The sequence below is a fragment of the Hevea brasiliensis genome, chromosome 10 (assembly GCF_030052815.1).
Source record: "Hevea brasiliensis isolate MT/VB/25A 57/8 chromosome 10, ASM3005281v1, whole genome shotgun sequence".
Lineage (NCBI taxonomy): Eukaryota > Viridiplantae > Streptophyta > Magnoliopsida > Malpighiales > Euphorbiaceae > Hevea > Hevea brasiliensis.
This window is the reverse complement of record NC_079502.1, coordinates 12,285,622-12,357,710: the sequence shown is the minus strand read 5'-3', so window position 1 is coordinate 12,357,710 and position 72,089 is coordinate 12,285,622. Positions and strand designations below refer to the sequence as shown.

At 29.6% G+C, this 72,089-nt stretch overlaps 3 protein-coding genes, 3 long non-coding RNA genes, 2 other non-coding genes and 2 pseudogenes across 8 annotated transcripts; 6 read left to right on the top strand and 4 right to left on the bottom strand.

The window, feature by feature from the left end:
- Positions 1–11,433: 11,433 nt before the first annotated feature.
- On the top strand, positions 11,434–13,170 carry LOC131169327 (uncharacterized; annotated as a pseudogene).
- Positions 13,171–14,670: 1,500 nt separating this feature from the next.
- On the top strand, positions 14,671–15,588 carry LOC110661375 (B3 domain-containing protein At2g31420-like). The gene has a single exon (XM_021819989.2). It carries the CDS (start codon positions 14,671–14,673, stop codon positions 15,586–15,588), a length of 918 nt encoding a protein of 305 aa, XP_021675681.2.
- A 6,866-nt stretch (positions 15,589–22,454) lies between these two features.
- Positions 22,455–23,884, bottom strand: LOC131169818 (uncharacterized). The gene is made up of 3 exons (XR_009140731.1): positions 23,555–23,884; positions 23,296–23,452; positions 22,455–22,844 (listed from the first exon to the last, which is right to left on the bottom strand). It is a non-coding gene; the product is annotated as an uncharacterized LOC131169818 (long non-coding RNA).
- A 5,623-nt stretch (positions 23,885–29,507) lies between these two features.
- On the bottom strand, positions 29,508–30,848 carry LOC131169819 (uncharacterized). The gene is made up of 3 exons (XR_009140732.1): positions 30,751–30,848; positions 30,255–30,313; positions 29,508–29,684 (listed from the first exon to the last, which is right to left on the bottom strand). It is a non-coding gene; the product is annotated as an uncharacterized LOC131169819 (long non-coding RNA).
- A 5,192-nt stretch (positions 30,849–36,040) lies between these two features.
- Positions 36,041–37,501, top strand: LOC131169820 (uncharacterized). Its single transcript, XR_009140733.1, has 2 exons — positions 36,041–36,323; positions 36,704–37,501. It is a non-coding gene; the product is annotated as an uncharacterized LOC131169820 (long non-coding RNA).
- Positions 37,502–39,325: 1,824 nt separating this feature from the next.
- Positions 39,326–40,243, top strand: LOC110660610 (B3 domain-containing protein At2g31420-like). The gene has a single exon (XM_021818954.2). The coding sequence runs from the start codon at positions 39,326–39,328 to the stop codon at positions 40,241–40,243; it is 918 nt and encodes a 305-aa protein (XP_021674646.2).
- A 6,057-nt stretch (positions 40,244–46,300) lies between these two features.
- On the bottom strand, positions 46,301–46,496 carry LOC131169884 (U2 spliceosomal RNA). Its single transcript, XR_009140830.1, has one exon. It is a non-coding gene; the product is annotated as a U2 spliceosomal RNA (small nuclear RNA).
- A 5,111-nt stretch (positions 46,497–51,607) lies between these two features.
- LOC131169326 (putative B3 domain-containing protein At2g27410) lies at positions 51,608–52,946 on the top strand (annotated as a pseudogene).
- A 2,027-nt stretch (positions 52,947–54,973) lies between these two features.
- Positions 54,974–55,169, bottom strand: LOC131169896 (U2 spliceosomal RNA). The gene has a single exon (XR_009140842.1). It is a non-coding gene; the product is annotated as a U2 spliceosomal RNA (small nuclear RNA).
- Positions 55,170–60,994: 5,825 nt separating this feature from the next.
- On the top strand, positions 60,995–61,945 carry LOC110649883 (B3 domain-containing protein At2g32645-like). Its single transcript, XM_021804626.2, has 2 exons — positions 60,995–61,450; positions 61,931–61,945. Exons 1-2 carry the CDS (start codon positions 60,995–60,997, stop codon positions 61,943–61,945), a joined length of 471 nt encoding a protein of 156 aa, XP_021660318.2.
- The last annotated feature ends 10,144 nt before the right edge of the window (positions 61,946–72,089 follow it).

The following is a 72,089-nucleotide window of genomic DNA, read 5'->3' as shown; positions in this document are numbered from 1 at the left end:
CAACTAACTCCTTTTTGATTTTTTTTAAATTGAATTTTGAATTGAATGACTTATGAAATTAATTTATGGTCTTATTTATATTGAATACTTTGATTGACAAAAACTATGTGTTGTTAGTCCAATTTTAGGAAATTATTTGAAATGAAATAAGAATGTGAATTGATGAATATTTTTGACACCTGGAAATTGTTGAAATTGTTTGAAACCACAGTGTCATTATTATATGTTTAAATTCCTCACTATCTTGCCTAGTGGGACAAATTGGATTTGTATTCCCTCTTTGGCTGAAGTGTTGAGGTGTGTGCCAGTTGAGGACGAATTGAATGAGTACTTATATATTTGTGCTAGCTAGCCTTTGCATTCCCCATTAGCCTTTGGTTATTGGGAAGAATTGGATATTTGTGTCATGATCAAGCTGTGTGACTTTTCAAATTTTTGTTTTATGATTTGTAGAATGAAATTTGATTTATTTAAGGAATTTTCTGGCTTTAGAAATAAAGCATGATTTTCTATGTGTTAATAATTCAATTGATTTAATTTGAAAATTTGTGATTATGTTAGTGTGTAAATTATTATTTTCTTTAAGTTATGCACCACTGAGTCTTTGGCTTAGTGATAGCTTTTTATTGCTGTCGCAGATAAAGAGACAGATAAAGTAGCAGAGTAGGCTGCTGGTGACGTGAAAAAATCATTATTTTGGAGTTATTACCTGGCATATAGAATATACCCTTGTAAATGTTTCTTTTAATGTATATATATCAGTGTGTATGTACATACTTGACTTGAGCAGTTGTATAAAACTTTTAGGATTTTATTTTGATCAATATAAATATTTGTAATGTAAGCTAGTTATTTCTTATTAATGAAATCCTTGAGTTTCTTTTGAATTTTTTTTTTTATAATGAATTGCTTGAAATTGTGTTGATTGAGAATGGATTGTGATGAGTTTAAATGGAGTTGTGGTTTAAATGAATATTGGAAGTGTTTTAACAGATTTTGAAGAACTATTTTCTCCATTTACAAACGAAACTCTGTCAAAATTTCTGTAAAAATTTTAGAAATTCTGAAAAGATCAAAATTTATTACCATGATATAAACCCCAATAAAAGTTCTTTAATGATAATTATCTTCACTTTTCACCTTGAAGGAAATTGAAATTGTTTAAAATCCCTTGTAATATATTTTGTAGATTATCGGTAGGTGAGGTTCGGTAATTCATTGGATATATTACAGGATCATATCATGCCTTATGCAAGGATAAGGTGTGACCTGAAAGCCTGGATTTTTTACAATAGCAACAGCAGATTTATTATCACATAGCACCTTAGTAGCAATTACATGTTCATGCTTCAAATCAACCAGCAACTTCCTGAGCCATATGGCTTGGTTTACAGCATGTGCAGCAGCAATATACTCTGCCTCAGCTGTGGATTGTGCCACAGTCTCTTGCTTCTTGGAACTCCAACAAATCATGCTTGAGCCAATAGCAAAACAACAACCAAACTCACATGAACCTGCTCAACCACTATCAGTGAAGCCCATTAGTTTTACTTCTGCATGTCTTTCATATAATATACCAAAGTCTGCTGTTCCTTTCAAATATCGCATCACCCTCTTTGCAACTCTATAATGCACTTCACATTGGCTCTGTATGAACCTAGAAAGTATGCTTGTTGCATACATAATATCTGGTCTGGTAGCTGACAGATGTAGTAGGCATCCAATAAGTATCCTGTAAAGACTTGCATCAATCTTCCTTACTTCATCATTTTTGCTAAGCTTTTCACCTTGCACAGCTGGATTACTTATTGTCTTACAATTTTCCATCCCAAACTTCTTTAAAATTTCAATTGCAGAGGAAAGCTGATTTTACAGCTAATTTGTAGATTTCCCAAGATTTGTGGCTATAAGCCACTTGATGGTATCAAATCTTGCCGCAGGTCCAAATGTATCTATAAAATCAACACCAAACTCCTGAGCATACCCTTTTAATGATACTTAAGACAAATTGAGTTTTAGTTTAATCTTTTAATCATTCTTCTGTTATGATAAAACATCTAAATCCAATAATTTTTCTATAGAATTTTTCTATAGAGTATGATTAAAGTCCATAAAAATATTTTTCATCCTTCCACCATTCTGCTTTAAGTTAATGCTAATCCAATTCCTACACTACGTATGGATAATTATTAAAATCATATTGATAAATTATTTAATGGAAATTTTAATAATAAAGTAATTATATTTTTTTAATAAATGGTGAAATTAGACAAAAAAAAATATAAATGTTTTCATTAATAATAAATTAAATATTTTTTTTATGATATAACTGATTCTTATCTATCTTTTGCATAAATGTATTATCTTTTTATTCACGTTCTTGCTTTTTTTGTTTTTTCTTTGGAAGTATTATAGTATTTGTATAGGTGTCTATTTCTGATACCATATTCTGAGTTTTTCACTTTTTCCCTTTAGTATGCCTAAATGTGTACATTCACTGAATTCACATGGTGTCATTTTTTTACTCCATATATATATATATATATATATATATATATATATATATATATATATATATATATAGTATGAAGTTATGATACATGTAAGTTTTAATAATAATGCACAAACGTGTAATAATATTAAAAACTATACAAAATAAAAATAATAATAATAACATACAATGGATATAATTAATATAGTTATGTTTCTACATAATTAATAATTATACAAAAATATTAATTTTAAATTTTTTAATTTAAAAAGTATAATAATTAATCTAATTAAAATGAAGAAAATAGAGAAAAAAATTCAAATTTCTTAAAAAAAAGGAATACTAAATAAAAAATGGGTTAACTTCTCTTGGTCAAGATAGACAGATATGGAAATAGATATTTAGTAAATATTTATTTTTTAATATTTAATTATTATTATTATTATTATTTATAATTTTATTTAAACATAAATATTTTTATCATTATTACTTTTTCATTAATTGTAATTAATTATATAATTATATATAGATTTTATTATGAGCAATTAAATTATAAATTATACATCATCCTAATAACATGGTCTTTTGCCCATAATTATAGTACTCAATCAGTGTCATAGAAAGTGGACACACTTACACAGCACAACGATGCTCTGATAAAACCATCTTAGAGGTTTGGTTTAACCATTGGATATAATCGATGACTGATAGTTGATGGTTATTGCTATAGGCTAATAGCAAATGACTTATTGGAGTTGATTTATGTTATATTTAACTATTGCTTTTGATATATAAAATTGCTAATAGTGGTGTATCATATCATTTATAAGTAAATATATAATTATTAATTTATTATATTATATTATTTATTCTACTATTAAAATATATATGTATAATAATTAATTTATTAAATTATATCACAAATAAATAAAAAATATAATTTAATAACTTAAGAAGAGATAAAAAAAAAACGAAAAAGTGAAATTTGAGCTAAAATTAAAAAAAAAAAAACATTTCTAAAGAATTTTCATAGTTGTCAAAGCAAAGACATAAATATGATTCATGAATACTAGCTTTGGTTAAAAAAAAAAAAAAAGCTTAATTTTAAATTTAAGTCATCAATCATATTGTTGGATAAGATGCATGTGAGAGAGAATTTACCACTTATTATAAATGAGTCTCAAGGCATGATAAATTATAATAATTAAAATATGTGTGGGTATTTTTATTAAACAATAAAAAGATTCTATTATAGTTCATGAAGAGATCTAATTATAGAGCCAATGCATAATGCAGTTAATAGATATTCTATCAGCTATTAACTGTATCTGACAACTGACAAACACCCCTTATATAGATATATGGCCGTTAAGACCCAATACTATAACGTTTTAACATAATCTATATAGCAAATTTCATATATATATATATATATATATAGACACCCCATAGATTGAGTAACAATTGATGGGCTACACAACAGAAGATAGTTGCTCTTCCCTGTCACACCTTATCTCTCCGTAAGGCATAACATGATTCCGTAGAATACTTAATGAACTACCGAACTTCACCTACCGATAACTCATTAAGTACCCGACAAGGGATTTTAAAACAATTTTCTTACATTTTGGAAGTGGTGAGCATTTTGGTAGGAATTAAAAACCATTTATTCAAAGTTTTAATACTAGTAAAAATTTTTGTCTATTTTAATTTTGCCGCAAATTTTATAAAAATTTTGATAGAGTTTCCTCTGTATTTTGAGAAACCAGTTCTTCAAAGACCTGTAAAAAGCACTTCCAAAAATATTTCACAACTCCCAACCTTCAATAACTCAATCATCTCAATTCAATGCACTTCAAAATAATTTCACAATACAAATCAAGTTTTCTCATCTCAAAATATTTAATATTTCCATTCACCAAGCATAAAGCAGAAAATCCATATATACAAATATTAAATTTACAGAAGAGAATCCAAAATAATATTATTATAATTTATTTACAACTGCTCAACTACATTGATACATACACCATTTCCATATTTACATCAAAATTATCTACAAGGGTATAAAATAATACCCGTACAAAATCTTGATGTGATCTTCAACTCAGTAGCAGCTCACTCTGCTGCTTTTTCCTTGCTCTTATCTGCGACAGCAAAATAAGCCATCGTTGAGTATAAAAATACTCAGTGGTGCACAATAAAAATTTAAAATACAACAAATAAATCATTCATTGCCAAACACAATTTAAATATTTCTCAGTCACATTTTACAAGTATCCAAGTTCATAATAACACCATTTTGTCAAATAATCTATTAAACAGTTAGTCAAACAATTTCATAAATACAATGTTGCCAAAGTCATACACAACTTAAGTCATGACACAAAATTTCCGATCAATGCCGCGTTGTACACCACGACAAAGCAATCTCAACCCCATTAATCGAAATCAATGAGGGAGGTGGCTAGCTAGCTAATGAGTACTCATCCGATCTACAACCTCAACTGGCAAGCGGAGAGGAGGAAAATAAACGATCTCAACCCCATAAATGGAGGAGGAATAATAAGTAACTGTCATGCTAAGTGTGAATCAAAAATCCATTTCAAACATTTCATTCAAATATTGCATACAAAAATCAAATCAATTTCCAAAGTTACAATTTGATCACAAGGTGGCAACACAAAAGTTCATAAATTCATAATGCGTACTAAATCAAATTTTCAAGGATAAAATGCTTAAATAGAGTTTATTGTGCACAAACCTTAAATTAGTCGTCCCTTAGCCTCGACTCGGTTCCTCGGGTTCCTTCCCGATATTCTTTTCAACTGAAACACACAATTTTACAATGTTTCAGTACTAGAACTGAGCATAAATCCAAAATAAATTTAGCTTCACAATTACCTAGCTCTAACGTGCTAAATTCAACGTTCTTTAAATTTTGTGTTTCGGGTTACTATTCACTGCACTATTCAAGTCAAATAGTTGACCTTCTAAGGCTTAATAGGTATGAGAATTCCAACTTCACCCACATACCACATTTTGGTCACTAAACTTGTTGGTTTTAGCCATTTTCTCAAAGCTTAGGTCATTTTAGCAAAATTATCAATTTTCGGTTTTAGTGCTCCGAAGTTGCACTGTTCCATTGGTCAATCTATTGTTAGAATTTGGCAAAACTTCCTTCATAGAAAATGTTCCTTATTGTCTTAAGTGTATTCTCATTTTTGAATCACCCCAATCGGAGTTTTGTAGCTCAAGTTATAGCCAAAATACAATTACTGTCACGTGCACTGTTCATGCTGTAATTTTGGTTCTGGCAGATTTTTAGTCCAACTTCATTCAATAATTTGATCAAGTTAAGTCCATAATTTGATCTAATTTCCTTCATACGAAATGTTCTACTATGTCTTAGGTTTCCATCGATTCAAGAATCGCCTAAATCGGAGTTTTCTAGAGAGAGTTATAGCCATTGGAACTTTACTGCTCAATAGCAATTCTGCAGAGTTGCAGGTTCAATAATTCAACTTTGCTCAATAATTTGACTAGGTTAATGGCATAATTTGGGGTGGTGTTCTTCATGAAAGTTTTAGATCTATATCTTATGTAATTGCTGGTAAAATTTCAGGTTATTTTGACCTTTCTAGCTCGAGTTATGACCAAATGAACAATTACTGTTCATTTGGTCAGTTTGTGCAGTGGCAGCTTGCTCTCATTTCACTTTGGTCAATTAGTTCACCAAGTTTTAGTCAGTTTTTTGCCATGGTTCCTTAATGAAAATTGTGCCCTTTTATGTCTATTTTCATCTCCAATTGGTGGTATATCAATTGGACTTGTAAAATTTCCGTTTTGGTCCTTCAAAGTTGGTTTGGTCATGCTGCTGGTTGACCTATGAATTTGTCTTCCATTCTAACAATTCCCATACATTTCTTTTGGTCATTATTGACCATTTTTCAGTCCACAATTGGTCAAAGATATCATTTATGCATTTCTCCAAAATTTGGTTCACAAACCCTAACATTCAAACCCTAATCTCACTAATTCATTGTATTTAACTACATTAATGGTTTTAATGCTAATCATTCAACTAATTAAGGTTTCTACACTCATTCAAACTCATTAAATTCATGCAATTCATACTCCCTTCAACCAGACCAAAATTTCAGCAATGGTCATTCCCCCATATTTGTTTCATTTAATCAAGTTCCAAGCTCATTTCAAACACTAATTACGCATTTAAATAAAAAAAATAAGGAGTTAACATACTAACCTTAACTTAAAGCTTCAATCTCTAGCTTTAGCCCTTCTTTCTTCTTATACTCTTCTTCCTAATTTGAGATTACAAGTTCTAATGAGGTATTTAAGAGAATTATATTGATTAAGTGGAGAAAATCAAGCTTAATTGTAAGCTTAAATGGAAGAATTCCATGGAGATGAGAGGGAGAAGGTGGGGCGGCAAACCAAGGGAAGAAGAAGACACTTTTCTAATTTTTTTTTTTGTTTTATTTTCTTTAGTCTTATCCCCTTTTTGAAGACCAAAAATCCCAAATTAATAAAATTAATTAATTAATCCTTTATGACATCATGCATGATGTCATCACCTTTGACTTTTCCATCTTCTTCTTTTCTTCTTTTTTTTTTTTCTATTTACTTTTTTCTATTAGTTCTTTAATTTAATTCTCGATCCCAAAGTTTTCTTTTCTCTGATTTTATTTGACAGTTAGGTCAGGAGTCAGCTCTTGAGGTTAATTGACCAAATTGCCCCTCGCCGGTTCATCTCGGTTTGCAAATAATTCAATATTTCTTCCGGCTCCCTGACCTAATTATTTGATTGACTTAACAGTTCTTTTTCTTGATTTTCTTTTTCCCACTGTGTTTATAAGGGTCCTAAGGACATGACGTCACTTTTACGGTTGAAATTTGAGTTTAAAATGACTTGTGATCGTTCCTGAGGAGGTCACCCATCGCTGTGACTCTCGGCTCGTTTAACTTCTTATGTTCTGTTTTTCTTATTTATACTTAACTAATTGAACATTACTAATTATTTGTGTTTATGGCTTCTCTAGTTGTCTTAAGTATGGTTCTAATCCCCTTAATTGTCCGGACCGAAACCGATCACCAGAACAGTGAAATCTACCAGGCTATGCAAACGGGGGTGTTACATTCCCACTCCCTACACCTTGCCTTTTGTTTAGGAGAAGATTTTTTAAAGTAATGGGAGGTTTTTCAAGGCTCAAAAAACTTGAACTTATGTTTAGCATAGCAAAAGGTTTTTTAATGTAAAATTTTTGGAGATTTTTAAAAATTTTCATAAACTTTCATTTTCTAACACACCAAATTAGTGAGTTAAAAAAGTTTTCTTTTTAAAACCTATATATACCTAAGCTTTCATTTAGGATGAAGTTTTTAAAATTAATGGGAGATTTTCAAGGTTTAAAAACCTTAAACTGGTTTTTGGGAGAGTAAAAGGTTTTCTAAGTAAGATTTTTGATGAATTGTGATGAATTGAAAGAATCTTTGGTAAGAAATATTCAACTTATCTTTATTCTTCTCTTAAGGAGGTAAATACATACAAGTATTAGCTAATAAACTATTCTAGGCAATATACATGTATAAGGTAATAAAAATTTTCTCACTAATTATTGATTCCTATAATCAGGGGTTACCACAATCTTTGGGATTTGACATAATTCCTCATGTCAATAGTTTTTGGAGGTGATACATAATCAACCAAAATTGAATAAAAGAATTGGGAAAGATAAGAGAAGAAAGGAAGGAAGATGCTTAGAAGAGAAAGAATCAACAGAGAAGAGACTTTGTTGATCACATATCACAGATACAAAAGTTATTCAATACAATCTTAATCATACATCTAATATAGAAGAAAGAGTTTCTCCGAATTATATTTGCACGCCCCGTCTTCCCGGAATGCTTGCCAAGTGTCCCTTGTTAATTGGCTTCCTTCATAACTACAACAACAGCTCTAACAAGTTCTTCCAGTAGCTTCAATAGATTCCCTAATAACCCAACCGCTCAAATATTCATTCACGCCATCCCAATTCATTTCATTTCCTTAACTTCCAATATACCATGCTTCTACGACGTCGTATTTGTATCAATACCCCCTCCTTCAAATTCCTTGTCATCAAGGAATGCAAGAGACCAAGCTCTTCAACTCATCTAAGTATTCCCAGGAACTCCAAAGAAGCTTTACCTTGCATTTAATCATTGCTCCAGCCTTGTGTTGGACTTGATTCTTGATTCAAATTCCTTAATTCCGTTAATGGATCTTTCGGTCATAGCAATTATTCCTCTTGCTCTGTATTGGACTTGGAACTAAATTTATAATTTTCTAATTTTAGTTGTTTATGCGCACTTACATTTATAAAAAATTTAAGTTTTATATTAATAAATGTTAAGGGTAATTAGCATTTTTGTCTCCTTCCTTTTGGACACTAGTTGGTAATTGATACCCTAGTTTATTCCCCAGAGTCTACAAAAAACTAATTCAATTAAATTTGACGCTTCATTTTGGTGCATTTTCAAGCCTAGCTAGTATCATCTGATTTAAATACAAGATTTTAATTTTATTTTTAAAATATAATTAACTTTCTATTTTAGATAATTGTGAATTGATTTTTAAGTCAAAATTGGTGGTTTTGATTCATAATTTAGGAGGAATTAAACCATATTGAGATGATCGATTCTTCACGATTTTAAGTTAATTCAGGGGCGATTTTAATACAATATGAATTGAGGCAATCTAAAAAAAAAGAATTTTTTTTTTTTAAACTCATAATTGATAACAAAGCATACTATTGGTTCAAAATATAATTTTATTTTTATTCTAATTTAAATTTGATGACAAATAAATAACAATAAACCCCTTTCTGATTTTGAGATAATTAAAGCCCGTAAAATATTTTAACCAAGTTAATTCAGATCCAATTTCATATCAAAATTAGCCCTTATCCACTCATAGTTTTATTTTAAATTTATTACATAATAAAAATTAGGAAAAATTATTATTTAGTTCTCCATTTTAATGAAACTATTATCGGTCCTTATATTTTAAAAAATATAATATTTAGCCCCTACATTTTACTTCCACTAAATTATTTAGTCTTTTAGTCAAATTTTTCGTTACTCAATATATATCAAACTACTATTTAGCTCTCTATTTTTGTGAAACTAATTAAATAATCCATTTATTTTAAAAAATATTAATATTTAGTCCCTTCATTTTAGCAAAATTAATTAATTAGTCTACGTATTTTGAAAACACATTCCTAAATGAAAATGAAAATTTTACTATATGGAGAGTAAATATAAATTTACATATTTTGAAAAATTTGTTAAGTATTTCATTCAATTTTCTAGAGATCATTTTTGTGTTTTTTCTATTGGAAAATAATAATTCTATATTAACATCTTGATTACTTGGAGATATAGAGAAATTGATTAACTTTTTTACACATATAGTTTATATCAATTTTTAATAAGAGATAAAAAAATAAAGAGAGAATGAGTGGGTGCAAAGGGAAAAAAATTATGTGTATAGAGATAAAAGGGGAAGGGTCAGGACAGTTCATGTATAAAAAATGGTAAATTATTAGTTAGTCTCTGTATTTTAACAAAATTAATTATTTAGTTTTTATATTTTAAAAAATACACTATTTAGTTTTTATATTTTACTTCCGATAAACTGTTTAATCCCTCCGTCAATTATTTAGCTAGTCAATACTAGTCAAACCATTATTTAGTCACTCTATTTTAGTAAAACTAATTAGTTAATCTCTATATTTTAGAAAAACACATTAGATAATTCATGTAATTTGACTCTATTAACTATTTAGTACTATAATTATTTTTTATACCTAAACTATCTTAATTCTCTCCCCTTTATTTCTCTCTTGTCTTCCTTCCCCTCTCTCTTTCTCTCTCTCTCTCTCTCTCTCTCACACACACACACACTCTCTCTCTCTTTGTCTTCATGTTTCTTCTCGTCTACACCCACACCTTTTTCTCGCTCATTCTCTCTTTATTTTCATCTATTGATAAAAATGGTATAAGCTGTTTTCACAAAAAAGTTAATCAGTTTTCTTAAATTTCTAAATACTCAATGAAAATTATTTCCTAGTTGAAAAAATACAAAAATGATGTCAAAGGAATTGGAAATTTAAAAAAAAAAATTAGATTTAGTCTCTACATAATAAAATTTTTATTTTTATCCAATAATATAATTTTCAAAATACTGTATTTTTCAAAATAAATATACTAACTAATTAGTTTTACTAAAATAGATGGACTAAATAGTAGTAATTTTCAAAATACAGGAATCAATTAATAAGTTTTCTTAAAATAATGAGACTAAATAGTAGTTGAATAGTATAAATATTGAAAATTTTGATGGAGGGATTAAATAGTTTAATAAAAGTAAAATTCAGGAAATAAATAGTATATTTTTCAAAATACAAGGACTAAATTATTAGTTTGTTAAAATATATAGACTAAAAAGTAATTTTTTTATAAAAAAATAATAAAAGGAACTAAATAGTTAACGGAATCAAATTATAAGACTAACAAATATATTTTTTTTAAATAAAAGAACTAATTAATTAGTTTCACTAAAATAAAGAAACTGAGTAGTAGTTTGACTAAAATTAAAATATTTGACTAACGAAAAATTTGATGAAGGGCTAAAAAGTTTAATAAAAATAAAATATAAGAACTAAATAATATATTTTTTAAAATATAATGATAAATGATTAATTTTGTTAAAAATAAGGATTAAATAGTAATTTTATTTAAAAACTAACATTCAAAAGAAAAAAAAAATATTGATTTCTTCTTTTGAGATAAACGCCATGTCGTTTAGCGCAGTGGCTATAATCTGGAAGCTTTCAAATGAGAAAATGGTCCGCTCGATAATAGTCCCGCAAATGGGAACTTAGTCCCCTTCTTGAGCTCTTCTTCTCTTGACCACCGTCACTGCCGATTCTAAACCCTCGCACATTCTCCAACACTACCAGTCTCGTCGCCTCTATTTGTCCGAAGAACTTCTGATCTACTTCACCAACCGTTGGCGTTAGAATTAATGTCGAAGATGAGCTATAAGCCAGCGACTATGACGGTTTCGACGAGTTCGGGTTCAGTGATGGTGCAAATCAGAGAATCTAGTAGTCTAATGAAAACGACGATAGTTGGATCAATGATGATGAGGAGAATGAGTTATGGATTTTCAAGGTGACAGTTTTTTCTTCTTGACGATTTTCAAGGTTAATTACTAGGTGGAGTGACTTTATAATATTGGTGATGATGATTATGATATTGATGATGATAATTGGATTTTTTATTTTTAAACTCTTGATTAGCATAATCTGGAAATATGGGTTTAAGATAACTGCTAATAGTACCTTATCTATGATTTGAACTTTAGCTTGAAATCCATAGAAACGCCATGATTAATGCTATTGACATAACAATTTTTTAGATTATGGGTGTATTAAAGAGGAGCAATTTCCTAAACAATTGGGTATCCATGTAATTGATTGGTTTTACTTGCTGTCTTTGCTAATTTGTAAACATTGATATGGTTCAAGATAATGTTTGGAAAGTGTCATGATATAATTACATTTGCTGCCGGTAATTAGACCTTTTGGTTGGATGGTTCCTGCCATTGGTATTTCATTGTTACTAGGAACAGATCTTAAATCTTTCTTCATTGCATTAGCTGTTCCATTAGGACTGACAAAACTCTTTCTTGTGATTGATATGATGTGGGGAGGAACAAGAAACCAGGAGGACTAAGAAGTTTGGTGGGTGGGATGGGCTAGATGATGCTGATAAGGTTCCAAGAGAGACAACAAGAAAGAAGGCAGATGAGCTCCCAAAGCAACAAAACAAAGGCAAATTGAGCCGGACATGAAGAGTCAGGGACATACTATCGCTGCTTAGGCTACTGATTGCTGTTTTCCCCTTCCTGGGCTCTTGGCAAAGTTACTACTTTGATTCTGGTTTCCCCTTTGTAGAAATTGTGCAACCTGTTTGCTTACAGGTGGTTACAGAGAAACTTGTCACCAGTTTGCAGGGATAGTTGACCATTTAACTCTAGAGGCCCTTGCATGCTGAGAAGCAATCTGAATGTCTACATTGAGAGTTTTTTCTTGCATCCTGGTAGAAAGTGATTCTTTGGTAACCATCCACGCCTTTGCACCATTGAGCAGATTGCACTCTATCCATTGCAGGAAATATTTCTGATCTAATGCAGCTCATTTCAAATTTTGGGATTACTCAGTTTGTTTATGTCAACATGATGAGGAATATGGCAGCCCATGGTATAGCTACACAATGTTTGCTCCATGATTCCTTTCTATGTAATCCTTGACGCAAATTTCCTTTATAACTTCTTTTTGCCTGTGTAGAATAATACACCAGCTTGGTTGCTAACAAAGGATAGATAAAATTCAACACTCTTGTTTGTCTTTGTGGTGGACCTTTGAGTATAGAATGTTGCTAGCTTCAACTTCATATATATAGCTTTATCATTCTATTATCTATCCCAAAACGGACAGTAGCCAGAAAACCTAGACGTGGTTGAAGTTTTTGGTGCTGTAGTGAAAAGGAAAAATGACCTCCACTTAATTCCCGTTCCATACCTTCCTCCACTAGTCAAGTAAAATAACAATATGCATGTCAGTTTTATATTAGTATTCTGCAAGTGAATAAATTGAACTTTAAACTATTTTGCCATAGCAATACAGTTCTTAAATATTTCACATCTTCTGAAACATGAGCATTCTAATTAAGCAACTACCTAGCTAATTCTTTCTGCACACCTAGTATGCATTTCACAACACTAACTATATCTCTATACACAAGAAGCAGGGGCAAGTAGTAACAATGACATTGTTGATCAAGTATTTGAAGCATTGAATGGATTAAAATTCAAAACTAGAATTATCAAAAAAGGAAAATCAATCCGATTTCTGAACATTTAACTTTCTTTAACCAACAGAAAATAGGAATAACTTGACATATCGTTATTGTGAAATATTGTCAAACCACAGTTTCTAAAAAATTCATTGACAAGACAACTGAAAAAGAGAAGTCTTCTGCATTCAATCACATAATTTTGCCTTTTTTCTTAAAGGTTATGGATATGCACTTATTATTTTTTTTTCCTATTTCACTTCTTGAAACGCTGTAAATGGCTTAAAAACTCTTAGATATAAATGGAAGGTGATCTTCAAATGAATCATATATATTATTCATAATAAATAAAGTGAACAAATATATGCAATATCTTTTAATTATTTTTTAAATTTAAATACAATTTAAATTCTTTAGAATGAATAATCAAAAACTCATTAAGGCCTATAACTTTATCTATATTTTATTTATATTGTTTTTCAAAAATAATTAGGATTCTTAGGATAAAAATTATATAAATTTTTTAATACCAAAAAAAAAACGCAAAATTTGATGATACCAAAATTTTTATAATACAATAATTTAGAAATTGGAAAATTAAATTATGAGAATAAAATCACGATCATGTCAATTTTAAATTATCATTAATTAATTATATAAAAAATCCCATAATTTTAAATATTAAAAACTAAAGTAACAAATGATAACTTAGACACATTAAAAATTAATGCTGTCAGCTAAAATGATAACTATTAATAAATTAGAGATAATAACAAATTAATGTCAGCCATTGGCCAAGGAGCTAGACAGATGCTTATCATGTGCTTTCAAGATTCTGAAGCAGAGCAAGATTATTGTAAATGAACTAATGAAAGATTTCAACAGATGAAAGATATCACAAGTAATTAATTAATGCAAAGAAAACTAATCAAAGATATCAACAGATGCAAATCTTGAAGGGATTTTAAGAGAATAAAATTACCATTTGAATCATTCATTAAGTAGGATACCATAACATTAATTACACTTTTTCATATCAATAACGAGAGAGAGAATAAAGTTAGCTCAAACCCACTACAACAAGGATTCATCCTAAACTACTCCTACAACAAGGATTAATTGAAGTCATAAACTGATTCATCCTAAACTACTCCCACAACAAGGATTAATTGAAGTCATAAACTATATATAGGTTTGTGCTTGTTGAAATATGTAGAAATATTTTTTTGCTGGAGAAGAGAGAAATAAAGATGGACAGAGTTCTTGATACCGATGATGATGGTGGGTGTTTAGACAGAATGTTTGCTGCGATCAAGTTACTGGAAGAAAGTATTCTGACTGCTTTTGTGCAACAAGTAAGAGCTGAAGCCATGAGCAAGCATGATGACGGACTTGCCGCATATGTGCCCAAGAAAAGCAGGGGCCATGGACAACGTGTAGACAAGAAATCTCATTCTCAATCATCTTTATTTCATCATGTGAAGTCTTCTGGGAGCGTGGACGAGAACAAGAACAAGAAAAGGGTTGGTGGCAAGCGATGCTTTCAAACTGTTAATAGTAATGAAGATCAACAGAAGAAAAGGAAATTGCTGAAGAGACCAAGGCCTGACAGAATCAATTTTGCAAATTTTGGTTTGGAGACACCAACTGACATGCCTGAGGAATGGTGGCATAAAATTCAAGCAAAAGGAGGCATTGATGTGAAGTTGGTAATAATAAAACAAATGTTTGCCACTGATTTAAATGCTCACCACGATCGTTTCTCAATCCCTTTTAGGCAGATAAGAGATTCCAGTTTTCTTACAGAGGATGAGAAGAGAAAGTTAAAGAAGCCCAAGGAGAAAATACCAGTTACACTCATGGAACCTTGTGGTTCTGAGTCTAAGATGTGGCTAAGGCAGTGGAATTTGAATAGTAGTAGTACCTATGTGTTGACGTCTAGTTGGAAGAAAGTCTTGGAAAGGAATCGTCAGAGATCATCAAGGAAATTCAAACAAAATGACATAGTGCAGCTTTGGTCGTTCAGGCACAATGGAGAACTCTGGTTTGCACTGTTTAAGGTTGGGGATGCAAGTGCGACTCCTAGCGGTAGTGGCAGTAAAGGTAAGAATGGGGATGGTGCAAGTACAATTCATAGTACAATGTTGGACCTGGAACTACATTTATAATTTTCCAATTTTAGTTGTTTTGCTAGTTTACGGAGGTTAATTAGAGTTTGATTGTTGTAATCTTAGGCAGTCATTTCATTTTAGAAATAAACAATGTAACGCATAATTAGCGTTTTTGTCTAGTTATATTAGATTTCTGCAGTTAAAAATCCAACAATTAAGGATGTTTGTTTTGAACATATGTTTGTTTTTTGAATTGAGTTTTCTTATTGATACTTAGGACAAATTGAGTTTTAGCTTAATCTTTTAATTATTCTTCTGTTATGATAAACCATCCAAATCCAACAATTATTCTATAGACCATGATTGAAGTCCATCAGCTTGTATGGGATTACTGGTAAGTTCAGAGTAATCATTTGAGTTGCATTTTCATTCATACTGCTAAATCTTCCAGTAGATTATTTGACTTGAAAATTCTGGTTGTAATAATTTTGGAGAATCAATAATCAAAGGTTGATGGCTCTAGAATTTTGTACCATGTTTATAACCTTCAATTTCTTTACACCGAATAGATGATTAGATAGTTTAATGAACTCAATTCAGTTGGCAAGTGGTAGAAAGTTGTTAGCATTGAAAGGTCATGGTTAAATTGCAACTCCTTCTGAAAGAACAAAAGTTGCAGCTTATACTTGGTGCCATGGCACCTTGGTTGCGGCTGTACTCTTGGTACCCATTGGAGTTTAGCCAAAAAATCTTGACAGGGTTGAAGTTTTTAGTTCTGTAGTGAAAAGGAAAATATCAATACCTTCCACCACCAGTCAAGTAAAATATCAATATGCATATCAGTTTGATATTAGCATTCAGCAAATGATAAATTGAGAAACATGAGCATTCTAATTAGGCAACTACCTACCTAATTTCTTCTGCACAACCAGTATGCATTTCACAACACTAACTATATCTCTATACACAAGAAGCAGGGGCGACTAGTAACAATGACATTGAAGCTTGAAAATAGGGAAACTTGACAAATAATTATTGTGAAATTTTGTCAAAAGCACAGTTTCTGTTAGTAGTTTAAAGAACAATAGAGAAAAAAGGAGAATGAAAGGAAGGAACATAATCTAATTCATTTCATTTATGCATATGGCTGATACAAAAGATTGCAATTTAGCTAACATCTCAGTCAAAAAGAACTTACATATGCCTTTAATTACAACAAAAAATATATTAACAAAACAAAGCTACGTTGACAACACTTGTGTCACCGCGCATCTGTTATCACTCCTCCTTGACACCAGTGCTGCTGCATACTCCCAGGATTTCTCTTAGCTTTTCAAACTTCATTCTTGACAGTCCTTGGTAAAAACATCTCCTACTTGATCCTCTGGGCTGCAATCCTTCAATTTCATTTGAACTTCCTTCTTAACTTCTCTAAGGAAGTGATATTTGATTTTAATATGTTCAGTCTTTCCATGAAAGACTGGATTTTTTACAATAGCAACAGAAGATTATTTTCAATAGCAATTCCTGTTCATGCTTCAAATCAACCAACAACTTCCTGAGCCAAATGGCTTGGTTTACAGCATGTGCAGCAGCAATATACTCCGCCTCAGCTGTGGATTGTGCCATAGTCTCTTGCTTCTTGGAACTCCAAAAAATCATGCCTGAGCCAATAGAAAAACAGTAACCAGAGGTGCTTCGCATGTCATCACATGTACCTGCCCAATCACTATCAGTGAAGCCCATTAGTTTTACTTCTGCATGTCTTGCTTATAATACACCCAAGTCTGCTGTTCCTTTTGCATAGCGCATCACCCTCTTTGCAGCTCTATAATGCACTTCAAACGGGCTCTGCATGAACCTGGAAAGTATGCTTGTTGCATACATAATATCTGGTCTGGTAGCTGACAGATATGCTAGGCATCCAATAAGACTCCTGTAAAGACTTGCATTAATCTTCCTTGCTTCTTCATTTTTGCTAAGCTTTTCACCTTGCACAGCTGGAGTACTTACTGTCTTACAGTTTTCCATCCCAAACTTCTTTAAAATTTCAATTGCATATTTCCTTTGGCATGTGAAAATTCCTTGATGAAGTTGCAGGATTTCCATACCAAGAAAATAAAACATTTTCCCCAAAATCAGTCATCTCAAAACTTCTTTTTAGCTCCTCCTTGAACTGATGAATCAACAATTGATTGGTACCAGTGACCAATAGATGATCAACATACAGTGCAACAACTGTCATTTCAGTTTTCACTTGCTTTACATACAAAGTTCCTTCAGTGCAACTCTTAACAAATCCTAACTTCAGTAAATGCTCACCAATTGGCTCTAGGAGGTTTTAAGCCATACAAGGCTTTCTTCAGCAAATACAGCTTATCTTCACATCGTTTCTCCACAAATTCCTCTGTCTAATCAATGAAAATCTCCTCCTACAAGTATCCATTTAGGAAAGCTGATTTTACATCTAATTGGTAGATTGGCCAGCCAAAGCTATAAGCAACTTGATGGTATCAAATCTTGCCACAGGTGCAAATGTCTCAGTAAAATCAACACCAAACTTTTGAGCATACCCTTTTAATGATACTTAAGGCAAATTGAGTTTTCATTTAATCTTTTAGTCATTCTTCTGCTATGATAAACCATCTAAATCCAACAATTTTTCTATAGAGTATGATTGAAGTCCATAAAAATAATTTTCATCCTTCCACCATTCAGCCTTATGTTAATACTAATCCAATTCCTGCAATACGTATGGATAATTATTAAAATCATATTGATAAATTATTTAATGGAAATTTTAATAATAAAGTAATTATATATATATATATATATATTTTTTTTTTTTTTTAATAAATGGTGAAATTAGGCATAAAAATATAAATGTTTTCATTAATAATAAATTAAATGTTTTTTTATGATATAACTGATTCTTATCTATCTTTTGCATAAATGTATTGTCTTTTTATTTAAATATTCTTTTCCTTTGTAAATATTATAGTATTTGTATAGGCATATATTTCTTATACCATATTCTGAGTTTTTCACTTTTTTTCCCTTTAGTCTGCCTAAATTTGTACATTCACTTGGACTCAAAAATATCTATCCAGATGAATTCACGTGGTGTCATTTTTTTACTCCAAATATATATATATATATATATATATATATATATGGAATAAAGTTATGATACGTGTAAGTTTTAATTATAATGCACATACGTGTAATAATTATATTAAAAACTATACAAAACAAAAAAATAATAATATACAATGAATATAATTAATATAATTATATTTCTACATGATTAATAATTATATAAAAATATTAATTTTAAATTTTTTAATTTAAAAAATATAATAATTGATCCAATTAAAATGTGGAAAATAGAGAAAAAAAAAACTCAAAAATTTCTAGAAAAAAAAGTATACTAAATAAAGAATGGGTTAACTTCTCTTGGCTTTAACTTTAATATAGATATCAAGATAGATAGATATGGAAATAGATATTTAGTAAATATTTATTTTTCAATATTTAATTATTTTTATATATATCATTTATAATTATATTTAAACATAAATATTTTTATCATCATTACATTGTCATTAATTAAAATTAATTATATAATTATATATAGATTTTATTAAGATCAATTAAATTATAAATTATATACCATTCTAATAATATGGTCTTTTACCTGTAACTATAATACTCAATCAGTGTCATAGAAAGTGGACACACTTACACAGCACAACGATGCTTTAATAAAATCATATTAGGGTTTATTTGGTTTAACTATTTGATATAACCGATGATTGATAGTTGATGGTTGTTACTGTTAGTTGATAGCGAATAACTTATCGGAGTTGATTTATGTTATATCTAATTGTTGCTTTTGATAGATAAAATTACAAATAATGGTATATCATATAATTTATATTACTATTAAAACAAATATATAATTATTAATTTATTATATTATATTATTTATTTTACTATTAAAATTAATATATAATAATTAATTTATTAAATTATATCACAAATAAATAAAAAATGTAATTCAATAAGGTCAAAAGAAATAAAAATAAATAAATAATTGATATTTGAGCTAAAATTAAAAAAAAAAAAAAAACATTTCTCAAGAATTTTCACGGTTGTCAAAGTAAAGGCATAAATATGATTTATGAATACTAGCTTTGGGAAAAAAAAAAAGGTTAATTTTAAATTCAAGTCGTCAAATCATATTGTTAGATATGTTGCGTGTGAGAGAGAATTTACAACTTACTATAAATGAGTCTCAAGACACGGTAAATTATAATCATTAAAATGTGTGTGGGTATTTTATTAAACAATAAAAGGATTTTACTATAGTTCATGAAGAGATTTAATCATAAAGCCAATACATAAGGTAGTTGTCAGATATTCTATCAGCTATCAGCTGTAAAGAGTTCACCAAATAGTTTAGTATTATTGTTTGAATGCCCATTAGCTATTAACTGTATCCAACAATTAAAAAACACCCCTTATACAGATACATGGCTATTGGGACCCAATACTATCACGTCCTAACATAATCTATATATATATATATATAATGGACACCCAATGGATTGAGTAACAATTGATAGACTACATAATGAGAGATAGCCGATCTCCCCACTCCCTACACTTTGTCCTTTGTTTGGGAGAAGATTTTTTAAAGTAATGGGAGGTTTTTCAAGGTTTTAAAAACTTGAACTTGTTTAGGAGAGTAAAAAATTTTTAATGCAAAATTTTTGGAGGTTTTAAAAATTTTTAGAAACTTCCATTTTCTAACACACCAAATCTGTGGGTTAAAAAATTTTTCTTTTTAAAACCTATATGTACATTAAGCTTTCATTTGGGATGAAGTTTTTAAAATTAATAGAAGATTTTCAAGGTTTAAAAACCTTAAACTTGCATTTGGCAGAGTAAAAGGTTTTCTAAGTAAGGTTTTTTATGAATTTTGATGAATTGAAAGAATCTTTGGTAAGAAATATTCAACTTATCTTTGTTCTTCTCTTAAGGAGGTAAATATATACAAGTATTAGCTAACACACTATTTTAGGCACTATACATGTATGAGGTAATAAAAATTTTCTCACTAATTATTGATTCCTATGATAAGGGGTTACCACAATCTTTGGGATTTGACGGAATCCCTTATGTCAGTACTCCCCCTCAAGTTGGTACATAGATATCTATCATGCCCAACTTGTTAATTATTTCATGAAATATCCTTCTTGTGACTGCCTTTGTGAAGATATCTGTAAGCTAGCTCTCAGACTTAACGAATGGAAATTGAATGATCTTTTGGTCCAGTTTTTCTCTAATAAAATGACGATCAACTTCAACATGTTTAGTGCGATCATGTTGTATTGGATTTTGTGCAATTTGAATTCCAACTTTGTTATCACAAAATAAACCTATAGGTCTTGAATACTCAATTCCAAGGCTTCGCAAAACTCCCTTAATCCATAAGAGCTCACATAAACCATGTGTCATACCTTGTAACTCTGCATCTGCACTTAATCAAGCAATAATGTTCTATTTTTTGCCCCTCTAAGTAAAAAGATTGCCTTCTACAAATGTGAGATAACCTAAGATAGATTTCCTGGTTGTCTGATCTCCTACCCAATCAGTGTTGATGTAAACTTCAATGGTGGAAGTCTCATTTTTTGAATACAATAACCCCTTTCCTTGAGCACCTTTCAAATATCTTAAGATTATATAAACTACATTCATGTGTTCTTCACTTGGAGCATGCATGAACTGGCTTCCCACAATCACAGCATAGGCAATATCTAACCTAATATGAGTCAGGTAGATCAACTTCCCCATTAGTCATTGATAACGACCTATGTTTGCTTGACTTTGGTCAGAAGAAGTTCCAAGTTGATGATTTACCTCCATCGGTGTTTCAATTGGTTTACAGGTTAGCATCCCAATTTCGGTTAGTAAATCCAACACATATTTTCATTAGGAAAGAGAGATTCCTTATTTTGATTATGACACTTCAATACCTAGGGAATGTCGTAGTTGTCCTAGGTCTTTCATTTCATTTCGAACTTGGTGGCCAAATACCTTTGTAGCTTCTCCATTTCTTCAGTATCATTACTAGTCAAGACCATATCATCTACATACATAATCAATACTGTTACCTTTCCTCCTTTGTGTTTAATGAATAAAGTGTGTGTCACGACCCAACCTATGGGCCGGACCGGCACTAGGACCTGGGCCAGCCTAAAGCCCCCGAGGCCCGTAGTAAGCCTTAACTATTCATTAACCCAACTCTAAGGCTCATTTGGGCCCAATATCAAGAAAACAAACGGACAGAGTCCGGCCATAAAATGGACTTTCCAACGGGGAGTTTTCGACTCACCCGACCTGTAAACACAATAAACAATCCATTGGGGAGCTCAGCTCACCCTCCACATACTCATCAACATAATAATAAGTGGGAGCTCAGCTCCCTCATCCAATCCATCAAACAGACTTAAAATATTAAGTTTACAGGTCCAACATGAATATAATATTACAGACCAATTTCAAATAATTACTGCTAACACATGCGGAAATTCTAGGAGTAATTAAAATTACACAATATTGATAAACAACCTGCGAGGTCAAAAGCAAGTTAACCTGAACAAAATATCCTCCTGTGGCTGTAAAAATTTTTGAACAGAGTGAGCGTTCGACTCGAGAGTAAAATATCAATCTTAACTATAATCTCTAAAACTATCTCAAACTAATGCAACCTGTAGAGTGAAATGCAACATACACAACATTATCACATCATAACATCAAAAAGGTAATATGGAGCACTCACACACCCTCTAGTATCAATCATAACATATGGGAGTGATCCCTATCTGACTCTCTTAAATCCAACCCGTGCCCGAATTACTCAAGCTCGGACTTCCACTTAATAACCAAATCGAGGGTCCCAGCGAATTACTCAAGCCGTGACTACCCCTCGAAGGATCGGGTCCCAGCGAATTACTCAAGCCGTGACTGCCCCGTCCTATCCATAGTCCACACCACATCACACGCACGCCAACGCACGCACACTGCTCCAAATTACCACAACAACATTCATGGCACATTAACAGTTATGAATGCAACATAATTCGTGCCTAGAGTTTAACTACATAAATATATGCATATAAGTGATGCATGGGCATGCTGAACATATAATAATATCGAAATTACAATTAAAATTAATATTTTACTCACAAACTTGACGACAAATTACTATGGCGGCTGGGCGGAGGAAGAAGGCTGTCTCGGCTCACCTGACAATCATATTACATTTATTTAATACAATCTGACTCAATACAAATAAAGAAAAAGACCAATTACGTCCTAAGTCGTGCCGAAAATCCTTCCGGCAGAGTCTCCCCTATACCTAGGACCTACCCAACTTGCAAAAGGGCTAAAAACGCACTTCTATACTCACAATCCATACATCAACAGTTCAATCATATCACACAGCCCCTCCTGGTCCCATCAAATCAATCATCCCTCACAATACGCAAACTTTCAATTTAGTCCTTATTATTGATCATTTTTGCAAAACGCCCAAACAAGCTCTAAAAATTATAAAACTTTGCCTCATGGTCCTTAGCAATATTACTAAGCTATTGCAAAAAGAATCGTAATTTTCTAAGCTACCACGAATATTTTATGGATTTTTAATCCTATTTAAGCACTAGAAAATTACGTAAAAACTAGGTTCGGGTTTACCTTTGCCGATTCCGACTTCGGGGACGCGCTCGGGACGTCTGACAATGGGGGGCTAGCCAAAACCTCGGCCCAATTCGAGACTTTTCCGGTAACGGGTCTGTCTGGCCCGAAATTTGCAGACCCGGTCAACTGTCGAATTTCCGCGAATCGAGGATACCTACACGAAGCCCATAACACGGGGGTTAGTACATAAATTTTTCAGAATTTTCTAAGCTCATTTAATGCTCGAAATTATACTGCGAAGTTCCGTGGGACCCACCGAAAAACGGTGTCGGAAAAATTCGAAATTTATGTCGTTGCGAAGCTCTCGACGAATGGAGCGTGCTGGTGGCCTCGGTTTCCTCGTGGGATTCACGGTTTTCGAGAAATCTAGCCCAAAAGTCGAAATGGGCTAAAATCTTCCCGAGCAAAAATCGGACAAACCGCTCGATGGATTTCGGCGTTCTTGGTGTCTATGGAAAGCTCTCGCCGAGTAGATGATTTTAGACACAAGACCCAGTCCAATCGGTGGCCGGATCGGCCGGATTTGGCCGGAGAAACTGGAGCGACGCGCGCGTGCAGGGGAGGGGAGGAGAGAGAAAAGAAAGAGAAAAGAGAGGGACGACGCGCGCGGGAGAAGAAAAAGGAAAGGGAGCCGGTTCGATTCGACCGGTCCGATCCGGTCTGGTTCGATTCGGCCGGTTCGATTCGAAATACAAAATTTTGAATTTTTACTCTGCCTCGGGACCGAAAACGAGGTCCAAAAATTCCGAAAAAATTCCGTAAAACTCAGAAAAATAGGTAGACTCCAAATATATTTTTAGTTTTGCCACGTGGTCTTTAAATTAATTTTTAAAAATCATCAAAGTTTATATTTTCGGAAAATCGAACCCGATTTTTAAAATCCGAAAAATCTCAAAAAAATTCCTAAAATTTAAATAAAATTAAAATATCAAAAATACTCATAAATAATAAAATTTGGGGTGTTACATTCTTCCCCCCTTACAGAAAATTCGTCCTCGAATTTTTACACAAGGCAGAATAAAACACATGATTATGCATTGAACAAGTAAGGGTACTTGCTACGCATGTCCCGCTCTGACTCCCAGGTGCACTCTTCCACTGACTGACTCCTCCACAAAACCTTAACCATAGGGATCTGTTTGGATCTCAGCTGTCTCACTTGGTAGTCCACTATGGCTACAAGCTGCTCCTCAAATGTCAAGTTCTCTTTTAGCTCTATCACATCCGGCTGCAGTACATGAGAAGGATCAGGAATGTATTTCCTGAGCATGGAGATGTGAAACACGGGATGAACGTGAGAAAGGTTGGGTGGTAGATCCAACCTGAGGCAATCGCTCCACTTCTATCGGTAACCTCAAAAGGTCCGATATACCGAGGTGCCAACTTGCCCTTCTTTCCAAATCTCATGACTCCTTCATTGGAGAAACCTTCAGAATACATAGTCGCCATCGCAAACTCCACATCCCTCCGTCTCAGTGCATAACTCTTACGCCTCACAAAGTCCTCGATCGTTCCTCGATTAAAGGAACTACCTCAAGTGGTGCACTAGGTCTACATCATGCACTTCGCTTCCCCATTTCTGTCCAACACAGAGGAGACCTACACTTTCTTCCATATAATGCCTCATAGGGTGCCAACCCTATCTTTGGAGTGATAATCGTTGTTGTAGGCAAACTCCACGAGAACTAGTCGCTCATCCCATCGACCTCCAAAATCCAAGACACTCATGCGAAGCATGTCTTCCATGTTTGGATCGTCCTTTCGATTTGTCCGTGCATGCGAGGGTGGAAGGTCATCTGAAGTTCAATCGTGTGCCAAGTGCCTCCTGCAACTTTCTCCAAAACGAGAAGTGAATCAGGGCCCTCTGTCGGATATTATGGAAGCCGAACTCCATGCAATCGACTATTTCTTGAATGTAGAGCCGGGCATACTGTGCCACAGAGTATGTAGTCTTTACAGGTAAGAAGTGAGCTGATTTGGTCAAGCGGTCTACAATTACCCATATCGAGTCATATCCTCGCGTGGTACACGGCAACCCAGTCACAAAATCCATAGTGATCATTTCCCACTTCCATTCGGGATAGGGAGCTCTTGCAGCTTCCCGACGGTCTCTGTGTTCAAACTTCACCTTCGACAAGTCAAGCACTTGGACACAAAGTCTGCTATGTCTCTCTTCATGCCATTCCACCAAGAGCTATCTTTCACATCATGGTACATCTTGGTGGAACACAGGTGGATATCTTGTCTGCTGTATAGTGTGCCTCTTGCATGATTTCATCTCTGAGGTTGTCCACATCGGGCACACATATCCTAGAACCTTGCCTAGGGCGCCATCATTGGCAAATCCAAACTCACCACCTTCACCTTGTTGTACTCTTTCTATGATCTTCATCAATTGTTGGTCTCTGTGCTGGGAAACTCTAACTCTGTCCCTCAAGTCTGGCCTCACTAAAAGTGAGCCAACAATACCCCCTCATCTGAAAGATCTAGGATTAGACCTTGATCCATCAACTCATGTACTTCTGAATCAATGGTCTTTTCTCTGCTGAAATGTGCGCCAAACCGCGGAAGATTTTACGCTCAAGGCATCCGCCACAACATTGGCCTTCCTGTGGTGGTACCGGATGGTGCAATCATAGTCTTTCGTAAGCTCCATCCATCTCCTCTGTCTCAAGTTTAAATCCCTCTGTTGGAAGATGTACTTTAAACTCTTGTGGTCGGTGTATATCTCGCACACTTCACCGTACAGGTAGTGTCTCCAGATTTTAAGTGCAAAGACTACAGCCGCCATTTCCAAATCATGGGTGGGGTAGTTCTGCTCATGCCTCTTCAGCTGCCTTGAAGCATAAGCCACTACCTTTCCATGCTGCATCCAAACACACCCTAGGCCAACTCGAGGCGTCACAAAGACACGGCGTATCCTTCACCACTCACAGGTAGTGTCAACACAGGGGCAGTGGTTAGACACTCCTTGAGCTTCTGGAAACTCACCTCACAGTCATCTGTCCAAATGAATGGAACATTCTTCCTGGTCAACTTAGTTAGGGGAGCCGCTATCCCGAGAAATCTTACACAAAACGCAGAGTAGTGGCTAAACCCAGAAAACTTCGCACCTCAGTGACTGTTGTAGGCCTAAGCCAATCAGTTACAGCTTCAATTTTCTTGGGATCCACTTGAATACCGTCACTTGAAACCACGTGTCCCAAGAATGAGATGCTTTCTAGCCAAAATTCACATTTCGAAAATTTGGCGTATAGCTGGTGCTCCCTCAAAGTCTGCAACACCATCCTCAAGTGCCACACGTGTTCTTCCTCGGTCCGAGAGTATACCAGGATGTCATCTATGAATACGATGACAAAACGGTCCAAAAATGGCTTGAACACCCTGTTCATCAAGTCCATGAAGGCTGCTGGTGCATTAGTGAGTCCAAAAGACATCACCAAGAACTCATAATGACCATATCTTGTCCTGAAAGCCGTTTTGGACACGTCCTCATTCCTGATTCTCAATTGATGGTAGCCTGACCGCAGGTCTATCTTGGAAAGAATCTAGCTCCTTGAGTGATCAAACAAATCATTGATCAGGAAGTGGATACTTGTTCTTCACGATCACCTTGTTCGGTATGCGTAGTCGATACACACCCTCAATGACCCATCCTTCTTTCTCACAAATAGAACAGGAGCACCCCAGGGTGAAGTGCTCGGACGTATGAAACCCTTGTCCAAGAGCTCCTGTAGTTGCTCCTTCAACTCTTTCAATTCTGCCGGTGCCATCCTGTAAGGTGGCATGGATATGGGGTTTGTACCCGGAATAACATCAATGCAGAACTCTATTCCCCTTTCTGGTGGCAACCACGAAGCTCTTCAGGGAAGACATCCATGAATTCTCTGACAACAGGAACATTTTCCATGCTGACACCTTCTACAGATGTATCTCTCACCAATGCCAAATACCCTTGGCATCCACGCCTCAACATTTTTCTGGCACTAATTGCTGACACCAAATTATATGGAGCCACGCTCCTGTCACCATCAAAGCTAAACTCTTCCACACGGTATGTGGAAGTATACCTTTGTTCCTGCATCTAAGGTGGCATAATGAGTTGCCAACCATCCATCCCAGGATTACATCGAAATCCATTCTTGGTAGAGGAACCAAGTCTGTGGAGGATCTTTCCATCCACTACCCGGGCTGCCGGAAATACCATGTCTACATCTATGTTGTCACTAAGTGGGCTAGCTACCGACAAAGGGCATTCTAAGGTTGTAGGGTTTCTACCCAACCTCATGGCAAACACAGGGAGACAAATGAGTGCGTAGCACCGGATCTATCAAAACACGAGCCTCATAAGAATGACGGAAGAATACCGCCACAACCGCATTTGAAGCTTGAGCATCCTGGTGGGTCGGTGAAAACCCGAGCTTGACCCCTACCCCGAGTGGCGTAACCACGACATCGACTTCTACCTCGACCGCCTCCAAATCCACGTCCCCCTTGTCCTCGGCCTGTTGCCATCGAATCGATCGCCATGTTGGAAGCACCGGATACAATCGAGGAACATTCGCAATGTAACCCCATCCGTGGCTCGCCGAACATGGGGCATTCTCTAACAAAGTGACCCGGTTGGCCACACTCAAGCATACTCGATCCCATCAAACAAGGTCTGAATGTCCTCTTCCACACTGCGTGCACAAGGTGCCAAGGAGGATCTGAACCAAACCTGGAACTATCAGTACCCAATCGTTACCGCTGCTTTGGATCCGCACAGTGCGAATCCTCGTGGTCGGTTATGCAAAACCACTTCTCTTGCTCCTACCCTTTCCTCTGTCATTACCGCCACCACCGTCCGAGTACCCATGGAAGGGACACACGAGAACCCTCCGCTCTGTTTTCTTTGCTCTTCCATTGTCATCCACAAAGATAGCTAATCTCAATCTGTCTGGCTCGATCAACCACCACATCAAAAGACTGATCCGACATCATGGCTAGGTTCGCATACCTCCTGTCAAGCCCCTTTAGGAATCTTTTCACCTTCATAGTCTCTGTAGATACTGCTGTAGGGGCATATCTACTCAATTCCAAAAATTCTGTAGCATATTCATCTACAGACCTGCCATTCTGTCTTAAGGCCTCAAAGGCCCACTGCTTCTGATCTCTGAAGCTTTCTGGCACAAACCGATTGATAAAAAGTTCCACAAACTGAGCCCATGTCAAACCCTCCATCCGGGGTAACACGTAGTCATTCATCCATTGCCTAGGCATGGGCCCCATGACGTGCTGCATACATTCTATCAATCTTCTATCACCAATCAGACTGCTCCTCGCCGTCAGGAATCCAAAAACCGATATGCATCGTCTGACACATCATAGGTACCAGGCACCAACTTCTTAAAATTTATGATCTATTTGTAAGGTTCCCCTCTTGGTGTGGTGGACTGCTGCTGCTGTGGAGGGTGGACCATATACTGCGCCATCATGTCGATGGTTCTCTGCAGACCAGCTAGAGTAGCTGCCATGGGGTCCATGGGACCCTGTGCCATGAAAGACTATTCTGAGCGTGGTAGTCGCTTCTTACTTGAGCAGCTCTAGGCCTCCTACCCCGCCTCCTGGCAAAGGCGCCTCATCTGTGCCGACACCTCGTCAGCACATCCGGTTACAGTGCAAGGCGGCTCTCCCGCTTCTACGCATTTTCTGAAATTCAGCAAAGATTAGCCCACAAAATTCAAAATTGCACATTGCACTCTATAGACTCATATTTACACACAATATATGAAGCAGAAACTAGAAGCAAAGACGACAATGCAAGACGAATATGGACCCTATTTTTCCGCATGTGACTCCTATTAGACTTTTCCCAACACTTTAGACAACTTTTCCCTAGGAATCTGGAGCCTAAGCTCTGATACCACATTTGTCACGACCCAACCTATGGGCCGGACCGGCACTAGGACCTGGGCCAGCCTAAAGCCCCCGAGGCCCGTAGTAAGCCTTAACTATTCATTAACCCAACTCTAAGGCCCATTTGGGCCGAATATCAAGAAATCAAACGGTCTGAGTCCGGCCATAAAATGGACTTTCCAACGGGGAGTTTTCGACTCACCCGACCTGTAAACACAATAAACAATCCATTGGGGAGCTCAGCTCACCCTCCACATACTCATCAATATAATAATAAATGGGAGCTCAGCTCCCTCATCCAATCCATCAAACAGACTTAAAATATTAAGTTTACAGGTCCAACATGAATATAATATTACAGACCAATTTCAAATAATTACTGCTAACACATGCGGAAATTCTAGGAGTAATTAAAATTACACAATATTGATAAACAACCTGCGAGGTAAAAAGGCAGGTTAACCCAGAACAAAATATCCTCCTGTGGCCTGTAAAAATTTTTGAACAGGAGTGAGCGTTCGACTCAGAGAGTAAAATATCAATCTTAACTATAATCTCTATAACTATCTAAAACTAATGCAACCTGTAGAGTGAAATGCAACATACACAACATATTCACCTCATAACATCAAAAGGTAATTTGGAGCACTCACACACCTGTAGTATCAATCATAACATATGGGGCCGATCCCTATCGACTCTCTTAAATCCAACCCGTGCGGTAATTACTCAAGCTCGGACTTCCACTTAATAACCAAATCGAGGGTCCCAGCGAATTACTCAAGCCGTGACTACCCCTCGAAGGATCGGGTCCCAGCGAATTACTCAAGCCGTGACTGCCCCGTCCTATCCATAGTCCACACCACATCACACGCACGCCAACGCACGCACACTGCTCCAAATTACCACAACAACATTCATGGCACATTAACAGTTATGAATGCAACATAATTCGTGCCTAGAGTTTAACTACATAAATATATGCATATAAGTGATGCATGGGCATGCTGAACATATAATAATATCGAAATTACAATTAAAATTAATATTTTACTCACAGACTTGACGACAAATTACTGTGGCGGCTGGGCGGAGGAAGAAGGCTGTCCCGGCTCACCTGACAATCATATTACATTTATTTAATACAATCTGACTCAATACAAATAAAGAAAAAGACCAATTACGTCCTAAGTCGTGCCGAAAATCCGGCAGAGTCTCCCCTATACCTAGGACCTACCCAACCTGCAAAAGGGCTAAAAACGCACTTCTATACTCACAATCCATACATCAACAGTTCAATCATATCACACAGCCATCAAATCAATCATCCATCACAATACGCAAAATTTCAATTTAGTCCTTATTATTGATCATTTTTGCAAAAACTGCCCAAACAAGCTCTAAAAATTATAAAACTTTGCCCCGCGGTCCTTAGCAATATTACTAAGCTATTGCAAAAAGAATCGTAATTTTCTAAGCTACCACGAATATTTTATGGATTTTTAATCCTATTTAAGCACTAGAAAATTACGTAAAAACTAGGTTCGGGTTTACCTTTGCCGATTCCGACTTCGGGGACGCGCTCGGGACGTCTGACAATGGGGGGCTAGCCAAAACCTCGGCCCAATTCGGAGACTTTTCCGGTCACGGTCCGTTCGCCCAAATTTGCAAACACGTCAATTGTCGAATTTCCGCGAATCGAGGATACCTACACGAAGCCCATAACACGGGGGTTAGCACATAAATTTTTCAGAATTTTCTAAGCTCATTTAATGCTCGAAATTACACTGCGAAGTTCCGTGGGACCCACCGAAAAACGGTGTCGGAAAAATTCAAAATTTATGTCGTTGCGAAGCTCTCGACGAATGGAGCGTCGGTGGCCTCGCTTCTCGTGGGATTCATGGTTTTCGAGTTATCTAGCCCAAAAGTCGAAATTTGATTAAATCTTCCAGATCAAAAATCGGACAAACCGCTAGATGGATTTCGGCTTTCTTGGTGTCTATGGAAAGCTATAGCTGAGTAGATTATTTTAGACACAAGACCCGCTCCAATCGGTGGCGGATCGGCCGATTTGGCGGAGAACTGGAGCGACGCAGCAGGGAGGAGGAGAGAGAAAAGAAAGAGAAAAGAGAGGGACGACGCGCGCGGGAGAAGAAAAAGGAAAGGGAGCCGGTTCGATTCGACCGGTCCGATCCGTTCTGGTTCGATTCGGCCGGTTCGATTCGAAATACAAAATTTTGAATTTTTACTCTGCCTCGGGACCGAAAACGAGGTCCAAAAATTCCGAAAAAATTCCGTAAAACTCAGAAAAATAGGTAGACTCCAAATATATTTTTAGTTTTACCACGTGGTCTTTAAATTAATTTTTAAAAATCATCAAAGTTTATATTTTCGGAAAATCGAACCCGATTTTTAAAATCCGAAAAATCTCAAAAAAATTCCTAAAATTTAAATAAAATTAAAATATCAAAAATACTCATAAATAATAAAATTTGGGGTGTTACAGTGTGGTCAAAGTTACTTTGCCTATCACCAACTGATTTCATTGCTAATGTAAACCTCCCAAAACAAGCTCTGGGTGAATATTTCAACCCATATAGAGATTTCTTCAATTTGCACACATTTCCTTCATTTATGGATCCATACGTAACACCTTGTGGAGGCTCATATATACCTCTTACTCTAAGTCACCATTTAGAAATGCATTTTTTACATCAAACTGTCACAAAGGCCAATCTCGATTTGTTGCAATAGATATAAGAATGCAAATAGCATTGAGCTTAGCTACTGGTGCGAAAGTCTCTTGATAATAAACTTCACACTTTTGTGTGTAACCTTTTGCTACAAGCCTTGCTTTGTACCTTTCAATAGTTCCTTTAGCTTTAAGCTTCATAGTATATACCCATTTACAACTGTCTTCTTCCCTTCAAGCAATAGAATCAGTTCCCAAGTTGAGTTTTTTTTTTTTTTTTTTTTTTCAAAGCCTCCATCTCTTCATTCATTGCCTTTGTCCACCTTGGATCTATTAATGCTTTCTACATATTACTAGGAATAAATACTTTGGACAATTGATCAATAATTAGAGCATATGAATCCAATAGCCTTTGAGTAGAAATATAATTATTAATGGGATATTTAACATTGGCTTTGAGGTCAGGTTCATATTGTTTCTTTGGAACACCCCTATTCAATCTTGTTGCGAATCGAAAAGGAATTACCTAGGGTTCAACATCACTTTGAACATACTGGGAAGGCTCCTTGGTTGATGGCGTTAATACGGACTCTTCTAAGGCATCTTCTTCACTTTATGGTACTACATCATTCTTAGATAAACTCAACGAAACTAGAGCTTCCATATCAGGCTGATAAGCAGTGGGTTTACCAATGGTAGGTTGGTGTTGATCAATAGTAGGTTGGTGGTGTTGATCAATGGTAAGTTGGTGTGTAGTCAACCTTTCTTCCATGGCCTCCTGCTCTAAGAATTCAGTGAGTTGATCAGCTCCACTATTTCTTCCGTTTAGCTCAGACTCTTCACTCGAGTTCTCCCCTTTAAGAGATGAGCTTGAAACTCCCCCTACGTAATATGGTTCAGTCTCGTAGAAAGAGACATCCAAGGTAATATGTAATCTCTTATTTTGTGGGTTATGACATTGGTAGCCCTTATGAAAATAGAAGTACCCAACAAAAATACATCTTTTGGCACAAAGATCGAATTTACTTTGTAAAACTTTGGGGATATGAACATAAACCGTACAACTAAAAATTTTGGGTTCAAGGTTGGTGAGATGCAAAATAAAGCGAAATGATTGTAACTTTTGTTGGGGAGTTTGGAAGCCAATAACTCGGGAAGGAACTCAATTGATAAGGTAGACAGCAAATTTGACTGCCTCCCTCCAATAAAACCGTGGCACGTTCATCCCCAAAAAGAGAGGCACATACAACTTCCATAATCTATCAATTCTTTCTTTCGGTCAGACTTAGTTGCAATGTGTATGGACAAGAAGTATGATGTCTTGTCCGCAGCTTGCTAAGTATGATGACATTGAAGCTTGAAGCATTGAATGGATCAAAATTCAAAATTACAATTATCAGAAAAGGAAAATAAATCCCATTTCTGAACATTTAACACTCTTTAACCAACAAAAAATAGGAAAAACTTGATATATAGTTATTGTGAAATGTTGTCAAAATCACAGTTTCTAAAAAAATTCCTTGACAAGATAATTGAAAAAGAGAAGACTTTTGCATTCAATCACATAATTTTGTCTTTTTTTTAAAGGTATGTATATGTTAAAGTAAATGCCCTTATTTATTTATTTTTTTCTTTTTTTAGTTATTCAAAGCACTCTTAAATGCCAACACTAACATACTTTTTCCGTGCCAAAAAAACACTCAATTATCACTCAAATGAAGTAAATGCACCTATTTCTTGTTTTTTTTGCTTGTTTCACTTCTTGAAAGCACTGTAACGGCTTGTTTGGCATTGTTATTAAAATTATTATTAAAAAAATTATTTTTTTAAATATATTAGTTAGAAAGTATTAAAAAATAATTTAAAAATAAATTTAATAAGTTTTAGTTATAAGAATATTAAAATAACAAAATAATTTTTTTCAATAGAATTTAAAATTGTACTTTTATTTAAAAAAGCAATTTGAACCTCCAAACTCAATGCCAAATAGACACTAAATGACTACACTATTAAGAAACTCATAGATATAATGGAAGGTGAACTTCAAATAAATCATATATATTATTCACAATAAATAAAGTGATCAAATATATGCAATAAAATATTTTCTTTTAATTATTTTTAAATTTAAATACAATTTAAATTTTTTAGAATAAATTATTAAAAACTCATCAAGGCATATAACTTTATCTATACTTTATTTCTATTGTTTTTCAAAAATTATTAGGATGCTTATAATAACAATTATATGAAACTTTTAATACCAAAAAAATATATGCAAAATTTGAAGATATCAAAATGTTTATAATACAATAATTTAGAAATTAGAAAAATTAACGTTGACAGCTAAAATAATAACTATTAATAAATTAAAGATAATAGTAAATTAATGTCAGCCATTAGCAAAGAAGCTAGACACATGCGTATCATGCGCTTTTAAGATTTTAAAGCAGAGAAAGATTTTCAACTACAAACATAACCCAGAAATCAAAGCCTACTGATTTCCCAAATTTCAATAGTCACTTCTTAGTATTAGGTTTTTGCTATGGATTTTTTGTTTGAATTAAGATTGGTTTCAGCTTGTAGGAGCAGGAAATGGCTAGGTGGTTTTATCTAAGTGGGAGATTTCCGTCAAGGGATTTGAGATATGGCCGCAATATTATCAACAGTAGCAAAACAAGAACTAGTTGCTTCTCATTTGGAGCGGGTCCTAGTCGAAGAAGTTTCTTTGATGAGTCTTCAAGATCAAGCTTTATGGTGATGAGACAAGATGGAATAGGAGGAGGAATGAATTGTCGATATTGTGGTAGCCAAGCAAAAAAAGATTGTAGCTATTTGAGATTGAGATGTAAAACTTGTTGCAAAGTCGAGGGTTTCAGTGCCAAACCCATGTTAGCGAAAAGGGTGAAGCTTCCTCATCTGCTACATCACTCTCATCATAATTCTCGTCTTCCTCTTTTTCATATCCATTATTAAGGGAGAAAATCTTCTCTCCTAGTAAAAGAACCCAGAAGAAAAAAAAAAAAAACCTAGAAAAACTAAATTTAATGAATTAACATTACTTTTATTAATTTTATTTTGTAATTTTAAATGAATACAATTTTTTTTAAATAATATTATATTTTTTTATGATTTTTAGATGTTCAATTAAAAGTCACACGTTTAGGGGTAAAACCAAATAATTGAATAGAATCGATGAAATTTAATTATTTCAGTAAGAGTAAATTTAATTCAATTTAGTTTTCGATTAGTAATAATAAAAATTTTTACTTTTCAATTATTGATTTAATTATTTTTAATTTGGTAACTGTACTAATAGAATTTCAATTAATTAATATATTAATTATAATTTTATTAATATTATATTAATTATTTATAATAATTATTTTTATGGTTTTATAATAATATTTAACTTATAATTATTATCTTATTGATATTAAATAATATTTATTATTTTTTATAAATAAAAAAGAATATAAATATATTTTATTAAATAATTAATAATAAGAAATATATTTTTTTTCTGGTTTGTTCGGTTATAGCTAATAACTGACCGAATATTTTTTATTTCAGTTAATTTTGATTTTCTTTCAATTTTAATTTGATTCAGTTAATATTTTTAGAGTCGATTAATAATTTAGTTAGTTAAAAATTCAATTCAGTTCAATTTAGTTAACCGAATGCTCACCCATGACTATGTGAGTGGACTTATTGGATTAGAATTTAATTATACAAGGTTTATTTGATATATTTTAATAATTTAGGGGCTTAATTAAGGGCTTTTCTGACCATCAGATAATAGTTAAATGGCTAAAAGGAGTTTTTTACTTAAAATTTTTCACTAAAGAAAAATTTTACGAAGTGGTTAAATAATTTAATAAAAATAAAATATAATAATTAAATAATATATTTTTTAAAATATAAAAATTCAATAATAATATACTCTAAAATTTAAGCATTCAAAGGCAAAAAAAACTTTCACAGAAAAAAAGAAAAAAAAAAAGTAAAATATTGATTTTGCCTTTTGAGACAAACGCCATGTCGTTTAGTTCTGAGACTGGTAACCTACAAGCTTTCAAAATGCAAAATGGAAAACGGAAAACAACAGTCCCGCAAATGGGAACTTAGTCCCCTTCTTGAGCTCCTCCTTCTTGAGCTCCTCTTCGTTAGACCACCATCACTGCCACTTCTAAACCCTCACACATTCTCCAACACTACTAGGCTCATTGCCTCTATTGGCGTGAAGAACTTCTGGTCTACTTCACCAACCGGCGGCGTCAGAATTAATGTCGAAGACGAGCTATAAGCCGGCGACGATGACGGTTTGGACAAGTTCGGGTTCAGTGATGGTGCAAATCATAGAATCTAGTAGTCTAATGATAACGAAGATAGTTGGATCAATGATGATGAGGAGAATGAGTTATGGATTTTCAAGGTGACTGCTTTTTCTTCTTGATGATTTTCAAGGTTAATTACTAGGTGGAGTTACTTTATAATATTGGTGATGATGATAATTGGATTTTTTATTTTTAAACTCTTGGTTAGCACAATCTGGAAATATGGATCAAGATAACTGCTAATATTATCTTAGCTATGATTTGAACTTTAGCTTCAAATCCATAAAAATGCCATGAGTAATGCTATTGACATAACAATTTTTTAGATTATGGGTATATTAAAGAGGAGCAATTTCCTAAATAATTGGGTATCCATGTAAATGATTGGTTTTACTTGCTTTCTTTGCTAATTTGTAAACATTGATATAGTTCAAAATAATGTTTGGAAAGTGTCATGATATAATTACATTTGCTGCAGGTAATTAGACCTTTCGGTTGGATGGTTCCTGCCATTGGTACTTCATTGCTACTGGGAATAGGCCCTAAATCTTTCTTCATTGCATTAGCTGTTCCATTAGGACTGGCAACACTCTCTCTTTTGTGATTGATAAGATGTGGGAAGTAAACCAGGAGGACTAAGAAGTTTGGTGGGTGGGATGAGCTAGATATGCTGATAAGGTTCCAAGAGAGACAACAAGAAAGAAGGCAGATGAGCTCCCAAAGCAACAAAACAAAGGCAAATTGAGCCGGACAAGAAGTGTCAGGGACACACTATTACTGCTTAGGCTACTGATTGCTGTTTTTCCCTTATTGGGCTCTTGGCAAAGTTACTATTTTGGTTCTGTTTTGCCCTTTGTAGAACCTAAGCAACCTATTTGCTTACAAGTGGTTACAGAGAAACTTGTCACCAGTTTGCAGGGATAGTTGACCATTTAACTCTAGAGGCTTTTGCATGCTGGGAAGCAATCTGAATGTCTACATTGAGAGGTTTTTCTTGCATCCTGGTAGAAGGGAATTCTTTAGTTACCATCCAAGCCTTGCACCACAGAGTAGATTGCACTCTGTCCATTGCAGGAAATATTTCTGATGTAATGCAGCTAATTTCAAATTTTGGGATTACTCAATTTGTTTATGTCAACATGATGAGGAATATGGCAGCCCATAGTGTAGCTAAACGATGTTTGCTCCATGATTCCTCTATATAATCCTTGATGGAAATTTCCCTTGTAACTTCTTTTATGCCTGTGGAGAAGAATACACCAGCTTGGTTGCTAAACACACTTGTTTATCTTTGTGGCGGATCTCCAATGATAGAATGTTGCTAGCTTCAACTTCATATTTATAGCTTTATCATTCTATTATCTATTCCAACCGGAGTTTAGCCAGAAAACCTTGACATGGTTGAAGTTTTTGGTGCTGTACTGAAAAGGAAAAATGACCTCCACTTAATTCCTATTCCATACCATCCTCCACCAGTCAAGTAAAATATCAATATGCATGTCAGTTTGATATTAGCATTCAGCAAGTGAATAAATTGACTTTTAAATTATTTTTCCATAGCAATATAGTGTTTAAATAATCCACATCTTCTGAAACATAAGCATTCTAATTAAGCAACTTCCTAGCTAATTCTTTCTGCACAACCAGTATGCATTTCACAACACTAACTATATCTCAATACACAAGAAGCAGGGGCAAGTAGTAACTATGACATTGTTCATCAAGTATTTGAAGCACTGAATGGATCAAAATTCAAAATTACAATTGTTAGAAAAGGAAGATCAATCCCATTTATGAACATTCAACATTCTTTAACCAACAAAAAATAGGGAAAACTTGACATATAGTTATTGTGAAATGTATTCACAACCACAGTTTCTAAAAAATTCCTTGATAAGACAACTGAAAAAGAGAAGACTTGCGCATTCAATCACATAATTTTGCCTTTCTTTTTAAAGGGTATATATATATGAAAGTAAATGCACTTATTTATTGTTTTTTTTTTTCTTGTTTCACTTATTCAAAGCACTCTTAAATGCCAACACTAACATACTTTTACCGTACCAGAAAAAACTCAATTATCACTCAAATGAAGAAAATGCACCTATTCAATTATCACTCAAATGAAGAAAATGCACCTATTTCTTGCTTTTTGATTGTTTCACTTCTTGAAAGCACTGTAAATGGCTGCACTATTAAGAAATTCCTGGATATAAATAGGAGGCGAACTTCAAATAAATCATATATATTATTTATAATAAATAAAATGATCAAAGATACGTAATAAATATTTTCTTTTAATTATTTTTTAAATTTAAAATTTTTAGAATGAATTATTAAAAACTCATCAAGGTCTATAACTTTATTTATTTTTTATTTCTATTGTTTTTCAAAAATTATTGCGACACTTGTAATAACAATTATATAAAATTTTAAATACCAAAAAAATATATACAGAATTTGAATATATCAAAATTTTTATAATACAATAATTTAGAAATTAAAAATTAAATTTTGAGAATAAACTTTAAATTAGACATATTAAAAATTAACATTGCCAGCTAAAATAATAACTATTAATAAATTAGAGATAATAACAAATTAATATCAGCGATTGGCAAGGAGGTAGACACAAGCGTATCATGCGCTTTCAAGGTTCTGAAGCAGAGCAAGATTATTGTAAATGAAGTCATGAAGACATCGATAGATGAAAGATATCACAAATGATAAATTAATGCAAAGAAAACTAATCAAAGATATCAACAGATAAAAGATATCACAAATAATTAATTAATGCAAATCTTGAAGGGATTTTAAGGGAGTAAAATTACTGTCTGAATCATTCATTAAGTAGGATACCATTAATTACACTTTTTCCTATCAATAACGAGAGAGAGAATATAGTTAGCTCAAACCCACTACAACAAGGATTCATCCTAAACTACACCTCTTACAACAAGGATTAATTGAAGTCATAAACTGATTCATCCTAAACTACTCCTCCTACAACAAGGATTAATTGAACTCATAAACTATATATAGGTTTGTGCTTGCTGAAATCTGTAGAAATATTTTTTTGCTAGAGAAGAGAGAAATAAAGATGGACAGAGTTCTTGATACCGATGGTGATGGTGGGTGTTTCGACAGAACGGTTGCTGCGATCAAGTTACTGGAAGAAAGTGTTCTGACTGCTTTTGTGCAACAAGTAAGAGCTGAAGCCATGAGCAAGCATGACGACCGACTTGCCGCAAATGTGCCCAAGAAAAGCAGGGGCCATGGACAACGCGTAAACAAGAAACCTCACTCTCAATCATCTTTATTTCATCATGTGAAGTCTTCTGGGAGCGTTAACGAGAACAAGAACAAGAAAAGGGTTGGTGGCAAGCGATGCTTTGAAAGTGTTAACAGCAATGAAGATCAACAGAAGAAAAGGAAATTGCTGAAGAGACCAAGGCCTGACAGAATTAATTTTGCAAATTTTGGTCCTGAGACACCACCTGACATGCTTGACGAATGGTGGGATAAAATTCGAACAAAAGGAGGCACTGATGTGAAGTTGGTGATAACGAAACAGATGTTTGCTACTGATTTAAATCCTCACCACGATCGTTTCTCAATCCCTTTTAAGCAGATAAGAGATTCCAGTTTTCTTACAGAGGATGAGAAGAGCAAGTTAAAGGAGCAGAAGGAGAACATACCTATTACACTCATGGAACCTTGTGGTGATGAGTCTAAGATGTTGCTAAGGCGGTGGAATTTGAGAAGTAGCAGTACCTATGTGTTGACATCTAGTTGGAAGAAAGTCTTGGAAAGGAATCATCAGGGATCATCAAGGGAATTCAAACAAAACGACATAGTGCAGCTTTGGTCTTTTAGGCGCAATGGAGAACTCTGGTTGGCACTGTTTAAGGTTGGGGATGCAAGTACTACTCCTAGCGGTAGTGGCAGTAAAGGGGAGAATGGGGATGGTGTAAGTACAAGTCATAATACAATGTTGGACTTGGAACTACATTTATAATTTTCCAATTTTAGTTGTTTTGCTAGTTTATGGAGGTTAATTAGAGTTTGATTGCTGTAATCTCAGGGCAGTAATTTCTATTTTAGATTAAACAATGTAATGCATAATTAGCATTTTTGTTTTGTTATATTAACTTTCTGCAGTTAAAAATCTAACAATTATGGATGTTTGTTTTGAGAATATATGTTTGTTTTTTTAATTGAGTTTTCTTAATGATACTTAGGACAAAATGAGTTTTAGTTTAATGTTTTAATCATTCTTGTGTTATGATAAACCATCTAAATCCAACAATTATTCTATAGACCATGATTGAAGGCCATCAGCTTGTATGTGATTTACTGGTTTCCAAACATTGCTTTTGTTTCCCTTGGTTTCAACAGCATCCTAGCTAGTTTATCTGCTCTCTCTCTTTTTAGTCTTCCTTGTATCAGCAAAGTTTCTTGATTGATAAAAGATTTTTTTTTTCTTCATCTCTTACCTTGATCTTAATCTAAACAATGACAATTAGGATATTCATTTGCACAAATTAGATATTTAAGTGTCCTTTTTTTTTTCTTGCATTTTTATATTCTTGAAGTCATTATACTATGACATTCTGACTTCAATTTAGAATATATTATGTAACTTTGGGAAATATTTGTCAATAGATACTGATTTGGTTGATTTTAAGTGATTCATTTCATGTTGCTCTACTTTTAGCACAAGTAAAATAATCAAATAACTGACTGCTAATGTGAATTGTCATTGTTTTGGTAATTTCTGAGTAACCATTTGAGTTTCATGTTCAATTAAATCTTGATGCTTCAGATAAAAAGCTCTACAACTTAATCTATAAGAACAAAATAATTATTTCTTGAGGTGCATGAAAGGACATGAGATTTTTCATACATATTATTAAATCTTCTAGTAGATTGTTTGACTTCAAAATTCTAGTTTAAATGATTTCAAAGAATCAACAATCAAACCTTAGTGAAGGATTATCATGGGCTAATACCTTGCTTGATGGCTCTAGAATTTTGTACCATGTTTATAGCCTTCAATTTCTTTACACTGAATAGATGATTAAATATTTTAATGAACAGTACTGAGAAACAATTAGATTCTTTCTATCTATAAATATTAGCTGCCCAATAGAATGACAATTTTTATTCAATCATTAACTCACCTTCATCATTTCATTTGTTTGGAAGATTCATTCGACCACATTTCTTGAGCTTCTGTGTTGAACTTCTGTCATAAGATGATATGTAAAAACACAATTCAGTTGGTAACAGTAGTAGAAAGTAATTAGTATTTCATTTCCAGTTATTTGCATAAACTTTTCTCAAGAATTTTTTGAATTTTCTGATGTTCATTTAATGCAAGAATGGGTTATAGACCCTTCTAAAGAGAGGACTATCAATTCTATAACTGTAAATTTTACAGATTTCTTGTTAGTTACAGCCTCTGGGAAGGTTGAACTTAAAGGTCTTAGTGCTATGACACCTTAAGCACTTGTAGATTTAGAGGATGGTTGTCATCCATGCAAGAAGTGGATTGACAATTACTCATTTAGGGGTTTTCTGGTAAATTTCTTGTTTTGAAAAATAAAAATAATGATGATAAGAATTTATCAATAGAGTCTTCCATAAATCATGCCAAATAATAATGTTTAATAATTTTATCATTTTAAAATTTAATTGAAATATTAAAAAATCATTTAAATTAAATTATTTTAATAGAATTAAGTCAAGTTTTAATACAAAAATAGTTAATTTAGTTAAATCATTAGTAATTAATACTCTGATTGTTTAGTTTGTCTTGCATTAATTCATGATTTTAATACTTAAATCCTCCAAATTAATTATACTTAATGTTAATGTTTTTATTAGTTATTTATTTTTTAATATTTAATTATTACTGTATATCATTTACAAATTATATAATACATATCTTTATTATCATTACATTTTTATTAAATTTTAAAAAAAAATAATTTTATAAGATAATTATATTAAAATTAATTAAAATATAAATTATATACTAAGTAATTTGATCTTTTATCCATTATTGTAATAATTTAATTTTGATAATAACAACTATGATTTAATTTCAAATTAACTAGGGTAAGCTATATTAATCCTTTAATTATTCAATTTTATATTAATACTAATCGAATCCCTTCACTACATACATATAATTAGTAAAATTATATTGATAAATTATTTAATAGAAACTTTTAAAATAAAGTAATTATATTTTTTTAATCAATGGTACATAAAAATATAAATATTTCCATTCAATAATAAATTAAATAAATTTTTTTTATGATATAGCCGATTCTTATTTATCTTTTGCGTAATTTTTTTTATGTTCTTGCTTTTTTTAATATTATAGTATTTATAATTTTGTATAGTTATTTCTTCTATCATATTCTCAATTTTTCACTTTTTTTCTCTTTAATCCGTCTACCTATATTTGTATATTCAACATGAATTCCAGATAAATTCACGTGGCATCATATATATATATATATATATATAAAATAAAGTTATGATATATGTATGTTTTAATTACAATACATGTATGTGTAATAATTATATTCAAAATTATAAAAAAATAATAATATACAATGAATATAACTAATGTAGTTATATTTCTATTGTTATAATTAATAATTATGTAAAATATTAATTTTAAATTTTTAATGTTAAAAAGTATAGTAATTAATCCAATCAAAATATAGAAAAATAAAGGAAAAAAACTCAAAAATTTTGTAAAAAATATAAATAAGAATACTAATGAAGAAAGCCTCGTATTCTCTTTGCTTTAACTTTAGTTTTAATATAGATATACGGGATTTTTAGTAAATACTAATTTTTTTCTTAACGTATGTTCCACGTTATTTTCTTCGCTGTATAAACTTGTGATTTAAAATTTTAATGTATAATTTTTTATATATGATATAATATATGAAAATTCTATTAAGTTCATAAATTTTTTTTTTAATTTTTTATTTAATTTTATAAAATTTTTATTACTAAAATATATTATTTTTTATACCAATTTTATTATGTATTTTTTGTCAATATAAAAAAAATTATATGTATTTATAAATTATAGAAAAATTTAAAGAATTTATATTATTAAATATAGAAATTCTTATACATATATGATTTAATTACAAAGAAATTTAAAAAAATAATGAATTTTCTAATAAAAAAATTGAATTATATATATTATTAAGTATTAAATTATTAAAAAATTTTAAGATTTAGTTTAATTAATTTGATGTAATTAATAAAAAGTTAATATATAAAATAAATTTTATTATATATTTTTACTTATATAAATATAATTCCTCATCATTAACTATCTAACTTTAAAAATTGATGAAATAACTATTTTACAATTAAATTTATAACTGTTAACCTTAAATTAAATTTTAAGAAAATTCATTTATCAACTCAACTAAAAATTACTAATAGAATAGAACTTAGATTTAAATAGAAAACTAATCCAACTAATTAAATTAAAATTATTAAAATCTATTGTTATTTCCAAAATGAACGCTTAAATCTCCAAAATTAAAACACAAGTAATATTGTTTTTAACTGCTACTTGCCTCACTTGATAAATATTCACTGCAACTTGTCTTTTATAACTATTATTACTAAATACTTTACTCCAATTATTATATGATTCTTAAAGTATTTGTTATATATGAAATTAGATTGTAAAAAAATTTGAAAGATAAATACTAGTAGAATTAATAAATTTAAATTTATGTAAATTATAAAATTAATTTAAAAAATATATAATTACAAATAATATAATTATACATCATAAAATTTCATTAAAATTTAATATTAACGTGAATAAATATATTATCTAACTAATAGATAGCATGACTATATTTAACTAATTACATTAAAATTGTAATTAAAAAGGCTTTTATAATACTTTCAATTTCAATCTAAATTATATGTTTTTTTTTTAAAATAAAACTTATGTTTTTCAAAAAAAGAAATAACATTATGATTTCTTTGTTAATTATTTTCATAAAATTAATAATTTTTTGAAAAATATTAGTTTTTATTTTAATGTAATTAACTATTTCTTATAAAATTTTATTTTAAATTAAGCAGAACAATTATAACATATTATAATTAAGACTTATGAATAAGTGTGCATAGCTAATACTAGTATAATTTCTCACATATAAGAAATTCCTTTTATAACATATTCTAAATTAAAATTAAAATTTATATATTTTGTATATTATAATAAAGTAATAAATTTTAATAATTAATTAAAAATCAGCCTTTATAGTACTTTCAATTTCAATCCTAATTGGATATATAAAAACGATTTTTTACTTTAAAAAAACGAATATATGATTTTTTTTAGTTAATTATTTTTCATAAGAATGTTATATTTTTTAAAAATTTCCATGCGAATTGTTTTTTTTAAATAAAATTTTATTTTAATTAACTCTTTCTTACAAAATTTTATTTTGAATTAAACAAAAGTTAAATGCAAGTAGGTTAAAAATTTTAAATTTATAATAATACTGAAAATAATTTAAATTATAAAAATTATAAAATTATAATTTATAAATAATATAAATAACAAAAGATATTTTAGGCAAACTTAATATTCCACCTCCCTTTCTCACATTTATATATTATATAGATTTATTTATAATTATATCTAACCATAAATATTATTATCATCATTACATTGTCGTGAATTTCTAAAATTAATTATATAATTATATATAAATTATTTTAAAATTAATTAAATTGTAAATTATTTATCATTTTAATAATATGATCTTTTATTCATAATTGTATTAATCAATCAGGGTCTAAAAAGTAAATACACTTACACAAGCACAATGACATTATAATAACTTTCTCGTTAGTTGATACTTGATAACTTATTAGAGTTTGATTTATATTATATATTTAATAAAATTATATCAAATTGTTGGTATTAATATATAAAATGATTATTAAGAGTATATCATATAATTTATGTTACCATTGAAATAAATATATAATTACTCTATATTATTTTATATTATTTATAATTATATTTTTTATTTTTTAATTTTATTTTATAATTTATATAAATTTAAAATTATTAAGACTTAAAATTTAATTGTTTATATAATTTTAGAATTTATTTAAATCTAAAATTCTTATTGCTACTTATTTTAAATTTTACTTAATTAAATTTTTATTATAATATAATTTAAAATAAAATTTTATAAAAGTACCTTCATTATTTATATTATTTATAAAATTGTATTATTAAATAATATTATTAAAATAAAATAATAAATAATTATGACTGACAAAACGATTAATTTTACTTATAATGAATCATCACATTAAATAAAATATAAAAATAAAATACGTTTTATTTAAAAAAAAAATAAAATAAAAAATAAATATTAAATAATTATATCCATTTTCTTATAATGAATCATCATATTTCTCTTAGTTCAAATTTATCTTTAAACTAATTTTACTCTATTAATCTTTTCATACAACTCATTTCTTTAATCATTTTACTTTACTATTATTTTGCTTCATTAAACTTTTAAATTTACTAATTATATTTTTAATACTCCAAAAGTAATCGTACTTCTATTAATTTCATCCATTTTTTTTATATCCATTATGAAATTTTAAATTAGTCTCACTGAATTTTAAATTTTTTTTTTATGAATACTAAATATACTTATAAAACCTTCATATATACTCGAATTAGAATCAAAATCAAATGGGTCTGATTTAAAATTAAAATTAAATTACAGTTAATTAAAATTATTTTTAAATTCAACTGAAATTAATCAGTCAATTTAATCAGATTTCAGACTAAAATTGAATTTAAAAAATTTTAATTGCTGAATTTATTCAAAACTAAGATTAGAATTAAATGGTATTAGCTATTTAATTTCAATAATCTAAAATTTAAACTGAAATCGGAAATTGGCACATATTTAGCGTACCAATAAAACAATAATTAAGCAACATACAAAGAACAAAAATTTTAAGCTTAAGTTTTGGTGGGTGCGCCTGGCCCCTGCAGTAGTGCAACGCAAGGGCGACGCGCGAGGATCCGAGTAGCAAGCTACTGTAATGGATCTTCCCCGTAGAAAAATTAATTTAATATCATGTGAGCCATTGGCCCACGTATCAGATATTAAACTGATAAGAACAGATACTACACTTGATCTTAGCCAAAAGGCCGAGAAAGGTATGCTTGGCCCAATTGCCTCGGCTTGCTTTCATAATCACAGCTTTCCAACTTCCATTATTTTCCAGCCAATGTGGGATAGTTTCCACTGTACTATACGGCTTCCCCTTTGATGAGCAACTGATTCTTAGTTAGCACTCACACTGACAAGATGATGGAGAGAGAATTTATGAATGAGAGCAATTTCGTTCATGTATTTGACAAAGTTGGAACCAAACTAGATGTAATTGTAGACCCACTACCAGCAATCATAAATATCCATAATATATATATATATATATATATATATATATATATATATATATATATATATATATGTGTGTGTGTGTGTGTGTGTGGAAATGGGAGAATATTATTTGAAATAATAATAATAAGAAATTATATTTAATTAATTAATATATTTTAAGTTAAAAAAATATTGTTCTAATTTCACTATGACAAAATCAAGGAATAAAGTGCAATTCTTTTAAACCTTGAAATCGTTCTCTACTCTAAAATGTGCTATAATAACTTTTATTACATAGTAAATTTTAAGTTATAAAATCAAAACATTCATATTCCCTTGTCATTATTGTATTTTATTTATAATATTCTAATTGATTAAAACAATATGTCTTATTAATTTTATCTTATTAAAACTTTTTAATCAACTTTAATTAGAGTGAAATATTCACAATGCACATTAAAAAAAATGAAATAAATATATAGACAAAAAATTCATGATAATTTGGCATTATAATAATAAAAAATTAAATTTAATTGACTATTGAAAATTAATATATCTTAAATAAAATAGAAATATTTAAAAATTAAAAAAATAAATACCAAACTGATTAAATAAAGTGGCTAGAGTTTTATTATAATTAATATACTATATTAGAGAGTGCAATCATCATATGATTTTTTTAAATAATAATAATTATTATTAGTATTAGTATTATTGGTAGTAGTAGTATTAGATAAACTTATCTATATATTTCTATCTCTATCTTATAATTATTTATGTAAAAATATTTTAATACAATTATATTTCAATTTATCTAAATAGCAAAAAAATAAATTAATTTTAGCTAGCCAAACATATGAATTCTTTTATTAATATTTTTAAAATTTTCTTTTAATTTAATTTCTTTTTAAGTTCATTTAAATAATAATCTATATAAAATAAATTTATATTTTTTTAATTATAGATGTATTTCTAAAATTCTTAATTATTGCATCAATATATAAGACAGTTCTAATTAAAATTGAATTTATAAATCCTAAGTAAATATTATTACATTTATTGATAAGCTATATACATATATATGAAGGGGAAAATATTTATTTTGCCCAAATTGACATTCATTTTTAAAATTAATTATAATTATATTTTTATTATTGAAATTAATTTTAAATTTTTTATAAATTTAAAATTCTTAATTCTTCTTATACTTTTATTTAAAATTTTATAAAAAGTAATTAAATAAAATAAAAAATAAAAAATATTATTAATCTATCTATTAATTGTAATTTTATCTTTATTATTGAAATTAATTTTAAACTTTATATAAATTTAAAATTCTTAATTTTAGAGTTCATATAAATTTGAAATTCTTAATTCTACTTATATTTAACTTCAATTAAATATAAAATTTAACAAAAAGTAATTAAGTAAAACATGAAATTAATAAATAAAAAATAAAAAAATTATTAATCTATCTATTATTTATAAAAATATAAAAAAACATATTTATAGTATTAGATAAATAATTTATCATTAATAATGCATATTAAAGACAATAACATGCAGTTAATCCATATAAATTCGTCACTAATACAATTTAGTGACATAAATATTCATCGTTAATAATTTTAACAATAAATGCCTTCTAAACATTATCGTTACCAATTTTTTTGCGACAGTGAATTTGACGCCAAGTCCTTTAAAATGCTAATTCTGTTAAATTCTATATTGTTACTAATAACATTTAGAGACAAACTATTTGTCACTAATTACTGAATAATTTCATTTCTTTAATATTAAAATAATTAATATAAATGCAAATTTTAATAATATTTTAATAATAATTCTACTTATATCAAAAAGTATATTATAATTTGTAATATAATAATTCTATAATTATAACCCTGTAAGTGTTATTAATTCATTAAAAATTATTTAATTTATTTTAATAAAATTAATAAGTAAATATATATATAGATATTTAATTAAATAAAATTAACGTTAACTTTATATTAAAATCAAGAATTTAAAATTTTAATCGAATTTAAGTAGATGAACTATATTATTGGTCGTAAATTTATAGCTTTTTTTAATTATTTATATTTATAAAAATATAACTTTAATTAAACTTAAAATTTATTTTTGTATATAAAAAAATTTTAGTTAATTAATTTTTATTAAGAATAAAAATAAACAATTCTCAAATTATTATCCAATATAATAAATTAAAAAATAATTTGTATTGAAAACTTCAATAAAATTATTATAATTGCATTTCAATTTTGACTAATTTAAGTAAATAGAATAAAACTAATATATACTAATTCTGTAATTTTAATAAAATCAAGTAAAATTTTAAATAAAAATAAAAAAGTGCTTAGACTTTTTTTTTTATTTATTAGTTCTATTTTCAAATTAATTATGTTCTTTACATCAATAAAATGCCATAATTTATAAATATATTAAAAAATTTTTAAAAATACTATTCATAAAAATTATTTAGTCTTTATTTAGATAATTAATTATTTAAAATAAGAATAAATTTATTTTTATATTAAAATACAATAAAAAAGTCATAATATCAAATTTAAATGCTTATTTATTTCAAATTTTTATCTATTTATATAAATTTTATATTATTATTTAATGACTAAATAACTAAAAAAAAATAAAACTTCTATGAATTTCTTCAATTCTAGCTAAACCTTTTAATTTTATCACTTTAATCTAAAATTTTAACATTAGTTTTAATTTTAACAATTAGTTTAATTGGATTACTTAATTTACAAAAGCAATTCAAATATTTACATATATTGTTAATACTTACCAATTTTTTATTTTTATATCAATTTTAGCTATTATTTTCAAATTGATATACAATATTATTTTAATTAATTTATCAATCATTTTGAAAATTATAATTACATCTATTAGGATTTTATTATTTGTTCTTACTTTTTTTAAAATATTTTATTTTTTTCTTATTTTCTATCTTATTTTGAAATAAAATGATAGGAAAGATGTAAACTAAAAGTATAAGTAGAAAAAAAGAGGAAAAAAAAATAAAATTTCAAATAATAAACTTGATATATTATGCATTTATATATTATTTTTTTTACATGAGGTTTGTTAAAATTAATAAAAATACTAAAATTGTTGAATATATTAATAAAACTAAAAGGAATAGCTAAAATTGATAATAAATGGAAAATTTTGAATTATTTTTACCAATTGATGAGTTCATTATTTTTAATTAAATTTATTATTAAAATTGAAAACATTTGGGAAAGCTTATGGTTAAATTAATATAATTAAAAGTTTTTGCTAAAATTGATTATTGACATCAAGGTTTTAATTTTTTTATCTTTTAATTTTATTTAATTATGTAAATATATGAGCGTTTTGAGTTATATTAAAGAATAAAATTAATATATGATATAATTATAATAATGTATTTTTAAATTATATAATTTAACTTTCATCAATATATTTACCATATATACTTTTTAATTTAAATATTTCATTTTCTTTAATTTTTAATTTACCTTACATAGAATTATATATACAGAATAATAAATAATAAAAACTCAATCAATCATTAACCTAACTTTTTATTTATAATGTTTTATTCTTTTCTAATAATTAATTAATAAATATAAAAATATGAATGAAAGAATTTATGAAATAATCAAATTATTTTATAATATTTTAATTTACAATAAATAATGTTAACATATTAAATTTCCAGTCTTATTATAATTCAAATTTCAAAAAAATACTTATATGGTTAAAAATCTTAACTCATTTTTTTTTAATTTACAGTTAAAATTGAGTTAAATCAGTTAATGTAATTTTGACTATCAAATTTATTTCAATTTTCATTACTTACTAAAAACAATTCATGTTAAATCAACATATAAAATTAAAGATAGAAGTAAAAAAGACATTATAATTATTATCAAAAGGTAATTATTATTTTAATATTTTTATTTTTATTATTTAAATTCAATTATTACTTATTTATATTTTATTTGTTTAATTTTATTAGTATTTAGATTAAAATAGTAATCTTTGATCTTATAATTACATACAAAAAATTATATGAAAATAAATTAAATTACGAATAACGGGTATAAATAATGTGGATGACATGTTCAAAAAACTAGTTAAAATAAATATATAATAATTAGTATATACAATTTGATTGCTAATAAAGGATAGATAAATTTCTAACACATTTATTTATCTTTGTGGTAAGGATAGAATGTTGCTAGCTTCAACTCCATAAATATAGTTGTATCATTCTATTATCTATCCCAAATGTTATATGGTTAGAACTAATCAAATTCTCTACAAGCAAGAACTAACCAAACAAATCAAGGCTAATGAAAGATAAGATATCAGCAGAAGGAAATTCTGAGGGACTGTAAGAAAAATATCAATAAATTTTACTGCTAGAATCATTCATTAACTAGGATAACTTTATCCTTAAATCAATTAACTACTACTAATTGGTCACTAATCTAACTCATAACGTATATATCATTGTAATACACAATTTTAGCTGCAATATCATTCTACTATCTAGATGTCAAATCCACAAATAATTAATACAAAGAAAGCGAAGGAAAGTTATCAATAGATGCAAATCTCCAAGGGATTTTAAGAGAGTAAATTTATTGTCAGAATCATCCATCAACTAGGATACCATTAATTACACTTTGTCCTTCCTACTTCCTATCAATCACGAGGGAATATAGTTATCTCAAACCCACTACAACAAGGATTAGTTAAAGTCGTAAACTATATATAGGTATGTGCTTGTTCAAATTTGTAGACATATTTTTTCGCTAGAGAAGAGACAAAAAAAGATGGCCTGAGTTCTTGATATGGATGATGATGAGTGTTTTGACAGAATGGTGACTGCGATCAAGTTATTGGAAGAAAATGTTCTAATTGCATTTGTGCAACAAGTAAGAGCTGAAGCCAAGAGCAAGCATTATGACCGACTTGCAGCACCTGTGCCCAAGAAAAGGAGGGGGCCATGGAGAATGCGAAGACAAGAAACCTCATTGTGATTCTTTTTTATTTCTTCATATGAAGTCTCCTAGAAGCATGAATGAAAACAAGAAAAGGGTCTGTGGAAAACGATGCTCTGAAAGTGGCAACAGTAGTGAAGATGAATAGAAAAAAAGGAAATTGCTGAAGAGACCCAACATGACCCGTTTTGCAAATTTTGGTCCTGAGACACCACCTAACATGCCTGGCGAATGGTGGGATAAAATTCGAACAAAAGGAGGCACTGATGTGAAGTTGGTGATACTGAAACAGATGTTTGCTACTGATTTAAATCCTCACCACGATTGTTTTTCAATCCCTTTTAAGCAGATAAGAGATTCCAGTTTTCTTACAGAGGATGAGAAGAGCAAGTTAAAGGAGCAGAAGGAGAATATACCTATTACACTCATGGTGATGAGTCTAAGATGTTGCTAAGGCAGTGGAATTTGAAAAGTAGCAGTACCTATGTGTTGACATCTAGTTGGAAGAAAGTCTTAGAAAGGAATCATCAGGGATCATCAAGGAAATTCAAACAAAACGACATAGTGCAGCTTTGGTCTTTCAGGTGCAACGGAGAACTCTGGTTGGCACTGTTTAAGGTTGGCGATGCAAGTACTACTCCTAGCAGTAGTGGCAGTAAAGGGGAGAATGGGGATGGTGCAAGTACGAGTCATAGCACAATGTTGGACCTAGAACTACATTTATAATTTTAAAATTTTAGTTGTTTTGCTAGTTTATGGAGGTTAATTAGAGTTTGATTGCTGTAATCTTGGGCAGTTATTTCTATTTTAGACTAAACAATGTAATGCATAATTAGCATTTTTGTCTAGTTATATTAAATTTCTACAGTTAAAAATCCAACAATTATGGATTTTTTTTTTAAGAATATATGTTTGTTTTTTTAATTGAGTTCTCTTAATGATACTTGGACAAATTGAGTTTTAGTTTAATCTTTTAATCACTCTTCTGTTATGATAAACCATCTAAATCCAACAATTATTCTATATACCATGATTGAATTCCATCAACTTGTATGGGATTTACTGGTTTCCAAACGTTGATTTTGTTTTCCTTGGTTTCAGCAGCATCCTAGCTAGTTTATCTGCTCTTTCTTTGTTTTTAGTTTTCCTTGTATCAGCAGGGTTTTCCAGATTGATAAAAGCACTATGATGGATAATGAATGTATATAAAAGCTTATTATTATTATTATTATTATTATTATTATTATTATTATTATTATCTCTTGCCTTGATCTTAATCTAAACTATCACAATTAGGATATTCATTTGCACAGATTAGATATTGAAGTGTACTTTTTTTTTCTTGCATTTTTATATTCTTGAAGTCATTATACTATGACATTCTGACTTCAATTTAGGATATATTATGTAACTTAGGGAAATATTTGTCAATGGATACTGATTTGGTTGATTTTTAGTAATTCATTTCATGTTGCTCTGCTTTTAGCACAAGTAAAATAATCAAATAATCGACTGCTAATGTGAATTGTCGTTATTTTGGTAATTTTTGAGTAACCATTTGAGTTTCATATTCAATTAAATCTTGATGCTTCAGATAAAAAGCTCTGCAACTGAATCTGTGAGAACATGATAATTATTTCTTGAGGTGCATGAAATGACATGAGATTTTTCATACATATTGCTAAATCTTCTAGTAGAGTATTTGACTTCAAAATTCTAGTTTTAATGATTTCAAAGAATCAACAATCAAACCTTAGTGAAGGATTATCATGGGCTAATACCTTGCTTGATGGCTCTAGAATTTTGTACCATGTTTATAACCTTCAATTTCTTTGCACTGAATAGATGATTAAATAGTTTAATAAATAGTACTAAGAAGCAATTAGATTCTTTCTACCCATAAATATTTGCTGCCCAATAGAATGACAATTTTTATTCAATTATCAACTCACCTTCATCATTTCATTTATTTAGAAGATTCATTCTACCACATTTTCTGAACTTCTGTATTGAACTTTTGTCATAAGATGATATGTAGTAACAGTGGCAGAAAGTTTTTAGTTCCTAGTAAACTGCAACTCCTATTAAAAGAATAAAAGTTACAGCTTATACTCTTAGTGCCATGACAACTTAAGCACTTATATATTTAGAGGATGGTCATCCTTACAAGAAGTGGATTGACAATTACTCATCTGAGGGTTTTACGTAAATGTTTTGTATTGAAAAATAAAAATAATAATCATAAGAATTCATCAACGGAGTCTTCCATAAATTATGTCAAATAATAATGTTTAAATAATTTTATCATTTTAAAATTTAATTTAAATATTAGAAAGCCATTTAAATTAAATTATTTTAATAGAATTAAGTCAAGTTTTAATACAAAAATAGTTATTTTGGTTAAATCACTAGTAATTAATGCTCTGATTGTTTGGTTTGTGGTGCATTAATTCGTGATTTTAATACTTAAATCCTCCAAATTAATTATACTTAAATGTTAATGTTTTTAGTAAATATTTATTTTTTTAATATTTAATTATTACCATATATCATTTATAAATTATATCATACATATGTTTATTATCATTACATTTTTATTAAATAATTGTATCCATTTTCTTATAATGAATCATCATATTTCTCTTAGTTCAAATTTATCTTTAAACTAATTTTACTCTATTAATCTTTTCATGCAACTTATTTCTTTAATCATTTTACTTTACTATTATTTTGCTTCATTAAACTTTTAAATTTACTAATTATATTTTTAATACTTCAAAAGTAATCTTACTTCTATTAATTTCATCCATTTTTTTTATATCCATTATGAAATTTTAAATTTGTCTCACTGAATTTTAAATTTTTTTTTTTTATGAATTCTAAATATACTTATAAAACCTTCAGATATACTCGAATTAGAATCAAAATCAAATGGGTCTGATTTAAAATCAAAATTGAATTACAGTTAATTAAAATTATTTTTAAATTCAACTGAAATTAATCAGTCAATTTAACCGGATTTTAGATTAAAATTGAATTTAAAAAATTTTAATTGTTAAATTTATTCAAAACTAAAATTAGAATTAAATGGTATTAGCTATTTGATTTCAATAATCTAAAATTTAAACTGAAATCGGAAATTGGCACATATTTAGCGTACCAATAAAACAATAATTAAGCAACATACAAAGAACAAAAATTTTAAGCTTAAGTTTTGGTGGGTGCGCCTGGCCCCTGCAGTAGTGCAACGCAAGGGCGACGCGCGAGGATCCGAGTAGCAAGCTACTGTAATGGATCTTCCCCGTAGAAAAATTAATTTAATATCATGTGAGCCATTGGCCCACGTATCAGATATTAAACTGATAAGAACAGATACTACACTTGATCTTAGCCAAAAGGCCGAGGAAGGTATGCTTGGCCCAATTGCCTCGGCTTGCTTTCATAATCACAGCTTTCCAACTTCCATTATTGTATTTTATTTATAATATTCTAATTGATTAAAACAATATATCTTATTAATTTTATTTTTTTAAAACTTTTTAATCAACTTTAATTAGGGTGAAATATTCACAATGCACATTAAAAAAATGAAATAAATATATAGACAAAAAATTCATGATAATTTGGCATTATGATAATAAAAAATTAAATTTAATTGATTATTGAAAATTAATATATCTTAAATAAAATAGAAATATTTAAAAATTAAAAAAATAAATCCTAAACTGATTAAATAAAGTGGCTAGAGTTTTATTATAATTAATATACTATATTAGAGAGTGTAATCATCATACGATTTTTTTAAATAATAATAATAATTATTATTATTAGTATTATTAGTGGTAGTATTAGATAAACTTATCTATATAATATATAAATGTGTGAAGGGAGAGAGGAACATTAGCATTACCTAAATTGTTCTTCATTTTTTATAATATTCACAATTATATTTTTTATTATTTAATTTAGTTTTATAATTTATATAAATTTAAAATTGTTAGGATTTAAAATTTAATTATCTATATAATTTTAGAATTTTTATAAATCTAACATTCTTAGTCCTACTTATATTTAAATTCCATTTAATTAAATTTTTATTATAATATAATCTAAAATAAAATTTTATAAAAATACCTTCATTATTTATATTATTTATAAAAATAAGAAGATATTTTATTTATATAGATCACTTTTTTAATGAGTCTTAATATATTTCTATCTCTATCTTATAATTATTTATGTAAAAATATTTTAATACAATTATATTTCAATTTATCTAAATAGCAAAAAAATAAATTAATTTTAGCTAGCCAAACATATAAATTCTTTTATTAATATTTTTAAAAATTTTTTTAATTTAATTTCTTTTAAGTTCATTTAAAGAATAATTTATATAAAATAATTTATATTTTTTTAATTATAGATGTATTTCTAAAATTCTTAATTATTGCATTAATATATAAGACAGTTCTAATTAAAATTGAATTTTTAAATCCTATGTAAATACTACTACATTTATTGATAAGCTATATACATATATATAAAGGGGAAAATATTTATTTTGCCCAAATTGCCCTTCATTTTTAAAATTAATTATAATTATATTTTTATTATTGAAATTAATTTTAAAATTTTTATAAATTTAAAATTCTTAATTCTTCTTATACTTTTATTTAAAATTTTATAAGAAGTAATTAAATAAAATAAAAAAATATTATTAATCTATCTATTAATTACAATTTTTTCTTTATTCTACTCAACTCAACTAAGCCTTTATCATAAAAAATTTTAGATTAAATCCTCAGAAATGTGTAATGCTTCTAAGTTATGTTGAACTACTCTCCTCCAAGTCAATTTAGGTCTACCCCTTTTTTTTCTTTCTATCCTCTAACCTAATGTACTCTACTTATCTAACTGGAGTCTCCATATGTCTATGTTTCACATGACCAAATCACCTCAATCTTCCTTCTCTCAACTTATCCTCAATTGGCACCACTCCTACCTTTTCTCTAATACTCTCATTACAGACTTTATCTAGTATAGTATGGCCATTCATCCACTTTAACATTCTCATTTCTGCAACTTTTATTTTAGACGCATATGACTCATTCAGTGTCCAACACTCACTACCATATAACATAGCCGATCGTATTGCTGTACGGTAAAATTTTCCTTTTCAACTTATTGGGAATCTTGCGATCACATAAAACTTTCGTGCCATGTCTCCATTTCAACCATCCGGCTTTAATCCTATGACTAACATCCTCCTCACAATTTTATCTTTATTATTGAAATTAATTTTAAACTTTATATAAATTTAAAATTCTTAATTCTACTTATATTTAACTTCAATTAAATATAAAATTTAACAAAAAGTAATTAACTAAAACATGAAATTAAAAAATAAAAAATAAAAAAAATTATTAATCTATCTATCATTTATAAAAATATAAAAAAATATATTTATAGTATCAGATAAATAATTTATCAATAATGCATATTAAAGACAATAACGTGCAGTTAATCCATATAAATTTTTCACTAATACTATTTAAAGACATAAATATGCATCACCAATAATTTAGCAATAAGTGCCTTCTAAACATTATCGTCACTAATTTTTTTTGTGACAGTGAAATTATCGCCAAATCCTTTAAAATGCCAATTCAGTAAGATTCTATATTGTCACTAGTAACATTTAGCAACAAACTATTTGCCACTAATTACTGAATAATTTTATTTTTTTAATATTAAAAAAATTAATATAAATTCAAATTTTAATAATATTTTAATAATAATTCTACTTATATCAAAAAGTATATTATAATTTGTAATATAATAATTCTATAATTATAACCCTGTAAGTGTTATTAATTCATTAAAAATTATTTAATTTATTTTAATAAAATTAATAAGTAAATATAAATATATTTAATTAAATAAAATTAACGTTAACTTTATATTAAAATCAAGAATTTAAATTTTTAATTGAATTTAAGTAGATGAATCATATTATTGGTTATAAATTTATAGTTTCTTTTTAATTATTTATATTTATAAAAATATAACTTTAATTAAACTTAAAATTTATTTTTGTATATAAAAAAATTTTAGTTAATTAATTTTTATTAAGAATAAAAATAAATAATTCTCAAATTATTATCCAATATAATACATTAAAAAATAATTTGTATTGAAAACTTTAATGAAATTATTATAATTGCATTTTAATTTTGACTAATTTAAGTAAATAGAATAAAACTAATACTAATTCTGAAATTTTAATAAAATCAAGTAAAACTTTAAATAAAAATAAAAAAGTGCTTAGACTTTTTTTTATTTATTAGTTCTATTTTAAAATTAATTATGTTCTTTACATCAATAAAATGTCATAATTTATAAATATATTAAAATTTTTTTAAAAATACTATTAATAAAAATTATTTAGTCTTTATTCAGATAATTAATTATTTAAAATAAGAATAAATTTATTTTTAAATTAAAATATAATAAAAAAGTCATAATATCAAATTTAAATGCTTATTTATTTCAAATTTTTATCTATTTATATAAATTTTATATTATTATTTAATGACTAAATGGCTAAAAAAAATAAAAACTTTAATGAATTTCTTCAATTCTAGCTAAACCTTTTAATTTTATCAATTTAATCTAAAATTTTAACATTAGTTTTAATTTTAACAATTAGTTTAATTGGATTACTTAATTGACAAAAGCAATTCAAATATTTACATATATTGTTAATACTTACCAATTTTTTATTTTTATATCAATTTTAGCTATTATTTTCAAATTGATATACAATATTATTTTAATTAATTTATCAATCATTTTGAAAATTATAATTACATCTATTAGGATTTTATTATTTGTTCTTACTTTTTTTAAAATATTTTATTTTTTTTCTTATTTTTTACCTTATTTTGAAATAATATGATAGAAAAGATGTAAACTAAAAGTATAAGTAGAAAAAAAAAAGAGGAAAAAAAATAAAATTTCAAATAATAAACTAGATATATTATGCATTTATATATTATTTTGTTAAAATTAATAAAAATACTAAAATTATTGAATATGTTAATAAAACTAAAAGAAATAGCTAAAATTGATAATAAATGGAAAATTTTGAATTATTTTTGCCAATTGATGAGTTCATTATTTTTAATTAAATTTATTATTAAAATTGAAAACATTTGGAAAAGTTTATGGTTAAATTAATATAATTAAAAGTTTTTACTAAAATTGATTATTGACATCAAGGTTTTAATTTTTTTTCATCTTTTAATTTTATTTAATTATGTAAATATATGAGTGTTTAGAGTTATATTAAAGAATAAAATTAATATATGATATAATTATAATCATGTAATTTTAAATTATATAATTTAACTTTCATCAATATATTTACCATATATACTTTTTAATTTAAATACTTAATTTTCTTTAATTTTTAATTTACCTTACATAGAATTATATATATAGAATAATAAATAATAAAAACTTAGTCAATCATTAACCTAGCTTTTTACTTATAATGTTTTGTTCTTATCTAATAATTAATTAATAAATATAAAAATATGAATGGAAGAATTTATAAAATAATCAAATTATTTTATAATATTTTAATTTGCAATAAATAATGTTAACATATTAAATTCCCAGTCTTATTAAAATTCTTATTTCAAAAAATACTTATATGGTTAAAAATCTTAACTCATTTTTTTTTAATTTACAGTTAAAATTGAGTTAAATAATTTAATGTAATATAGTTTTGATTGTTGATTTCTCTTCTTGTCATAATTTTGACTATTAAATTTATTTTAATTTTCATTACTTATTAAAAACAATTCATGTTAAATCAACATATAAAATTAAAGATAGAAATAAAAAAGACATCATAATTATTATCAAAAGGTAATTATTATTTTAATATTTTTATTTTTATTATTTAAATTCAATTATTACTTATTTATATTTTATTTGTTTGATTTTATGAGTATTTAGATTAAAATAGTAATCTTTGATCTTATAATTACATACAAAAAATTAACTTAAAATTATATGAAAATAAATTAAATTACGAATAACGGGTATAAATAATGTGGATGACGTGTTCAAAAAACTAGTTAAAATAAATATATAATAATTAGTATATACAATTTGATTGCTAATAAAGGATAGATAAATTTCAACACATTTATTTATCTTTGTGGTAAGGATAGAATGTTGCTAGCTTCAACTTCATAAATATAGTTTTACCATTCTATTATCTATCCCAAATGTTATATGGTTAGAACTAATCAAATTCTCTGCAAGCAAGAACTAACCAAACAAATCAAGGCTAATGAAAGATAAGATATCAGCAGAAGGAAATCCTCAGGGACGGTAAGAAAAATATCAATAAATTTTACTGCTAGAATCATTCATTAACTAGGATAACTTTATCCTTAAATCAATTAACTACTACTAATTGGTCACTAATCTAACTCAAAACGTATATATCATTGTAATCCATAATTTTAGCTGCAATATCATTCTACTATCTAGATGTCAAAATCACAAATAATAAATACAAAGAAAGCTAAAGAAAGTTATCAACAGATGCAAATCTCCAAGGGATTTTAAGAGAGTAAATTTATTGTCAGAATCATCCATCAACTAGGATACCATTAATTACACTTTGTCCTTCCTACTTCCTATCAATCACGAGGGAATATAGTTATCTCAAACCCACTACAACAAGGATTAGTTAAAGTTGTAAACTATATACAGGTATGCTTGTTGAAATTTGTAGACATTGTTTTTCGCTAGAGAAGAGAGAAATAAAGATGACCAGAGTTCTTGATATGGATGATGATGAGTGTTTCGACAGAATGGTGACTGCGATCAAGTTAATGGAAGAAAATGTTATAATTGCATTTGTGCAACAAGTAAGAGCTGAAGCCAAGAGCAAGCATTATAACCGACTTGCAGCACCTGTGCCTAAGAAAATGAGGGGCCATGGAGAACGCGAAGACAAGAAACTTCATTGTGATTCGTTTTTATTTCTTCATATGAAGTCTCCTAGAAGCATTAATGAAAACAAGAAAAGGGTCTGTGGCAAACGATGCTCTGAAAGTGGCAACAGTAGTGAAGATGAACAGAAAAAAAAGGAAATTGCTGAAGAGACCCAACATGACCCGTTTTGCAAATTTTGGTCCTGAGACACCACCTAACATGCCTGGCGAATGGTGGGATAAAATTCAAACAAAAGAAGGAACTGATGTGAAGTTGGTGATATTGAAACAGATGTTTGCTACTGATTTAAATCCTCACCACGATCATTTCTCAATCCCTTTTAGGCAGATAAGAGATTCCAGTTTTCTTACAGAGGATGAGAAGAGCAAGTTAAAGGAGCAGAAGGAGAACATACCTATTACACTCATGGAACCTTGTGGTGATGAGTCTAAGATGTTGCTAAGGCAGTCGAATTTGAAAAGTAGCAGTACCTATGTGTTGACATCTAGTTGGAAGAAAGTCTTAGAAAGGAATCATCAGGGATCATCAAGGAAATTCAAACAAAACGAAATAGTGCAGCTTTGGTCTTTCAGGCGCAACGGAGAACTCTGGTTGGCAATGCAAGTACTACTCCTAGCGGTAGTGGCAGTAAAGGGGAGAATGGGGATGGTGCAAGTACAAGTCATAGTACAATGTTGGACCTGGAACTACATTTATAATTTTCCAATTTTAGTTGTTTTGCTAGTTTATAGAGGTTAATTAGAGTTTGATTGCTGTAATCTTGGGCAGTTATTTCTATTTTAGACTAAACAATGTAATGCATAATTAGCGTTTTTGTCTAGTTATATTAAATTTCTACAGTTAAAAATCCAACAATTATGGATTTTTTTTTTAAGAATATATGTTTGTTTTTTTTAATTGAGTTCTCTTAATGATACTTGGGACAAATTGAGTTTTAGTTTAATCTTTTAATCACTCTTCTGTTATGATAAACCATCTAAATCCAACAATTATGCTATATACCATGATTGAATTCCATCAGCTTGTATGGGATTTACTGGTTTCCAAACGTTGATTTTGTTTTCCTTGGTTTCAGCAGCATCCTAACTAGTTTATCTGCTCTTTCTCTGTTTTTAGTCTTCATTGTATCAGCAGGGTTTTCCAGATTGATTAAAGCACTATGATGGATAATGGATGTATATAAAAGCTTATTATTATTATTATTATTATTATTATTATTATTATTATTATTATTATTATTATTATTATTATTATTATTATTATTATTATTATTATTATTATTATTATTATTATTATTATCATCATCATTTCTTGCCTTGATCTTAATCTAAACTATCACAATTAGGATATTCATTTGCACAGATTAGATATTGAAGTGTACTTTTGTTTCTTGCATTTTTATATTCTTGAAGTCATTATACTATGACATTCTGACTTCAATTTAGGATATATTATGTAACTTTGGGAAATATTTTTTAATGGATACTGATTTGGTTGATTTTTAGTAATTCATTTCATGTTCCTCTGCTTTTAGCACAAGTAAAATAATCAATTAACCGACTGCTAATGTGAATTGTCATTATTTTGATAATTTCTGAGTAACCATTTGAGTTTCATATTCAATTAAATCTTGATGCTTCAGATAAAAAGCTCTGCAACTAAATCTGTGAGAACATGATAATTATTTCTTGAGGTGCATGAAATGACATGAGATTTTTCATACATATTGCTAAATCTTCTATTAGATTGTTTGACTTCAAAATTCTAGTTTTAATGATTTCAAAGAATCAACAATCAAACCTTAGTGAAGGATTATCATGGGCTAATACCTTGCTTGATGGCTCTAGAATTTTGTACCATGTTTATAACTTTCAATTTCTTTACATTGAATAGATGATTAAATAGTTTAATGAACAGTACTAAGAAGCAATTAGATTCTTTCTACCCATAAATATTTGCTGCCCAATAGAATGACAATTTTTATTCCATTATCAACTCACCTTCATCATTTCATTTGTTTAGAAGATTCATTCTACCACATTTCCTGAACTTCTGTATTGAACTTTTGTCATAATATGATATGTAGTAACAGTGGCAGAAAGTTATTAGTTCCTGGTAAACTGCAACTCCTTTTAAAGGAATAAAAGTTACAGCTTATACTCTTAGTGCCATGACAACTTAAGCACTTATAGATTTAGAGGATGGTAGTCATCCTTACAAGAAGTGGATTGACAATTACTCATCTGAGGGTTTTCAGGTAAATGTTTTGTATTGAAAAATAAAAATAATAATCATAAGAATTCATCAATGGAGTCTTCCATAAATTATGTCAAATAATAATGTTTAAATAATTTTATCATTTTAGAATTTAATTTAAATATTATAAAGCCATTTAAATTAAATTATTTTAATAGAATTAAGTCAAGTTTTAATACAAAAATAGTTATTTTGGTTAAATCACTAGTAATTAATACTCTGATTATTTGGTTTGTGTTGCATTAATTCGTGATTTTAATACTTAAATCCTCCAAATTAATTATACTTAAATGTTAATGTTTTTAGTAAATATTTATTTTTTTAATATTTAATTATTACCATATATCATTTATAAATTATATCATACATATCTTTATTATCATTACATTTTTATTAAATTTTAAAAAAATTAATTTTATAAGATAATTATATTAAAATTAATTAAAATATAAATTATATACTATCTAAATAATTTGATCTCCTATCCATTCCTGTAATAATTTAATTATGATAACAACAACTATGATTTAATTTCAAATTAATGAGGGTAATATATATTGATCCTTTAATTATTAAGTTTTATATTAATACTAATCGAATCCATGCACTATATACAGATAATTAGTAAAATTATATTGATAAATTATTTAATAGAAATTTTAAAAATAAAGTAATTATATTTTTTTAATAAATGATACATAAAAATATAAATGTTTCCATTTAATAATAAATTAAATAATTTTTTTTTATGATATAGCTGATTCTTATTTATCTTTTGCGTCAATGCATTTTCTTTTTATTCATGTCGTTGCTTTTTTTAATATTATATTATTTGTAATTTTGTATAGTTATTTCTTATATCATATTCTCAATTTTTCAGTTTTTTCTCTTTAGTCTTTCTGCCTATATTTATACATTTAATATGAATTCCAGATAAATTCACGTGGCATCATTTTTTTTTAACTCTAAATCATATATATATATATATATATATATATATATATATATAATAAAGTATGTGTAATAATTATATTAAAAATTATAAAAAAATAATAATATACAATGAATATAATTTATATAATTATATTTCTCTTGTCATAATTAATAATTATATAAAACATTAATTTTAAAATTTTAAATTTAAAAAGTATAATAATTAATCCAATCAAAATGTAGAAAAATAAAGAAAAAAAACTCAAAAAATTTCTGAGATATATAAATAAGAATACTAATGAAGAGAGCCTCATATTCTCTTTGCTTTAGCTTTAGCTTTAATATAGATATACAGATACACGGACATGGATATAGATTTTTAGTAAATATTAGTTTTCTTCTTGATGTACGTTGTACATTATTTTATCATCTGTATAAACTTGTAATTTGAATTTTTTATATATATAAATTTTTATATATGTATAATATATGAAAATTCTATTAAGTTCATAGATTTTTTTTATTTTTTTATTTAATTTTATAAAATTTTTATTACTAAAATATATTATTTTTTATACCAAATTTATTATGCATTTTTGTCAATATAAAAAAAATATATTTATTTGTAAATTATGGAAAAAATTTAAGGAATTTATATTATTAACTATAGAAATTTTTATAAATATATGATTTAGTTACAAAGAAATAAAAAAATAATGAATTTTCTAATCAAAGAAAAAATTGAATTATATATATTATTAAGTATTAAACAATTAAAAATTTTTAAGATTTAGTTTAATTAACTTGATTTTCGACAATTTGGAGAGATTTGCACAAGATTCTAAGGAGAGATTTACAGCCGAAATTTCAAATGCTCAAAGCTGCAGAGTCTTCTTCCTGGTTTCTTTGTTTTATTTCTTCAGATGCTTTATAATTGTTATTTTAATTTCTTGTTGATTGTTGAACTTATCATGAGTGAGTAGTTCTCTTAATTCTATAATTAGAGATGTAGCACTTTTGATTTTATTTTGGATTTACATTGATTTTATTTAATAAATTTGGAATTTTGTTCTTTAATTTAATTTCTTGTTATCTTAATGCATGTTATGTGTAGAGCTCCACTTAGTTATGATTCTAAATATTAATTGAAGGATTGAAATGTGAAGATTACTATTGAAAAATCAAGATATTGAACTTAGGATTTTTTACCTAAAGCTAGGCTAAAATTCTATGTGGAGTGCATAGTTCATCAAAGAGCTTAAAGGATTTTAATTGAGATTGATCCACACAAAAGTAAGGTTCAGGTTAATTGAGATACACCTTGAGTGCCTTGAGTGAGGACTTAAGATAACCTAGGATTAACTTCCTTCAATGTGACAATTTTCCAATTTATTGAATGAATGAGATTAGATCTGTAATATGTTGATGTGTGAACCCCTAATTTTTGAATTTTGTTCATTAAGTGTTTTCTTAAGTCTATTTTATTGCATCGCTTTCATTATTCTCATTAGCTTTAGTTAATTTTAGTTCTAATTCTTATCATCATTATATTTGATAGTCTAAATAGTTAAAATCTGTTATTTAGTCTGGTATTCACAAATTCCTCATGAGAATGATACTCTACTCACTACTTTATTACTTGTGAATGATCCGTACAATTGTAAGACTTTGCACAATAAGTTTTTGGTGCCGTTGCTAAGGAATTTTTACTAATATTAGGTGATAGGCAATATAGCTAATTCAGACATTTTACTTTATTTAATTTTTATTAGATATTTTATTTTGTTTCCTTTTATTTTTTTTTTCAGACTCTTATTTAGTTTATGACCAAAATTAAACCGAAAAAAGATATACTTGAATTGGATCTCGAAATAGACAGAACTCTAAAAGCCATCAAGAGGGGGAAGATGCAACAAGAAATTGAAACTTCAATCATGGTAGCAAACAACAGGCAAAAACCCTTGAGGGACTATGGAGCCCCAACTATCCAAAACCAAGTGTCACTAAGCCTACAGTTGAGGCTAATAATTTTGATTTTAAACCAGCATGGCTCTAGATGATTCAATAAACTCAATTTGGAGGGTCACTTATAGAAGATCCATACTATCACCTCCAATACTTTTTTACTCTATGTGATACATTTAAGATGTATGGTGTCTCTGAATATTCTATTAGACTCAGAGCATTCATATTCTCTCTTAGAGACAAAGCAAGAAAGTGGTTACTTTCTCAATCTACGGGATCATTCACTAACTGGCCTTATCTTTCACAGACCTTTTTAACAAGAGACTTCCAACCTGTAAAGACTACTAAATTGAGAATAGAGCTGAACACCTTAAGGGAAAAAGATAATAAATCACTCTATGATGCATGGAAAAGGTACAAAGATCTATAAAGGAAGTGCCTGCACCATGGCATTGAGGATTGGCTCCTACTTCAAAAATTCTACAATAGTTTACTACCATCCACAAAGAGTACAGTAAATTCAGCAGTTGGTGGAGATCTAATGGAGAAGACGATCACTGAAGCTCTTGAACTTTTAGAGAGAGTTGCATATCACAACTTCAAATGGTCAAATGAAAGAGGACGCATGAGGAGAATGGCTAGAATTTTAGAATTGGATGCCCTTAATATGATCAAAGCTCAATTTGATTAGCTTTTAAAGTGGCTTAGCAAAATGCAAACCAATGCAATCGGGACAAGCAACCATGTCTGCGATCACTATGGAGGAGGACATCTAAGCTCAGAATGCAACAACTTTAGTGACCCATCCATAAAATAGATAAACTATTTGAACAATAGTGAAAACTTCAACCAGTGGACAGCCAACAACCCTTATTCCAACACCTATAAGCCTAGATAGAGGAGCCACCCAAATTTTTCATGGTCGAATTTGTAGAACTAACAAAGTTAACCAATAAAAAAACAACAAAGATACAAATTGGCACCACCAGGCTTTTAGAACAAAGGTCAGAACATAGCTCAACCACTGCTACTACCCCTTTAATCAAACAACTCACTTCCAGAATGGACCAACTGATAACTCATAACAAAATGCTTGAGAACCAAATTGCTCAGTAAGCTAGTTCTTCAAGCAAAGCTATTGGAAAATTATCTAGTCAACTAGAGATGAACCCAAAAGGATAAAGTAAGGTAGTTACCTTGAGGAGTGGTAGATCTTTATAGGACCAACAACCAGAAAAAAAGCATAATACAATAAAAGAAACTTTTAGAGAATCTAAATATTAGCAATAGGGTGAACACAAAGAAGCTAATAAAGATAAGAAAGAGAAAGAGGAAAAGAAGAAGGAGCCACCAAAACCTTATCATCCACCATTGCCTTTTCCTCAAAGGTTTCAAAAAGCTAAACTGGATAAGCGCTTTCGAAAATTTTTAGAAGTTTTGTAGAAACTTAACATAAATATTCCATTCTAAAGCTTTATCTCAAATGCCATCCTATGTAAAGTTTCTAAAGGAGATCCTCTCAAACAAAAGAAAGCTAGATGACTATTAGACAGTAGCTTTCACAAAGGAATGTAGTGCCATATTACAAACTAAGCTACCTCTAAAGCTCAAGGATCCTGAATGCTTCTCCTTACCTTGTCTAATTGGCAAATGAATATCGATAAAGCCCTTTGTGACTTAGGAGCAAGTGTTAGTTTGATGCCCCTATCTATCTGTCAAAAGCTGAATGTTGCAGAGCTAAAATCGATTACAATCTCATTGTAATTGGCAGATAGATTTATCAAATATCAAATAGGCATCCTAGAGAACATTCCTATAAAAGTTGACAAATTCTTTATAATAGTTGACCTGGTTACTTTAGAAATGGAGGAGGATATTCAAATTCTCATAATCTTAGAAAGAACTTTCTTAACAACTACTCGAGCAATCATTTATGTTAAAAATGGATGGTTAACTCTCAAAGTGGGAGAGGAAGAAGTGGAATTCAACCTATTTTAAGCAATGAAGCAAAAGCCAAACACAGACAAGTGATTAAGGGTTAATATTATTAATAAGCTAATAGAAAAGGTGTTTAATAAGAGATATCTAGAAGATCCTCTTGAAGCATGTCTTGTGCACAATAGTACTATAAAAGATGAAAAAAAAGAAATAACAGCTTGTGCACAAACTTTAGAAGCTAGCCCACCACTACTAATGGCTCAAGCACTTCAAGTGAAGGAGTTGAAATAAACTCCCATCATGACAGAACTAAAAGAGGCTACATCACAAGTAGAACTAAAACCTCTCCCTTCCACACTTAGGTATGCATTTCTTGGCTCAAACTCAACTTATCCTATGGTTATAAATGCTAGTCTAACTGAGTTAGAAGAGAAGAAACTTTTAAGAGAATTAAAAACCCATATGAAGATCATTAGGTACACAATTGATGAACTTAAGGGAATTAGCCTTTCCATTTATTTGCATAGCATACCTATGGAAGAGAATGGTAAACTTACCATAGAACACCAAAGAAGACTAAACCTAAACATGAAAGAAGTTTTAAAGAAACAAAATCTAAAACTATTAGAGGCAGGTGTAATCTACCCCATATTTGAAAGTAAATGGGTTAGTCCGGTACATGTAGTACCTAAGAAGGGTGGAATAACTATTATAAACAAAGAAAATAATGAGCTAATCTCTATTAGGACAATCACCATTTGGCGGATGTGCATCAATTATAGAAAGCTAAATAGTGCCACCTAGAAAGATCATTTTCCTCTCCCCTTTATTGACTAAATGCTTGAGAGACTAGATAAGCATTCCAATTTTTGCTACTTGGATGGGTATTCAGGATTTTCCAAATCCCAAATCACCAAAAGACTAGGAAAAAAACCATTTTTACTTGTCCCTATGGTACTTTTGCTTATAGGAGAATACCTTTTGGTTTATGCAATGCCCTTGCTACTTTTTAAAGATGCATAATAGCTATTTTTTCTGATTTTATTGAGAATATTATAAAAGTATTTATAGATGATTTCTCTATTTATGGCACTACTTTTGATGAGTGTTTGATTAACTTTTCTAAAGTATTGCAAAAATGTGAGGAATCCAACCTAATACTTAACTGGGAGAAATGCCACTTCATGGTGAGAGAATGCATAGTGCTTGGTCACTTAGTATTAGAAAGAGGGATCGAAGTGGATAAGGCAAATATCAAAATCATAGAGAAGATGCCACTTTTAACATCGGTTAAAGGAATGCGAAGCTTTTGGGATATGCAGGCTTTTTGGGACATGAAGATTTATTAAGGATTTTTCTAAAATAGCTAAGCCATTAACACACTTATTAAATCAAGATGTACCTTTTTACTTTGTGAAAGCTGCCTTAATTCATTTTGCAGGATAAAAGAATCTCTCATATCTGTGCCAATAATACAACCTCCAGACTAGGATTTACTATTTGAGACCATGTGCGATGCAAGTGACTATGTAGTAACAACAATACTTGGGCAAAGAAAAGATAAAAAAAAGTTTATGCTATCTACTATGCAAGCAAAACGCTTGATAATGCATAGGTCAACTATGCAACTACAGAAAAGGAGTTTTTAGCTATTGTGTTTGCAATTGATAAGTTTAAATCCTACCTAGTTGGATTAAAAGTCATTATATACATAAACCATACAGCTCTTGGGTTCCTCTTGAATAAGAAGGAAGCTAAACTAAGGCTGATCCGATGAATACTTCTTTTATAGGAATTTGACTTGTAAATCAAAGAAAAAAAGAGAACCGAGAATGTAGTGGCTAACCATCTCTCTAGGCTGAGACAAAAAGAAAAGGAGAACATCACAGATGACTCCTTTCCAGATGAGCACCTCCTATCCATATCTCAACCCCCATGGTATGTTGACATAGTAAATTACCTTGTGTGTAGAGTGTTACCACTAAACATGTCCTACTAATAAAAGAAAAAGTTCTTTCATGACACAAGGTACTATACTTGCAAAGAGCCTTTACTCTATAAGAGATGCAATGATGGTCTCATTAGAAAATGCATACCAGAGAAGAAAGTTGAGAGTGTACTTCAATATTGCCATTCATCACCATATGGAGGACATTTCAGCACCTCAAAAATAGCAGCAAAAATTATACAATCAGGTTTTTATTAGCCAAACTTGTTTAAAGATGTAAGGAACTTTGTGCTTATATGTGGTCAATGTCAAAGGACTGGGAACATCTCAAGAAGGAACGAAATGCCCCTTCATGGAATACTTGAAGTTGAACTCTTTGATGTGTGGGGAATCGACTTCATGGGTCCATTCCCATCTTTATTTGGAAATAAGTATATCCTAGTTGGTGTAGATTATGTATCCAAATGGGTAGAAGTAATAGCCTTACCGACCAATCATGTGAAGGTGGTCATTAAGTTCCTTAAAAAGTATATCTTTGCAAGAAGTGGTACAACAAGAGTCATTATTAGTGATAGAGAAAGTCACTTCTACAACAACCAATTCAAAGCACTACTCAGAAAATATGGAGTCACTCACAAAGTGGCAATGTCATACCATCCCCAAACAAGTGGATGAGTGGAAATTTCAAATAGAGAATTGAAGAGGATACTTAAGAAGATAGTGAATCATTTAAGGAAAGATTAGCCTTTTAAGCTAGATGATGCACGGTGGACCTACTGTATAACCTTCAAGACACCTATTAGAACCACTCCCTTCCGCTTAGTGTATGGAAAATCATGCCACCTCCCTATTGAACTAGAGCACAAGGCTTATTGGGCAATAAAAATCATAAACTTTGACTTGAAAGTCGCTGGAGAAAAGTGGCTTTTACAATTCAATGAATTAGATGAGATTAGACAAGATACCTATGAAAATGCAAGGATATAAAAGGAAAGGACAATGAACTAGCATGACAAGCATATCATAAGAAGAGAGATAAAAGAAGGAGACCTTGTCTTACTATTTAACTCATGATTGAAGTTATTCCCTGGAAAGCTAAGGTTTAGATGGTCTGGACTCTTCAAAGTCCTATAAGTCTTCTCTCATGGAGTGTTAGAAGTGTGGAGTGAGACATTAGGAGATTTCAAAGTCAATGGCCAAAGATTGAAACCATACTTGTCTAGAGAGCATATCGAGAAAGAAGCAACACACTCCTTTATTAATCCACACATCCCTCAATTAGCCAATTAAAACAGTCAAGATAAAGACTATAAACAAGCACTCCTTAGGAGGCAACCTAAGATTTTTAAAGCTTTAATTTCTTTTTCTTTTACAATTGCATTTTTTTTTCTTTTTTTTTTTTACTGCATACCCCTAACCAAGCTTTAACCTTGAACTATTTCATGTGAAGAGAGGAGAAGGGAAAACTAAAAGAAAGATGGACTGGAACAAGGGATCAAAACCACGCAAAAGAAGAGGATCTCAGTTAGGGAAGTCTCCTTACCTGCTAATATTGTGCTGCATAGACATACTTAGAACTAAGTTAGCATAAGAACAGGAATTAGATAGGGTATCATAGTGCATCCTAAGTGCTATTATACAGAGTTTTCAATAAATAGGTAATCAAACACAACCTAACACAAATAGGAGGACTGTGAAAATTAAAAAATTCTTAGTCTATAATGTTACACAAGGTACCCTATGCATCAAAGCACGCCCCTTGTAACATAGAAAACTTAAAGAACAGAAGCAAACAACAATACAAAATGTTACCCTGTGTAACTATAGGGGTCGAAAAAGGTAAATTTAAATTTAGGGTCCAGAAATTTACAACCCTAAATTTAAATTTGCCTTATATATATATATATATATATATATATATATATATATATATATATATAAAGTGGATAGAAAGTTTCATGGCGTGACCTATGTAACGTTACATAGCCCTGTGTAAAATGTTAGAGCCCCTATTTAAATTTGCACCATTTCGTGCAAAATTTATAACCCAACCACCAATCGACCACAAACCCCTATTTAAGGACCAAAACCTTTCCCAACTCTCAAATCTAAACTTCTCTACCCCTTCAAATTCTCTCAAATACCTTTCCCTCACAAAAAAACCTCTCTCAAACCCTAGATTTAAGAATCAAAAACTCTCTTCATGGCTCTAACAAAATGAGTGGCTCACCACCCCTCTTCCTCACGTGTAAG

Excerpts from the sequence above, each read along its gene's own strand:
- LOC110660610 (XM_021818954.2), top strand. The coding sequence starts at position 39,326 with ATGGACAGAGTTCTTGATACCGATGGTGATGGTGGGTGTTTCGACAGA.
- LOC110649883 (XM_021804626.2), top strand. The coding sequence starts at position 60,995 with ATGCCTGGCGAATGGTGGGATAAAATTCAAACAAAAGAAGGAACTGAT.
- LOC110661375 (XM_021819989.2), top strand. The coding sequence starts at position 14,671 with ATGGACAGAGTTCTTGATACCGATGATGATGGTGGGTGTTTAGACAGA.